Raw genomic sequence first — 61790 nt, 5'->3', positions numbered from 1 at the left:
GGACCTAAGGTCAATCTAGGTAAAAAGCCTTAGATGTTCAATCCACAAAGAGTTTTATAAGAATAACCTAACTCTTGCGTATTGAAGAAATATTTACTTAAATAAGCTTCCCCTAAGACAGTACTTATAAAGGTCCAAAGTTTGAGAGCTAGAACCCAAAAAAAATGCAAATAAAGTCCAAAATCAAAACGACGACGGACCTCAAAAATGACGTAAATGCCCTACAATGAGTAGGATTAAGCTAATATATGCCAGTTCTTATGTCGAATAGGATGAGACACCTTGGGAGGCGAAGAGGATTGCGCTAATTTTTTGGTTTATTATCACATTCTTAGAGATATTTCTGGTGTATTGCAATGTGTGTCTATTTATTGAAGTTGATGCAGTTCTCTTTGATAATGAACATGAGTATTTTGTATGGTTTTATCTATTAACTATGAATTAGAGTATTATCGTTTTATTTTGATGGGTCTATTTTGTATAGAATTTCTTTTAACCTTTTACAAGTTGACCCCGAAATGAAAATTCCTGGATCCGCCACTGGTTGTGGGCACTGTGATTATTCCTCCATTGGAATGGTGGTGAATAGTTCCCACAAGTTGAGCACTGTGTTATAGGGATTCTCGAGGCACATACCGCTGTCATGACACCCGCGAAGGGAAGGGAAAGCGTGTAAAATCTCCAGAGAAATAATTGGGTTTAAATAAAGCTACCCCTGGAAAAAAAAAAATCCATGGTGATTAAACAATATCCAACTTAGTTGAAAACAATGTCTTATCGAATGATGACAATCTAATTTTAGATTTTTTAATAATTGATTATTACTCTTCAATTAAGGAGGGCCAAAACAATTGAAGATCATAATAGGATAGAACTCTAGTCTTAGATGGGAGAGGGGGTAAATGTTTTTAAATATAGGTAGAGGGGGAAAAAACTTGACATTGAAAGTCATGTTTTCATGCTTGGGCTCGTTTGGTGCCTAGGATTGGATTTTCTTTGGCTCGTTTGGTGCCTAGGATTGGACTGGATTAGATAAGTCACTAAATCTAAGGTATGTTGAAGGAGGAAATGAAGGTAGAGGTGAATGACTTCCCATGTTGGCGGGGATTAAGAGGGATTATTTATAAGGTGGTGCTATCCTACTGTCAACTTTCCATGAGTAATTGATCTTCTACTTTTAACTTGGTAAAATAAAAATTCATTTCTTCTTGAAACATGCTTTAAATATAGGGAGTATCCAATCCAATACCAGTCATCAAACGAGCCCAAAGCATCAAATTACTTCAACTTACCTGGTGGTGGTGGAGCTGTCTAGCTCTTAATTAATTTCCTTGCAATTGTTGCGTCGTTTCTTGCGCTTTCATGTTATTTGTAGTTTTCTTAGTTTGTATTGCATGCCATTGCCCTTGCCGCCTTGAGTTGGGGCTTCTTCCCATCAGGCTTTTGCTTTTCTTGTGTCCCTGTCTGTCCCTTGTGGGAAGCTTCGGTTTCTTGGGCTGCCTATATCCATTGTTTTTATTCTTTTTTGCCAGATCCATTGTTTTGTTTACTAAAGGGAATATATAAATAAATAAATTGTCTGCTTGCATTTGACAACTCCTTTGACGATGCTCTAAGGGTTGATGGATTGGGACTTTGTATCAAAACCCTATTCAAACCTGACGTGCCAGTTGACCGTAGCCTAGGCATGAACCTAAGAATTTTTTTTAACTCTTTTTTCTTTTTTGGTGATATTGGTGCCTCATCCTATCCCCCCTTTCTCTTCTAAGGTGCAAAGTATGTAAGTCATATGCTGCGGTTGGTTACAGATTCAGTACTGCTTTCATTTGAAGAGGAGGAAAGGCATCAGATTCACAGCTGCAAGCCTTCAACAACTTGGGCAGAAGGTCTTCTCAGAACTTGATACAATATCAGCAAACTGGGCAAGTGTTTGAGAGTTTCTGGTTATAGTCAAATTTCTGTCCATATGGATTTCTTTATATTTATGTTTACTAATTTGATTTTAATGCATTGGTTTGATTAAAATTTGGATATAACTTGTATTCAAAAAAATTTATATAACTTTGTTCTCCAGTTTCTGTGGGATCTGCCATGCATACAACTGTTCTACTGTTAATTCATGAAATGTCGACAGTCAAAAAGTCTATTTGGGTTCCTGCAGTTTGCCGGATTTTCCAGTTTGGTCCCTTCAATTCTGGCAATTTGACTCTGTAGTTTGATATTCCAACCCCACCCAAGTTTTCTTTTGGGTCTATTTGCAGGTGTTCTGCGGAAGCTCCTAACAGGTTTTGGTTGCCTAGGATTTTGGGTTTAGGGTGTCTCTCTCAGTGCTGCTTAATATTAGAAATGTCTTTTATTTTTTGGGTTTTAATTTTCTTTACCATTGCCTTTTACTTAAGGACACTTTCTGTCATATTTCATGACGGGGTAAGTACGTGTCTCCGACGTGGAGGGGTATTTTGGACGGAATCAGATGGAATTTGACAGTATCTGTAATGTGTCCTAGAAATGCAAGGGGTTTGAAACTACAGGATAAAATTGGCAGAATTGAAACTACGCAGACCAAAATTTACTTGTTGCCTTTTTTTTTCAGTGCAAAGTTGATTCAAGGTGCCAGATATATTGAAAGAAAAAATATTGCCGTTGTAAGCAAAAGTAAATTCAATAAACATGATAGTAATCCTCAGTCCAAAGCTGAAAACTTAGGTATTTATCAAAACAAGTTCTAGCTGATGGCTTTGATTATAGATTCGGATTGATAATGGATGAGTAAAAGGTATCATTTGCTACATGAAGAATGAAATTTCTTAAGAAAATTTGAAAATTTGGTGTAAATCGTTTTATTTTTTTATTAAACATGACTTTTTGTGTAGCTTACTCTAGCTATTGTTTATTTAGAGTTTGTTTTTGAAAATTTGAGAGCCCTTGTCTTAACTATTCACCAATTAGCTATGATTCTAGTGGTATTTCTCTTCTCAATATTGAACAAGGTCCCGTGTTCGAATTCCCCCCCTCTGTCATTGAAAAAAGAAAAAAGAAAAAATTATATGCTCCTTTCTTATATGTTCATTGCTCTATGTGGCAGTTGGTTTTTGAACTTCCCCCTATAAGATTCCTTACTCTTTGTTCTGAACTTTCTCAGCTAGCTAGCATGGAGCTTAAGAGGCTAAATCCAGCTTCACATTTAGTTTATCGCTGTCAGCCAATTGGCAGGCTGAAACGGCTTGAAAGGAATTTCGAATTGCTTATACAAATAACTGAATGTTTGTATAGCATGAGGGATACTATTTTTTTTTTTTTTTTTTTTTTTTTTTTTGAATAGAAACTTATATATTCAAAATAGAGACAGTAACCACAGAAAAGAGAAAACACAGGTGGATAAGGAATCCACGGGGAAACAAAAACAGGGAGCCTCAGCTCCCACAAGGAACCAAGCCTGGAAAGGAGAAACAAAACAGCCAAGAAGATACAAACACCATAACACGAAACAGGGAAACAAGAAGGCCATCACTTCACAGCCGCACACAAGTCGCGACTAATAACAGAGGCATTCAAATCCTTAAAAGCATTGGTGACGGAAGCCCATAAAGCAGCCCAAAACTTCACTCTATCCCAGAGTTCATCCACCCCCGCCCCCTTATAGTCCTCGAAAATCCTTTTATTCCGTTCAAACCACAAATTCCAGAAAAGAGCCTGTAATACTATCAACGAGGAGGTAACCAAAGAACTGATGTGGGGTAAGGCACCAACCTTGAAATGCAAAAAATGGCTTGAAAAGGTGGGAGAAATTGAAGATCAAGTGAATGACATGTTGAAGATACAGGAGACGAGTTCTGACCTTGTGATTCACTCGCACGTCGGTCTACATCAGCATCTGATGAGTATGCTCAATAAGATTACTGATCACTTGGAGAAATCTCCGGGTGCACATGGTTCAATGGCTTATGTACCTCCTGGACAGAGTAAAACAATAACTAGTCCAATACTTCATGGTGAGGCATATGGACTGGTACCACCGGATAACAAGAATGTGAACTTGCAAAGGAGAGCAGAAGCAAAAGGAGAAGCAAATGTGGAGATTGAAATGTCACCAACACAAGGGAAGGAAGCCGTGAAGGGTAAAGAAATACAAGAAGGTAAATATCTTGAGACCCAAGCAACAGCATCAAGAGCTGCATCCAAATTCTATAGAAAGAGCCTGCTGGGGTTTAAATTTGGGGGAGCAACCACTGAAATAGGTAAACCACAAACAGAGAACAAACGGCTTCAGGCGGGGGCTATATTGAAAAAAGATTTTAAGAAATCAAGCAAGACCATCAATCAGACAGAAGTTGATAATAATACTCCTTTGCAAAATGACGGACGTGAGGCACTGCTTGAATGGGGAGTTCATAGCAGATCAATTGAGCGGATGCTGCACGAAATCTTGGGATGCTTGAATAGTGTCACAATTATTAGAATTGCCATTTATGGAATGGGTGGGATTGGCAAGACTACTGTGCTGAAAGCCTTGGCCAATCATGTTGAAAGAAAAAGCATGTTTGATAAGGTCATTTTGGTGACTGTCTCAAAACATTGGAGCACAAGAAAGATTCAAAATGAAATTTTAAGACAGTTATCAATGTGTGTACCGGATTCTGAAACTGATTCCAGAGTTGCAGAAAAACTACTTCAAGTTTTAAATAGCAGGAAGTTTTTGCTTCTTCTGGACGATGTTTGGGAGTGTTTAGATTTAAAAGCAGTGGGCATTCCTCATTTGAGCTCAGGAAATGGTTTTAAGATGATACTGGCTACCAGAATACGGGCTGTTTGCAATGAAATGGTTGTGAATAGGGTTATTGAAATGGAAACTGTCTCTAGAGAAGAAGCTTGGGAGTTGTTCTGTGAGCAGGTGGGTGCAGTCGTTGATTTGCCATGTGTCCAACCTTATGCTCGAGCCATTGTTGAGGAGTGTGGGGGTTTGCCGTTATTGATCATTGTCACCGGAAGAGCCCTGACAGGTGTAAATGATGCTTTAGTGTGGAAGCATGCATTGAGCGAACTTTTATTACCCAGCACAAATGCTGCATATGACACTGAAGCTGTTATGCATCGAATGAAATTCAGTTATGACAGATTAAGGGATTGTGACATAAAGAGTTGCTTCCTTTATTGCGCTTTTCTTTCAGAAGATCAGGAGGTTAATATTTACGAGCTGGTGAAATATTGTATCCAAGAAGGTTTGATTTCTGGGAATTGGGATGATGCATGTAAGAGGGGGCATGAGATAGTTGACATTCTTGTAGGTGCCTCCCTATTGCAGAGTACCAAGGGCGGTCTTTCCATCAAAATGCACGCTATGGTTAGAGATTTAGCATCAATGATCATATTATCGAAGGCAGAACGTTTGCAGTTTCTGCTAAGACCTTATTTATTGTACAGGCCACTTGAAAGCGCTGAAAGCAATAGATTGTTAATTGATGGAGGTTGTCAGTTCTTGTTGAAAGGTGGTGCAGGTCTAAGGGAGTCACTACCAGCAGAGAAATGGGAACAAGCCAAGATGATAGCTTTGATGGATAATGAGTTATCTAGTCTACCTGAAAATCCATGCTGCCCTGATCTTTTAATTTTGTTCCTTCAAAGGAACAGATGTCTAAGAGTGATCCCAGCAGCCTTTTTTAATCACATGCCTTCTCTCGAAGTGTTGAACCTATCTAATACCAGAATCAAGTTCTTGCCACAGTCAATCTCGAATCTGAAAAGGCTTAAAATTCTTATTTTACGCAATTGTGAGCGCTTAGTTGTGCTCCCATCGGAGGTTGGATCACTTGGAGACCTTGAGGTGCTCGATCTCCGAGGCACTGAAGTTGACAAATTACCCGATGAGATAGGTAGTTTGACTTCTCTAAGACACTTGGAAGTATCCTTTTATGGATCTATCAGCCCCAATGAGTATGCTAAGTTGCCCCATCAATTGATTTCACCTGGAATAATATCAAAGCTTATTTCTTTGGAGACATTAAGTATTGATGTATACCCTGGAGATCAGAGGTGGAAGAAGAGCTTGGAATCCATCACAAAAGAGGTTTGTAGCTTGACAAAGTTGACTGCTCTCTGTTTCAGTTTCCCAGAAGTGGAGCTCCTACAACTCTTTCTTCAAACCTGTACCAGATGGAAAAACGAACTCTTAACTATGTTCAAATTTGTGGTTGGTGATGACGTCAAGCGTATCGTGTCTCGGGTCCCAAACTTTGTGGTGCTAGGTTATAATCAGCAGGGCCAATGCTTGAGATTTGTTAACGGTGAGAGGGTGCCTGATGTGGTTGTTGAAGTATTAGCTCGTACTGTTGCCTTCTATTTGGATCATCACCTTAGCATCTGCAGCTTATCTGAGTTTGGGGTTAGTAATATGAGCGGGCTGAAATTATGTATATTGAGTGAATGTCCTCAAATTCACTCAATCATTGATGGCACAGAACCAACTAATCCTGCATTTCCCTCTTTGGAGTATTTGAGTGTTCATTACTTGCCCAACTTGGAGAATATTTGGGAGGGCGTTAGACCTTTACCGTTTGGAAGTTTCACTAAGCTTAGAATTCTGCTGGTGTATGCATGTCCAAAGCTGAAAAATGTTTTTACAACAAGCATGCTATCATGTGTCTCTAATCTGGAAGAGTTGTTGGTTGAAGATTGCCCAGCCATTGAAGTGATCACACTTGAGGATGAGAGCATGGATTCTGGAACTGTTAGACTCTTGAGATTGAAAAGGTTGACACTAAACCATCTTCCTCGATTGGCTAACATTTCGGAAGGCGCTTGGCCCTCGTTAGAGTATATTAGCTTGCATGGCTGTCCTAATTGGAAGACCATTGCTATGAACTCAAAAGTTGAGGTAAACTGTAAAGAAGATTAAAGCAGAGAAGCATTGGTGCATTTCGATTATGATTGCTCTGGATCTTAAAGCTCGCTTCGCCTGTCTCCAAAGGATGAATTCCAGTGGTATTATGGTTTTGGATCTTAAAGCTCGTTTCACCCTTGTCCATAGTTGATGTATATAGAACAAAGCCTTTCATACTGTCAAATAAAATTCAAAATTGTTGAAATTAATGCACATTTTTAAATCAACAATGTTAATTAGCCTTCCATGCAATCAATGACATTATGACAGTGTTAAGTGAAGTGGATAACACTGAAACCTGTTTGAGACCAAGTGGCAATTGCAAGAGAGGCTCAAGATATTTGAAGCACTTCCATTATTCAATGCAAGACTACCATTCTCTAATACCAGATAGTCTCAAAGGTTTTGCCGTAACTTTGTTTTGGATTTAAGAATGTTAACCTGTTGGGGAATGTTGCATTCCTAAGAGGACACAAATTAATGTGCAAACAACCAATTAAAAATACCCGCAAGTGCACGAATCTATCGAAGTATAGATTATGTAAGTACGGGGTCGATCCCACGAAGAACTTGTCGGCTTCCTATAAGTTCTAATTTGAGTACATAAAGAACACTTATTTAACACACCACAAATGCACAAATAAAAGAGGGAAACTAGAAATGAGTAAAGAAGTGTAAAAGAAATGGAACAACACAAGAAAACTAGAGAAAAACACAAACAGCACTTTCTATTGCCATTTTATCACCTGTTTATCACATGTGAACAGTGCTGTGAACAGTGAACAGTGACATGAACAGTGCCGTGAACAGTGAACAGTGACGACCGGTCGCGTGAACAGTGACGACCGGTCGTTTTTCGGCAGAGTCGAAATTTCAATAAACGTGTGATGAGCGACCGGTCGTGAACAGTAACGACCGGTCGTTTTTGGGCAGATTCGTTTCTCTGTTTTTCAATTTCGACCTCTGTCCAGTGTTTTGCCTATAACTTTCCAACCGTACGTCGAAAATTCACGTTCTTTATACGGTTGGATTCAGAACAGAAAATGCAAGAACACAACGCGGACCAAAAGTCCAAAACAATTACGGAAACAAATAAAATTCAGTATCAAAGACACACCACGTATCAAACACACAACTCACACACACATTGGGGGGGGTTTTGATTTGTTTCAAGTGACCTATTTCTATTGCATGAAAGTAAATGGACTTTGAATTTAAATGAGAAAGGCAGAGATGAAATATCAAAGAGTGGAATTAAAAAGTAACAAACACTAGGGTTTCGGAATCCACCCTAAACAATTCTACCCAAGTTCATGAATACTCAAGTGATGAACTCTAAACGTGTTGATGAAAATGTTCGCAATCAAGGCCATGGGTCGTGGCTCAAGACGCATTGATTCTCTCTAATATACGTAAAGTGCATGGTTCGTGCTACAATACTTGTGCCCTCCCCATAACCGAACCTAGGTATGGTTCGTACTTTGATTCAATTACAAGGAGAACCCATTAAGTTCAAAGAGAATATGAACATCACAAGAATCCTAATAGCATGGTGTTTACATTAGGTATTCAAGAAACCAATTCACATGGATGATTCTTACTTCATCCATTTATTGCTTAGGATAACATGAAGATACACATAATCCCAACAATCTCAAGAAGCATGCTTTCAAAGATGGCCAACCAAGGAAAAACACACATCAAGGATAGATTAATTTGGTGAATTGGAATTCATCAACAATATCTAGAAATTCATACACTCAAGTATCAAAACAATAAGGTAATCATGTTTAGGGCTTCAACCTAAGCCCTAGTTATAGAGTTTAGTTGCTCATACTTATTTCAAATACAAACTCAAAATGAAATTAGAAAGAGTTTACAGATTTTCAGAAAATGATGAAAGCTTCAAGATCATCAATGGTGGAAGTCTTCTTCTCCACTTTTCTTGGCTGCACCTTGGCTTTCTCCAAGCTCCAAACTCTCCAAAATCTGCTCTCAATCTGTATAGAATGTGGAATAGCCTGATTTCCCACGATCAAAAGGCTCCCAATATCAGATTGCAATTTTTGACTTCTCCTCCCTCTCTCCTCCTTTCCAGCTTTTACCTTTTAATATAAAACTACCACCTTTCATAAAGCCTTAGCCCATTGTCCCCTTGCCATGATGGAGCTTTGACTTCACAAAGATGCCAAAAGCTCAGAAAATATCTATTTTACAAATGTAATTCCTTGTTACCAAGAGTTATGGTAACAAGAAGTTAAGATGACACAAGGGAGGTAAAAGCTGGCCAAATCCGGACTTCCAGAACTGTGGTAACATGATGGATTGGTTGGATAGGCAATACTTGTCCAATGGAGCTCAAATTTGGATATGTTGTAGTTAACATCCATTGGAACAAGTCTCATGAAGATCATGACCTCATCCGAGCACCAGAGCATGTTGATCCCAGGCCAAGAAGTTGACCTACGAAAATGAACAAAAACAGAATTTATAACTAATAATGCACTTTTAGCTCATTTTCATCCCAACCAAGGCAAAATCTAAGAAAACACAAAAAGGAAGTAAAAAGCTATAAAATGTCAAGAACTAACTCAAAATAGTGGGTGAATAACATGAAAAATCATGTGTAAAAATGAACCGAACAAACTTCCCAAACTTATCTTTTGCTAGTCCTCGAGCAAAACAGAAACTAAAACAAGACTCGAAACAAAACTTTTCGAACACTTTCCAAAGAGAGAGTGACTTATGCAAATGACTCAAAAATTTTCACAAGAAAAACTTAGTTTAGACATTAGTCACAAGGCGGCAAAGTTCAGAACACAACATGCTCAAGTGTAGTAGTGTGATGGCCAAATGAAACTCATTCTCCAATTTCAGTTTTCACACAACTTCAAAAAATCATACCAAGCACAAATGTAACTTCAAATCTCACCAAAGTTGTCCTCTCACAAATGAATCACTCGGGAGAGGGTTACAATGCATCACTCAATAATAGACATGAGAATAGAGTTAAACCATAAGGGACTTAACTCAAAATTAGCAAGCTGAAAAACATGCATGAATATGATCTCAAGAAGGATGCTAAACACTCAAAAGCTGAAAAATGTGTGCAAATCAACCACATGACATTTAGGATCAATTTAGGTCTTTATTATAGGTTGTAATGGGGCTAAGGGTGCAAGGTGAGTAAGAAATGAAGGATATGGATACAACAAAGTCCAAGGAACTCACAATGTAAGAGCATATAATCGTTGACTAAAAGACTTTGAAACATCACGCTTAAGATTTTCAATTTTTTTTTTTTTTTTTTTTTTTTTTTTAGGGGTGATCAAATAGACCACAAAGCCTTGTACCTCCACTAATTATGATTCACACTCCTTCCTTCCATTCGAACAACCAAGAAACATGGAATTGGATTTGAAACCATTGCCACTTAACCACAACTTTTCTCTTTTCTTTCACCCTTTGAGTGAAGTACTCTTTTTTTTTTTTTTTTTTTTGAAATGTAATAACCCTTCCCAAACTTAGCATGAAAAACATATCTAAATTAAAGCTCATGAGTTCCTTAGAAAGGTATATTCTTGTTTTTCAGGCTAAGGCTAGAAGTAAAAATTGGTTACTTGAAAGAAAAGGCTTACATACATATAGGCTCAAGGTGGTTAACAATGGAAAATCATGCTTAAGCATGCATACGGTTAGCTTGAAAGGCACAAACGGTCCAAAGAGGGCCTCAATATCATTTCTCAAATGTCATGTAATCAAATTGCACAAGAATGAGTGACTTTTAAGTGCTCAACCAAATCAATGAATAATGAGATCAAACAACAACTCGGATGACAAGAAAATAAGAATATGTGTATAACACTCATGAATTGAAGCAAAAGGCTCAAAGCTCACATTATATGGTTATACAAGTCTAATTCATGCTTGATACAATTCTTTGGATCATGCAAATCCCTCAACTGGAGAATTATGAAACAAATGGCAAGTGCATAGAGGGTTTCAAACATATCATGCTAGAACGATGCCATTTAGTGAATAACAAATTTTTTTTTTTTTAGCATTTTCAATCAAGTCATGTAAACATTCATCACAATCTCATCGTATATGTCCGGAAAGTGACTTGAAAACAAAAGGACTCAAAACAGAAAAGAAAACAAAATAAAAGAAAGCAAGAGTTTAAGTGAAACGAAAAAGACTTGCTATCCCTTCCCAAACTTAAAAATAAACATTGTCCTCAATGTTAAAGAACTTAGGCATCAACAATGTTATAACAAGAAATAAAGGGAATAAAGCAAGTAAAAACAAGAACAAACAAGAAATACAACTACAACACGGCTGCAAAACAAAACGAAACAAAACAAAACAAAACCAAACTGAACCAAACAAAACAAAACAAAACAAGCAGAACAGTAAGCCCTAACAACAGTCCTACGCACGCAGAAATCCAACCCAAAGAAACGCACAAACCAAAATGAAAGCCCAACCCAAAGGAAAGCCCAAAAGCGAAGGAAGTATATAAAACAAAGAAACTGAGTCAGAAACACAAAGAGCAAGGACTCAGAAAAATAAAAAAAAGTGGGCCCTGATGTCTCGGCTCCTGTGAGTCACGGGATACAAAGTGAGAGACGTGCCGACAAGCAGAGGTCTCTCTCACGGTCCCAAGCCAGAATTATTGCCTTCATAGGAAGGCGTGACGACTTTCGTTTCTTGAAAGCGCTGAAAGGCGGAAATGCAATTAAAGGGGTTGGGGGACAGGTGAGGCGATAGAGGGGGATAGGCCGCAAGGGCCGCGCCAAACCAGAAGCGCAGTGGCTAGGGTTACGTAGAAACTAACTCTATAAAAGAAGAAGAGAAAGAGTTGGGGCAAAACACACAAAACTCAGAAACACACAAAAGAGAAAAGCAAGAACAAAAGAAAAGAAAGTTCAAATGGCCTCTTCCTACCCATTCTCGCTGGATCTCAACCTAGCTCAACCAACTCAGACTCAGGGCCAAGCAGTGGCACCAGTGTGGATGCCCTACTTTGCCTCAGCACGGGGGCACGTGACAGTGAATGACTCGATACTGCTGGACAACGATGTTGCCCTTGGAGTTGCTAGAAATCTAGTGACTCCCAAGGATATACGGGTGCTGGGATCAAGGGATGACAACCGGGTCGTGAGCGATGCTCTGGCACTAAGCGTGCAAAGCACAGCAACAGTCGCAAGTGTGGGTCATCGCCTAATTGCGAAGTCCCATGAGGTGGAGGTGCTAAGAGGTCAGTTGGCGACAGAGCGAAGTATGGTTGAAGAGTGCCAGAGTATTATTAAAAGTTTAAAAACAGAAAGGGCAAGGATACTAGAGGTGAATCGACACCAGCTGGAGGCGTTGCGGGAAGAGAACAAAAATCTCTCAAAGATGGTAAGTGTTTACACCCATGACATGAGAAAGCAGCTGGAGGACATAGACCGACCGGGAAAACGCAAGAAAACAGACCGCGAGAGTGGTTACGCTCAAGCTAAGAATGCAATCTTTGGGAGCTCGAGTGATGAGCCCCAAGAGGCTGTGCGTGAAGCCCCGGAAGTGGATAGCCAAAGGGCTAAACTCAAGGGTCCTATGGTCGAGACACCGAGCACTGGAAAAAAATGATTCTAGTGTATTATTGGTGTGCCTGTTTGTCTTTGCCTTTCGGTGAAATTTTTTTTTTTTTTTTTGTTTTTTTTTTTTGTTTCAATTTCTCGTTTTCGGAAATAAAAGAAAAGAAAGTTGCAAAAGACAAAGAAGAAAAACAAAACGCACTTCCCAAACTTGAATAAAGGGAATGCGACAAACTAAAAAGAAACAAAGCACACTTCCCCAACGGAAATAAAACAAAGACGACAAACTAAAAAGAAATCAAAACACAATGCACCAGAAAACAGGGAGGGAAAGAAAGTAAAGTGAAAGCAGAAATGCTTCCCTGTTTAACTTGACTCATCCGCAAATTGCTCCGGAAATACAAAGTGGTGTCGGCTCCCCTATGAGAATAAGTCTATTTAAACCACTTCTCGGTTGAAAGAAGGAGCATCCTGCATTTCAACCTGCAAACTCAAGAAAAACCATCAAAAAGCCCAGACAGAAAAATCAATGGCATCCCCAGATATGCTTGTTGATGACCTTAACCTTGAGTTGTCGCTTGCACCACCAAATGCCCAGATACGGGCTCCTCCAAACCCTATCTTCCCAAACTCCTCATACCATCATGGTTCGGCCTCGAACTTCTCTGAGGTGGTGCCGCGTAGGGCAGTAATGCCGGAGGGCATGACTGTCAGCAGACTGACAGTTGCAGATCATCTGCATGTGGCGCAGAGGTCTGACCAGATGGCAGTGGACGAGTCCCACAATCTAACCGTGCTCAACGCGGTCTCGGCCACAAATTTGGGCATGCGCCTACTGGCAAGAACACGAGAGTGCGGGGCACTGAGTGAGGAGGTGGCGGCCCTGAAAGCTCTGGTGGCGGACCTGCAGAAGCGGCTCTACAGTGCCAACCAGCATGTAGAGATGCTGCAAAAAAGGAATGATGATCATGTAGAGCTGCTGCAGATTCTACAAGCAAGAACAGATAGAGGCAATTAGCAGAAGCCTCAGGTGGCGCAGAATGCAACAATGAACGTGTGATTAGGAATTTTATGTATGCATTTTCAAGTTTATAAATGTAATCACATGTTATGAAATGGAATAAGCATTTGAGCCAAAGTTCAGAGTGTGCAATCATGAAGCAATCTACTTCCCAAACTTACTAACAAAATAGAAACACAAACAAATAAAAGAAAGAAAGAGTAAGAAAAACAAAGAGAAACAACAAGAAATTCGAAATTACCTTGGTTGGAAAATTGTAACCCTAACACAAAAATTAAATAAATAAAATTAAATAAAAGAAAGTTTGAGTCTAGAGAAACTCCACTTTGAAGCGATTAGGACGACAACAAACTTCTTCTATTCACCTTGGGTTGCCTCCCAAGAAGCGCTAAGTTTAAAGTCTTTTGCCGGACTTCCAACATACCATGGTCACTTAGGGGGTTTTGGCTCAATCGCCTCCTTGTGCCGAACATGAAGTTTCTTCAAATCTCTTTGCCATCTAATCAACCCATTTCGTATTCTTTTCTTTTTATGCGCATGAGTAGATTTCAAAAGCAATTTTAAGCGCTCTTCAATACGTGGATTAGATGGAGGAGGCACATATTTAGGGTCGGGTGGCCTTCTCATTTGAGTAGAAGGAGTGACATTGAACATATGATTGGTGCTTGGAACATGGATGTTCAGCTTGTCTTCCTTTAGTACTTCAAAAACAGAATATGGCATTAGATTAATTGAAGCACCGAAATCAATTAAAGGTTCTTCAAACAATTTATCACCAACTATACAAGGAATTGTGAAACTTCCTGGATCTTGCAAATTGGGAGGAAGCTTCCTTTGCAAAACAGCAGAAACCTCTTCCGTTAATGCAACAGTTTCGCATTCCTTGAGCTTGTTTGCATCCAAGGAAGGAATATTGACTTGCACTTGCTTGAAAGTTTCCAATATGTCCTTGGCATGTTGATTTTTCCTAGAACTCATCAACCTGTGAGGAAAAGGAGCATGTAAGATATCTTCATCAGTAGGTTCACGACTTACCTTCTCCTTTCTTGCCCTTCTTGCAAGTTCATGCTTTGGGATCCACTCAGGTGAAGATGCTGCTTGTTTATCTTCCCCCATGTTGATTTCATCCTTTTCCTTAAGCTCAGTCACTTGTTCAACCTGCATTTCATCAACATTGTGAATCAAATTTTTAGAACCATCAATTTCACCAATTACCTTACCAGTTCTCAAGGTAACTGCTTGAACATGCTCACGCCCATTTTGTATCACTGTTTGGCTAGACATTATCCTAGCTTCCCTTTGACTCAAAGATGTGACAATTTGCCCCACTTGATTTTCTAGATTGGCAATGGCCTTAACCATTTTCTGCATGTGGGTATCATTCCTCTGCATATGGGTGTCATTCCTCTGCATGATGAAACTATCTGTGTGTCTAACCATTGAAGCAACAATTTCTTCCAAAGTTGGTCCTTGAGGTGGTTGGTGAGATTGACTAAGTGGTGGTGGATTATAATATTGGGGTTGACCATAAGGTGGACAAGTATTATGTTGGCCTTGATATGGTTGATATGACCCTTGTTGAAAATTTGGATTGTCGGTCCACCAGAAGTTTGAATTATTTCTCCACTCCGAATTGTATGTTTGTCGGAAATATTCATTCATAGGCAATTCATTATGAAATGAGCCAAAAACATTTGCTTCTTCCATCACAAATTTATTGGAGTATTCTTACATAGTAAGTTCCACAATTTCAGTTGCGGCTACCATTGGAGATGGTGGAGGTGACTCCTCGGATGTTCCTGTAGGAAAAAGAAACAAAAACAAATCAAGATAAAATGAAACAACAATCAATAAACAAAAATAAAACTAAGTACTCTAAACATACTCAAACAAAACAAATAAGCAACCGTGCCAGTTCCCCGGCAACGGCGCCAAAAATTGTTGCATTCCTAAGAGGACACAAATTAATGTGCAAACAACCAATTAAAAATACCCGCAAGTGCACGAATCTATCGAAGTATAGATTATGTAAGTACGGGGTCGATCCCACGAAGAACTTGTCGGCTTCCTATAAGTTCTAATTTGAGTACATAAAGAACACTTATTTAACACACCACAAATGCACAAATAAAAGAGGGAAACTAGAAATGAGTAAAGAAGTGTAAAAGAAATGGAACAACACAAGAAAACTAGAGAAAAACACAAACAGCACTTTCTATTGCCATTTTATCACCTGTTTATCACATGTGAACAGTGCTGTGAACAGTGAACAGTGACATGAACAGTGCCGTGAACAGTGAACAGTGACGACCGGTCGCGTGAACAGTGACGACCGGTCGTTTTTCGGCAGAGTCGAAATTTCAATAAACGTGTGATGAGCGACCGGTCGTGAACAGTAACGACCGGTCGTTTTTGGGCAGATTCGTTTCTCTGTTTTTCAATTTCGACCTCTGTCCAGTGTTTTGCCTATAACTTTCCAACCGTACGTCGAAAATTCACGTTCTTTATACGGTTGGATTCAGAACAGAAAATGCAAGAACACAACGCGGACCAAAAGTCCAAAACAATTACGGAAACAAATAAAATTCAGTATCAAAGACACACCACGTATCAAACACACAACTCACACACACATTGGGGGGGGTTTTGATTTGTTTCAAGTGACCTATTTCTATTGCATGAAAGTAAATGGACTTTGAATTTAAATGAGAAAGGCAGAGATGAAATATCAAAGAGTGGAATTAAAAAGTAACAAACACTAGGGTTTCGGAATCCACCCTAAACAATTCTACCCAAGTTCATGAATACTCAAGTGATGAACTCTAAACGTGTTGATGAAAATGTTCGCAATCAAGGCCATGGGTCGTGGCTCAAGACGCATTGATTCTCTCTAATATACGTAAAGTGCATGGTTCGTGCTACAATACTTGTGCCCTCCCCATAACCGAACCTAGGTATGGTTCGTACTTTGATTCAATTACAAGGAGAACCCATTAAGTTCAAAGAGAATATGAACATCACAAGAATCCTAATAGCATGGTGTTTACATTAGGTATTCAAGAAACCAATTCACATGGATGATTCTTACTTCATCCATTTATTGCTTAGGATAACATGAAGATACACATAATCCCAACAATCTCAAGAAGCATGCTTTCAAAGATGGCCAACCAAGGAAAAACACACATCAAGGATAGATTAATTTGGTGAATTGGAATTCATCAACAATATCTAGAAATTCATACACTCAAGTATCAAAACAATAAGGTAATCATGTTTAGGGCTTCAACCTAAGCCCTAGTTATAGAGTTTAGTTGCTCATACTTATTTCAAATACAAACTCAAAATGAAATTAGAAAGAGTTTACAGATTTTCAGAAAATGATGAAAGCTTCAAGATCATCAATGGTGGAAGTCTTCTTCTCCACTTTTCTTGGCTGCACCTTGGCTTTCTCCAAGCTCCAAACTCTCCAAAATCTGCTCTCAATCTGTATAGAATGTGGAATAGCCTGATTTCCCACGATCAAAAGGCTCCCAATATCAGATTGCAATTTTTGACTTCTCCTCCCTCTCTCCTCCTTTCCAGCTTTTACCTTTTAATATAAAACTACCACCTTTCATAAAGCCTTAGCCCATTGTCCCCTTGCCATGATGGAGCTTTGACTTCACAAAGATGCCAAAAGCTCAGAAAATATCTATTTTACAAATGTAATTCCTTGTTACCAAGAGTTATGGTAACAAGAAGTTAAGATGACACAAGGGAGGTAAAAGCTGGCCAAATCCGGACTTCCAGAACTGTGGTAACATGATGGATTGGTTGGATAGGCAATACTTGTCCAATGGAGCTCAAATTTGGATATGTTGTAGTTAACATCCATTGGAACAAGTCTCATGAAGATCATGACCTCATCCGAGCACCAGAGCATGTTGATCCCAGGCCAAGAAGTTGACCTACGAAAATGAACAAAAACAGAATTTATAACTAATAATGCACTTTTAGCTCATTTTCATCCCAACCAAGGCAAAATCTAAGAAAACACAAAAAGGAAGTAAAAAGCTATAAAATGTCAAGAACTAACTCAAAATAGTGGGTGAATAACATGAAAAATCATGTGTAAAAATGAACCGAACAGGGAACCGAAAGGAAAAATAAACAAGGACATGCAATGCAAAGTACTCATACAGTGGTGTTGCTCACTTAACAGCCATATATTCCAGTTAACCTGAATGCTGCATCTGATGCACAGTTTCCACATGATGGATCAAACTATCTTCAAACAGTAAACAATTTCTGCTTTACCGTTATTTCCACAACCACAAAGACAAAAATCATTCCAGCATAATGTAGATCATCACTTGTTTTTAAAAGCAAGTCCAGATAGCATGCCAATGAGAATCTAAATCATCACCAGTGAAATGGGAAATAGCTGACAGTAAAGTCAATCAGACCACAAGAACTTGTACTCGCCCTGACCGACAACACGAAGAGTTCTCTCATTCATCATTGAACACAATAAATATTATTCAAACATTAACCAGCAGATTGTTGTGAAGATTACATGTTAATGCAGATTATAATCAACAAAGTTCTTTCACTTGACAACAGGGAAAAAAAAAGTACAAGATTACAAAACAAACATACAAGTTCTTCACTTGACTTTATTCGAAGTAGTTCAGCTTATTTGATTGGTTGTGAGAGAGAGGTCATTGGTGATAACTCAAACAGAAACAAACATACATTGAAAACGATCTTTAATTGCAGGGTCACTTGGCCAGTTCAACTCATTCTCCCAGTCACTGGTGCATCTGATCCTTCTCAATTTAATCGCGTTTGCCATGGTCGATGGTAAATCCTTCAGCATCACACACTCCCTGATCTCTATTGTTTCCAACGAGGGCCACTCCCATGAGACTTCGCTCCAAATAGTACACAGTTTCGGTAAGTTCCGGAGTTCTATAGTCTTCAATTTAGGGAGTGCCGCTGATACATCACTTCCAGTTTCAATTATCTCTTTCATCTCAAGACAGTGCTCAACTTCCAAATATTGTAGCTGACCGAGTTGTTGGACAATCCCATGTGCCTTTGAGAATAGATTTTCTAGACTTGGACAATCTTTTAGTATCAGTGTCGTGAGCCTGGATAGGCTTTCAGGGCTCGCCAAGCCCTTCCATATATGCACCAACTTTGGAATATTTATTATGTGTAGCTGTTTTAGGAATTGAAATGCCACACCTCCTATCATGTCACCATCAATGATGCTTTCCATTTCATTGCATTCTTCAATCTTGCAAATTTCCAGTCCTCCCAACCTATCGGCTCCAAAGAGTGACAAGTTTGTCACATTTTGATGACCAATCAGCTCAAAACTGTAAGCATGTTGTAGTATCTGCAAAATGGTATCAGGAACACTTTCACCTCCAGAGAATCTCAAATGTTTTTCAGTTGAGCATTCTGAGATATCAAATTCCGAAGGATTGTTAGTTTGGTGATGACCTACGATGATGTTGAATGATCTGAAACTGTTGCCCTGTGTGTTCTCCCGATTCCATGATACACTCTGGCATATGAACGGTCTTAAGCAATCCTCACCAGGAAAGTAGAAACAAAGAGTCGTTAATTCTTCCAACCCAACTAATTCCTCCACAATTGCACCAACAATATTATTCCATTCTGTGTTATGGTGGTCAATGCCAATGCTTAGTTCTTCTAACGAAATGAGCTTTGAAACAGTGTCAGGATGAATGACCACCACTGGATTCCCTTGAAAGTGGTTGTGACTGCTAACATTCTGTTCAAATGAAACTCTCAAGCACTTGAGATTAGTGAGCTCCTGAATCTCTTTAGGGAGATTTCGAATCTTGGTGCGACTTATATCAAATATTTCAAGACTTTGGAGTTTTCCTATATCAGCTGGAATATTTTCTAACTCACCACAATCATTTAGATAGAGCCCCCTAAGTTTTATCAAGCTAGATATAGATGATGGCAGTGACATGATTCTTGTATCATGCAAATCTAGAACTCGTAAGTTTTGCATGCATGCAAAGAATGACACAGGAATTTTCGTCAAGCTCTTGTTTTCTTGGAGTAACAATGTCAGAATTCCAGAACATTGAGGTTGCTCAGGTAGGGCAGAAAGTTGATGTTGAATCAATGAGACCCTTTCTGCACATGTCCATTGTTCCTCTGTAATCTTTGCACCTTCTTTCACTAATATGCGGTGACTCCCTGCATTACACTTCGCAATACGTAGTGCAACACGCTGAAAATGCTCAAACATCTTGTAATGACGCGCCTTTCTTCCTCTGTCCAAAAGACCAACGTTTACAAATTCATCTAGGATAGTGTGACCTCTGTCGCGTGTTTCCCCTAGCCTTGCAAAACTAATTAACTGTTCTGCTCTCCAACACTCAGTTATGTAGTCTCGATGAACTTCATAACCAACAGGGAAAAGTGCCCAGTACAACAAGCATGGCTGCTTACTCTCATCTAGATCATTGTATGAAAGTTTAAATAACTGGTAGACTTCTTCCAATTCTCGACTTTGTTGCTTACTGGGGGCTTGCAACTCTAACAGTGTATCTCGCCACCTTGCTGGATCATTCACTTTTGCTAACTTTTGAGCTATCAAGTTGATCATGTGTGGCATCCCACCACACTCGTTGACTATTAAAGGTGCTAATCGAACGATTTCTTGCTTTTTCATAATATCAGCACTAACTTTCCTGTTAAATAACTTTTGGGCATCCTCCTTTGACAACTTCTCTATTTTGATATCCTCATCCGTTGGTCCACAGAAGTTTCCGTTGTCTCTTGAAGTACATGCAAACACAACCTTTCCGCAATTATGGTCATCATGAATTCCAACCTCCCTCAGATTAATCTTTGAAGAAACTTGGTCAAGAAACAATAGATAGCTCTTGTTCTCCAGCTCTTCAGATATCTTTGCTGCTCTTTTGCCTGTGCTGGACTTTTTGTCAACCGGTAGGCCTAACTGATCCTCGAGTACCCTTTGTATCTTTTCCACGCATTCCGCGTTGTCCATAGTAACCCAAAAGATAACTTCAAATTGACTTGTTTGACCAACTCTATCATGCAAATTTTCCATCACTGTTGTTTTTCCAACTCCAGGCGGTCCCCATATGCAAACTCTCTTAAACTCATCTTGTTTCAGCAAGTCTTGAACAATTTCTACATGCCTATTAAGTGATGGAAGATCATCTATTTTCTGGGCATGCCTATTTCTAAATCTGTCAGGTGGTGTTGGTGCGCTCTCAGTCATTATCGGGTTCTCAAGCTTTATTTGATCTCTCAGGGAAACTAACTCTTTTGTCTCCTTCACTACATCTCTTCCAAGCCTTAGCAGAGAAGGAAAAGGACAGAGTCCACACAGATATTTGTTGATGCGTCTGTACTTTGTCTTCAGATGTTGGATTTTGTGCTTCTTTTCATTGACCCGTTGAAACCAATTTTCGCATTCATTTGTGATATGCATTCGACCAACATTTGCAGCCAGCACATTATTCACATCTGCCTCTCTATTCTGCAGACGCATTTCTTCATTCTCAAGCTCCTTGAAATTCTTCCCCAAGTTTCTCACATAATCATATTTGCGTTTCAAATAGGTGAACATCCACACGCCACATTTTGCAGCTGGCTCAACCGTTTGCCCCACAGCTTGTGCACCTGCTGTCACCTCAAAAGCCATCCTTTTCGAATATAAAAACGAAATGCATATCAATGAAAACTGTTTATTCACTATATTTTGACAATGCATGTTCAATCAAATACAAAATGACTATTACTGGTGCCATATTACAGGTTTTTCTATTGATGCAAGATTCAATGAAAGCTTGTTACAAATGGATGTGGACTGATCAACACTTGCCCTCAACATGCATATGCTAAAATGCACAGACAAAACAATAATCTATGTCCATAATTCCCATAAAATCCTTAAGGTTCCATTTGGATGAAAGAATTTTGATATGATATTTTAGTGTAAATTGCTTAATTATTAAATTTTAGAAATTATTAATTTTTTTTTAATGGTTAATATAATGCACATGGAAAAACTCAAACTCAAACCGAAATTCATAATTCTAAGCACAAATTTTTATTATTTTCTAGAATCTAAGCCCAGTTTTATGAACATAGGCATATCAACAATAAGCACACCTGGATAGGAAATCTGCTTGGTTGGTCCTCTGAACGTTGTGCTTGCTAGGTAATGAGTTCTCTTCTCTGCTACACCTCAAGTCAAGACTCAAGAAAGCTGAGTCTTCTCGTTTTCAACGGAAATGGAATTTTTCACTCTAACCAAAGTCAACGACAGGACAACCTAGTGCTGCAGAGCCCACAAGTCTCCGTTTGGTTTTATTTATTTATTTTATTTTATTATTGTAAAAAATAAAAATTTGATTTATTTTATCAAAATCTAGAGTGAAAGGGTAAAAGTTTCTGGAGAAGAAATGAAAATAACTTTTGGCTTCTTTGTAACCAGCAGACGTTGGTTCTGCAACTTGCATTGAATCTAGGAATCAATGCTATGCATATTCCCAAATTAGTTGTACCTTAATCTTGATCTAATCACCCACAATTAAGATAAACCCAATCATTAGAGACAGAATGAGATGATTAAAAAATATGTAGTAGGAGCAGTCACTCTCAATGCTTTAGATAATTCTATGAGGATATGAGAAAGCAACTTCCCTAATAAGCCATCAGAAAGAAGAGTTACTCTCAATGCTTTACAATAAGCAACAGAAATAAGAGTTCATCTCAGCTTACCCCATAACAAATGCTGTTTATACTAACAAATGTTCGTCGTAAAATTCTTTCAACTGATAGATCATAAAACAGTATTTCATTTCAAGAAACCTATTTGAATACGGCTGCTTCGAAAAGCTTCTCCTTTACCTCTTTCTGCATCATTTGAAGTAAAAAAAAATTAAATAAAAGAAACGGTGACTTTCCAACTTGCAGGCACAGAAAATTGGCAAATCAGAGTTGGGGAAAGGGTGTCCGCCCTGCTCACCATTAGCAGTCATTACCTGTTGCTGTCCATTTTATAGGAAGAAAATGGACTTACTTGATTGACTGAAGGAGGAATGGTAGCAAAAGAGAGTAAAGTTTCAATCTTTTTGCTGGGGAAATTGCTGACTCCAATTGATTTGGTGAGGCCAAGTCTCTGAGATTCTTCCTTGGCTGCCCACACACCCTTGAAGTCCATTGGCATAAGGTCAGCTGATGGGCTAGTGGATGAGATACAGGTCAAGGTACTCCAATGGAAGATTTCTGCACACATAATCATATAATCAAACAAAACCAGTCACCCCAAAATTCCAATTGCTTGAAAGAAAAGAAAAACCAAACTAGATTGTGAGATTTTGAGACCCACTCAAGTGATTTCTTGAGGGCAGCACAAGTGGAGGAGCCAAGCACCACCTCTGGGATTTGGGCTGAAGAAGCAGGCACCATTTGCCATCTTTAGTTTCTTCTCTTTGGAAATTAGCTCAAGTTTTTTATGAAGTATTGAAGTCTGGTTTTTAATTTTTCATCAAGTGAAGGCGCTTTTAAACTGCTAGATTTCAGTCAATTCTTGGCTTATTATTATTAGACAAGAGAATGGTCAATTGAACTCTCCTACTACGAGGCTGTGCATTGACTCATGGTCTTGAAATACATCAACCAGATCATTGATTCATGGCCATTATCAATTGTGCAACTCCAAAAGTGTTTAAAATCGATGCTCAAAGAATAAACATTGTGAAAAGGTTCATTGATTCATGGCCATTATCAATTGTGCAACTCAAAAGCTTCCTTCACCAATCTTCTTTTTTCCTTCTTGCTTGTAGAATTCTTCAAAAAAATCTCTGCATCCTTATAGCTCCGGTACAATGGAGGGTGTTCCTCGTCAATCAAATCCTCAATTGGACCAATCACCGTGTCCTTGCTGGGTCCATAGAACATTGCTAATGACAACCTTGGCTCAACTTTGTTGGCCACTGCCCTGTGGTGCACGCTCTTATACCTTCCATTACGCAAAACCTACGTACAAGATACACAAATTCAAATCAAATTTCAATGAAAGTCATTTTGGTCCCTGTAGTTTACTCCTCTACGTGAGGTGCACGTGGTGGTGACGTCGTGAAAGAAATTGACGGAAATTATGACCTGTCCTTGAATTGCTACAATTATGAAACTATGAGAGCACAATTGACCAAATTGAAACAACACGGATGAAAGTGGAAATCAGAGTCACCTAGATTGATAACAGAGGCGATTGGGAGAGGATCAACAGCAACCCATTTCTCATCTTTGATCATTACTTGAAGGCCAGTCACTCCCTCTGTTTGCCTTAGTATTGTGAGTGCATTGAGATCAGTATGGACAGATAGTCCAAGTGTGAGCTCAGGGTCAGGACATGGTGGATAGTAGTTTCCTTCTGCTTTTTGAGTAGGATTCTCACCCAATTTCTTCTGTAAGCAGTCCTACTCTGGGCCAAGCCCTTGGGATATCAATCCCAAAAGCCTTTTAACCAATGCACCAATCTCCTTTTCACATTCAGCAAAAACCTCACTAAAACCAAAAACCCAAACATAAAAATGAGCACAAACTACAAAATAAGCTCAAGAAGCTCTGAGATCAAGCTCCCTGAGATTGGTTTGATCGCCAATTGATTCAGGAAGCTCTGTCAAGTCACTGAAATTGCTGGACAGGTTGAGCACCTCAAGAGTTGTCAGTCTCCCAATTGCATATGGCAGCCCACGAAGCTCATTGAAATGAACATCTAGATATCTCAGTGACCTCATTTCACAGATGGATGGAGGAAGGGAACGGATTTTATTCAAGTGGATTGAGAGCATTTCGAGATTCAGTAGCCCATAACCAATATTTGTTGGTAAACACATCAGGTTGTTAAAGCTTGCATCATTGTCGAAAAAGTTGTTTTGAAAACCGTCACAAAGTGAGAATTGCAGGAAAGGAAGGAAACATTACCCGCCAAGAACAGAACACATGAAGAACAGATGGGACAAGTGGAAAAAGAAAATTTGAGACGTTATATGGGTTTCTACAGAATATCCCAGTTTCAATTCTGACAGAAACAGGAACAAAAAACCAATTAACACTCAAAAATAGTTAAAAAAAACAGGTAACTTATAAAAATTTAGAGACAAAAAATAACATTAGAGAAAGAAAATGGCATACTTGGACATGAAGCTGCAGTGTTTGTGCCTGATAACCTGCTATATGACCTCGTCGTCGTCGTTCTGCATTTTTAATCAAACACTTTCGATTTCGATTTTCGCTGAGCGGTTGACCGCAACGGACCGAGTGTATTAAAAATAAATAAATAAAATTGATGGCGCTTTGATTTGATGTGCTGGGGAAGAAGAAGAAAATTAGGGATATGAAAAAAGACCAGCAAGCTTTGGGCTTGCCATCAAGTTTTGGGCCAATGGCCCAATATCTTTTTTTATTTTGAACTATGAAATGGCCCACCATCCAAACTCATTTTGGCCCCAACCCATCACCATAACTTCTATTCTATCTATCTATCTACCTATCCAAAAAATTATGTGGTACATTGATGGTATCGGTGCAATCACTTATCCAAGGCTGAAATTGGATTTTAAAAATCAAGGGCTGAGATTGAATGACCTGATGACTTGTTCAGTCATTTCTTATTGAACTTCACGCGAGTCACATGTGACTGTGAGAAAGGAAAAGAGATCCAGACTCACGCGCCGGAGGTCGTCCACGAGAAAACCTAAGACGCTCGCAACTGTCTACCTCATCCAATCCTAAGCAAGGTCCTCCAACTCTTCTCTCTGCTTGCCCAAAACCCATCTGCAGAAAGCTAGAGTTCATAGGCAAAACGTCACCCAATTAGGCTATGTCTTTCTTACCAGGGCTTCCATTTCATCTAATGCTCACCGAATTGAGAGGTATTTAGTTTGATTTGTTCGAAGTGTCAAATGATGCCATTAAACATAATTAAAAGATTTTTAAAAAGAAAAAAAATTAAAACACGTTGAAAACCATTACCCTCACGACGGAAATTTCAAAACTCACCACCATCTCCAACACCACCACCTCACCTCCACCATCACCACCACCACTAATACCCCATTCTCCCATCACCACATGGCTAGCACATAACACTTTCAACATTATGTCCATTTTAGTCATTATCCCCAATGTTAGTGTATAAGCTATGAACTAATTAAAGCTTAGCTTAAGAAATGCCTTGTAATTATGTGTGTATCCACTTTGGTAATTAAACCAAGTGTAAGGCCCTTATTGTAACTTGTCCAAGTGACATGTGGAGAGTGATCCATTATTTTAGTGAGATGAGAGGCTGAGATTGTTTTCACATTGGAAGCATTGAGCATCACTCTGTTATGCACAGTGAGAGAGTTTTGTAAGAAATACGCATACATTCTCTGCTACTTGCAGAGCACAGTGAAATATAGAAGAAACCATTTTCTGAAATTGCTGAGTTATTAATTTTCTTTTCCTTTCTTCTTCAGTAAGATAATACACTGAGAATATAAAACTTCAACATGGCCTCAGAGCCAGGTTCGATCAATTAAGATCTGGGTGTAAGAAATTGAGCTCCACTCAAGATTGGTTGAGCTCGGGCGAAGTTGCAGAAAGTTCATAAAATCAGATTTCGACTTGTGATTCGTTTCATCTAAGCTAAGAGATGGCTGGATCTAGAAGTTCTGAGGTGAGAACTCCGATCTTCTCCGGTGAGAATTACGAATTCTGGAGAATCAGAATGATGACGATCTTCAAGTCTCATGGGTTATGGAAATTGGTTGAAAAGGGGATTTCGACCTCAGATCCAAAGAAGAAGAAGGCTTAAGGAAGCTCAGAAGAGGAAGTTGATGAGAAAACAGCAGCTGCTTATATGCAAGATGCTAAGGCTCTGGGCATTATTCAGACTGCGGTTTCAGATAAGATTTTCCCACGAATAGCTAATGCTGAAACAGCAAAAATGGCTTGGGATTTGTTGTATGGAGAATATCATGGTGGTGATCAGGTGAGGTCTGTAAAACTACAAAATCTGAGGCGTGAATTTGAGTATGCTAGGATGAGAGATGATGAAACCTTATCTGGTCATTTGACTAGGCCAAATGACTTAATAAACCAAATGAAAACATTTGGTGAGCTTCTGTCTAATGAAAGACTTGTCCAGAAAGTGTTGATTAGTCTTAGTAAACCATATGATCCTATATGTCTGGTTATTGAAAATACCAAATGTTTGGAGACTGTGGAATTGCAGGAAGTTGTGGCTATTGTTGCTTCGATTCAGCTGCACCAAAATAGATTCAGCTGCATCCTCAACTTGTGATACTCGCAAGTGCACGAGCCGTTTGGTAGTATAGCATATGTAAGTGCGAGGTCGATCCCACGAGGATTGGTGATTGAATGATCCAATTTGTTTCCCCTACACAAAATAGAAATGAAAAAGGAAATAAATAAAACAAGAAAAAAAAAGAAATAACTCAAGCAAATAAGTTCCCAAGTTCAATTAGATTAACGGATTGATTCTAGCTAAAGTATGATTAAGCCATGGTGTTTGGTCAAAACCTTGTGTTCCTAATTCCCTAATTTGATCATTTGTTGTCTAACCTAAAACTAAGCATTAGGAACCCATTAAGCATAGAAGAACAATTTAAACAACCAAGCATGTATCTAATCCCTGTTGTCGAATGTCCATACATACTCTTCTTATTCATAGTTCAATTCGAATTAAAGCATGGTGTCTACTCTTAATTCAAACCAAGATAGCTAACATGCAAGCCTAAATGGTGATCAATCATTCAAACTAGCATATTAACTTATAAGCATAATGAATAAGAACAAAAACCATAATTGAAACTTGGAAACTAATTAAACTTGAATACTTAAGAAAGAATGTACATTACAAATAAAAGTAAAGTGGAACTACGAAAATTGAAGGAAAATTTAGTAAACTCATTTTGTTACAACAATTTACAACTTGAAAGGAAACTAAGAGAATTTGAGGGAGAGAAGGGAAGGGAGCTCTAGAGAAGTGTTTGAGAGCTCCCCCCCTTGGGGTGTGTTTTGAAGCTTGAAGGCTTCTCTATTTATAGGGCTAAGAGGGAGAAACATCATGATGGATTCCCACACCATCCTTCATATTTTGCTGCTGCACCTCAAGCATCTTCACATGGGTTCAAATGGGATCAGTTGTGGCTGCCTTTGCTGCCAACCCATGTGGTTGCCTTTTGGTTGCTGAAAAACGAGTTTTCTGAACCAGGCTTGGTGTAGGAAGGCCAGAGGTTTCAAAACGTATCCAATGGGGCTCAAATTTGGATATGTTATACTAGACACCCATTGGAACAACTTCTATGAAGAAAGTATTCCCATCGGAGCAGTAGAAGTGTGCGTTTTGGGCCTTGCAAGTTGGCTGCCGAACAGAGACTGGAATTGACTTCATTTCATTTCTTTGCTTTACATGCATGCACATGCTTTCTCTATAATAACTCCAGCATGTACCAACTTGCTCCTTTAGAATTTCATAGCTGGAATGCCTCCCCACTTCACTCATTATGTTGGATCCAAAGTCAGTTGCAGCATGGGTGAGGCACATGGCTTAAAGGAGGAGACAAGGCTCAAAGCTGGCAGCTGCAAATCCTCCTGAGCATGGTTCAGTGTTGGACGGGCTGAGGACTCCACATATGTTCAATTGAGCTGAATTTTGGATATGTTATACTAGACACCCAATTGAACAACGTCTATGAAGAATGTCTCCTCATACGAGTTGTGCAGATTGCTGAAATGAGACCTGCAAGGTGACTTACGAAACTGGACTGACAAGAAGTGTGGCCCAACTTTGGTTTTGTCTTTAAGCTCTTGCTCTTTGCCAATCAGCCCTTAACATGCATGGATTGCATCAAATGTGATCTCTTGCTATCTTAACCTACAAAACACACAAATAGAGGTAAGTGACTCAAAATAAAGAGAAACTAAGCAAAATCAATAAGTAAAGAAGGCAAGCAAGTGTATGAAATTATGGACTTATCAAAACAGAAAATGGATTAAAAGCACAAGTTTAACTCAATAACATAACCAAATCATAAGCTAGAAGGGTACAAAATGATATACAATTATGAACCGATCAGCTATTTTGAAAAGTCAGGAACAAAGGTTTGATATGCATAATGTGGATACCACTGAAAGGGCATTTGCCCCTCTCTCTCTCTATGAATTCAAAGGGGCAGCAAAGCAAAAATAACCCTCAGTCCAGTGGCTCTAAGTCTCAACAGAATTGGAATTCTAAGGGGAAACCATGGGAGTCGAAAGGAAAGTCTCAGCAGAACAATTTTGCACCAAATCACAGATTTAGTTCACCACAGTAGACAAATCAAGATGCTGCTAAACCACAATGCAAGGCGTGTTCCAAATTTCACTTTGGTGAGTGTCGATATAAGGGGAAGCCTAAATGTTTTAATTGTGATAGATTTGGACATTTGGCTAGGGAATGCACAACATGTAAGGCTACTGAAAAGGCAAATTGTGTCAATCAAGCTGAGATGACTGGAAATCTGTTTTATGCTAATAGTGTTACCACTGAAGTGAAAATTAATGGGAATTGGTACATTGATAGTGGGTGCAACAACCATATGACTGGAAATGCTGAAATACTTATTGATATAAGGACAAATGTCACTGGCAAGGTACAAATGCCTATTGGACACTTGGTGGATGTTGGAGGCATAGGCTCATTGGTGATTGATACAAGTACAGGCAAGAAATACATCAAGGAAGTCATGTATCTACCTGGTTTGAAAGAAAACTTGTTGAGTGTTGGGCAAATGGATGAGCATGGGTATTATCTGCTCTTTGGTGGTGGTATGTGCTACATTTTTTATGGACCTTCACTTGATAAATTGGTTATCAAGGTCAAGATGAAAAACAACAGGTGCTACCCTTTATCTTTAATGCAAAACGATCACATTGCATTGAAGGCCAATGTGACAGAGTGCACTTGGATTTGGCACAAGAGATTAGGTCACCTGAATCTTAGAAGTCTCAAACAATTGAGAGAACAAGAAATGGTTCATGGTCTTCCATATCTGGAAGAAACCAAGGGTGTGTGTGAAGGATGTCAATTAGGAAAACAACATAGAGACTGGTTTCCCAAAGAGCAGGCTTGGAGAGCAAGAAATCCACTTGAACTGATACATACAGATCTGTGTGGTCCAATGCAGACTGAATCCATAGCTGGAAACAGGTATTTTATGCTACTTATTGATGATTTCACAAGGATGGCTTGGGATTACTTTCTAAGGTATAAATCAGATGCAATAAATTATTTTAGAAAGTTTAAATCGATGGTAGAATTACAAAGTGGGTTCAAAGTGAAGTGTGTGAGAAGTGATAGAGGAGGAGAATTCACATCTAGTGAATTCAGCAAATTGTGTGAAGAAAGTGGAATTCAAAGACAATTAACCACAGCCTATACTCCACAACAAAATGGTGTGGTGGAGAGGAAAAATAGGACTGTGGTGGAAATGGCCAGGGCAATGCTTCATGAGAAGAATATGCCTTATTTTCTATGGGCAGAAGCTGTTCACACAGCTGTTTATCTTCTAAATCGATCACTTACAAAGGCACTTGACAACCTAACTCCATTTGAGGCTTATAGCAGCAGAAAACCAGGTATTGGACACTTAAAGGTGTTTGGTTCTCTTTGCTATGTACATGTGCCAACTGAAATAAGACAAAAGCTGGATGCAAAGAGTGTCAAGGGTGTGTTTGTTGGATATGCAACATGTGAGAAAGGCTATAGGGTGTTTAACCCCTGCACTAAGAAACTAATTTTGTCAAGAGATGTGGTCTTTGATGAAGCCATGTCCTGGAATTGGGAGGAGAATTCAGAGAAGTCTGTTGCAGTAACTTACATTCAGGGTCAATCTAAGAATGTGGTTGATGTGAATACACATGAGTTGAGTGAAATTGAAGGAAGATCCCCTGGCTCTCATGCTCCCTCAAATACTGAAGAACAAGAAAGGACTATTCAAGAGCCTGCAAGGATTTCACAACCCTATGATCATACTCCATTGAAGTGGAGAAATATAAGTGACATCTTAGCACAGTGCAATCTGTGCATTGTGGAGCCTGAAAAATATGAAGAGGCTGCACAGGATAAGGCTTGGATAAAAGCGATGGAAGAAGAGCTGTCCATGATTGAAAAAAAGGGAACTTGGGAGCTTGTAGACAGACCAAGTGATAAGCAGGTTATTGGTGTGAAATGGGTGTTCAAAACCAAGTTGAATTTGGATGGTTCAGTACAAAAGAACAAGGCAAGGCTGGTTGCTAAAGGGTATGTGCAGAATCCAGGGATCGATTACAATGAAACTTTTGCTCCGGTTGCTAGATTGGATACAATCAGAACCTTGATTGCTCTTGTTGCACAAAGAAGCTGGAAGTTGTTCCAACTAGATGTTAAATCTGTGTTTTTGAACGGAAAATTACAGGAAGAGGTGTATGTTGACCAACCTGAGGGATTTGTGCTTGATGGCAAGGAGGAGGACAAGGTCTACAGATTGCATAAGGCCCTTTATGGACTAAAACAGGCACCTAGAGCCTGGTATGGAGAGATTGACAACTATCTCATTCAGTGTGGATTTGAGAAAAGCTTGAGCGGGGCAACTCTTTATACTAAGACAAGGGGAGATAAAGAAATCCTAATTGTGTCTATCTATGTGGATGACATAGTATATACTCGAAGCAATGAAGAACTGTTGAAAGAATTCAAAGAAGATATGCAGGTGAAGTATGAAATGACAGATTTAGGACTTCTTCATCATTTCCTAGGAATGGGAGTGATACAAACTGATTCAAGCATCTTCATTCATCAAAGGAAGTATGCTTCTTCCTTGTTGGATAAATTTGGTTTGAAAGAGTGCAAATCTGTCTCCATCCCTCTTGTTGCTACTGAGAAACTAAGCAAAGATGATGGAAGTGGTGCTACAAGTGAAGATCAATATAGAAAAATTGTGGGAAGTTTGCTATACCTCACTGCTACAAGGCCAGATGTGATGTACGCAGCTAGCTTACTAGCTAGATACATGCATTCTCCTACCAACAAGCACTATGGGACAGCCAAGAGAGTGCTCAGATATGTTAAAGGGACACTAGATTATGGCTTAAAGTATGAGAAAGGCAAGAAGGCAGTTCTAATTGGATATTGTGACAGTGATTGGGGAGGTTCCATTGAGGATACCTAAAGCACATCCGGCTATGCTTTCTCATTTGGAAGTGGAGTTTTCTCATGGGCATCTGTTAAGCAAAATTGTGTTGCACTCTCAACTGCGGAGGCAGAGTATATCAGTGCTTCGGAAGCTACAACTCAAGCTATATGGCTTAGGTTTGTTTTGGAGGATTTTGGTGAACTACAAACAGAAGCTACTCCTCTGAAATGTGACAACACATCTGCAATCTCAATCACTAAAAATCCGGTGTTTCATCAAAGGACAAAGCACATTGACAGGAGGTATCATTTCATTAAGGATGCTCTACAACAAGGTATTATTGATTTGATTTACTATCCTACTAAAGATCAAGTGGCAGACATTTTTACCAAGTCTTTACCAAAGGAAAGATTCAACTATCTTAGAGACAAGCTTGGAGTTGTATCAGCTCAAAGCTTAAAGGGGAGTGTTAGTGTATAAGCTATGAGCTAATTAAAGCTTAGCTTAAGAAATGCCTTGTAATTATGTGTGTATCCACTTTGGTAATTAAACCAAGTGTAGGGCCCTTATTGTAACTTGTCCAAGTGACATGTGGAGAGTGATCCATTATTTTAGTGAGATGAGAGGCTGAGATTGTTTTCACGTTGGAAGCATTGAGCATCACTCTGTTATGCACAGTGAGAGAGTTTTGTAAGAAATACGCATACATTCTCTGCTACTTGCAGAGCATAGTGAAATATAGAAGAAACCATTTTCTGAAATTGCTGAGTTATTAATTTTCTTTTCCTTTCTTCTTCAGTAAGATAATACACTGAGAATATAAAACTTCAACAGTTACAATAGTTTTATATTAAAATTTGCCAAACTGTTTTGACATTGCTTTTTATTCTAACAACACTTAAAAAATATTGTTAACCAAACATGAAACTATTTTACTTTACAATTGATTATTTTCAAAGCACAGCAAAAACGACTTTTTTTTTTAAGTGACAGCAATCCCAATTTGGGCTTTAGAGCCTTTGTTATAAATTGGGTAATGATTTCACTGGTGTCACCATGTCATCAATTGGGAAATCAATTGGCTCTCTCACCTACCAAATGCACTCAAAGGAGGGTTTTTGCTTTAGCAAATGCTTTTGTTTTGCAAGGTATAGATTTCACAGTAATTTGTAAAAGTATGTAACGTGTTAGTTAGGACTGTTGCTAATTGCTTGTAGCCTCGTGACCCTACATTATACTCTCAGCTTATCCCAACCCTACTTTTCAAGAAAGCTTTTACTTTTGGCAATTAGCTTTGGCTACTTCAGATCCACTTACACTTGTGCTTTACGCTTTACAATGCCCCTTGGCTACATTATAATTTCGTAACTTTAAATTTAAAACATGAATTTCTTTTAAATCATTAATTACTCGAATTTTCGATAATTATTTAGACCTATGCACTATAAAATATGAGTGAGGATTTCAGCATTTATCATTTACATAAGGTACTAGGTTCGATTCTCTCTTTCCAATATCATTTGTAATAATAATAATAAAATTTTTACAACCAAAACGCGTCATTAACGGCAATTAAACTTGCAAATCTCCTTTGGAAGCAAGAAGAAAAGAAAGGGAGAATAATCTATATCTATGAAGGTGGGCCGGCCCATGGTGGAAGTTATCAAAAATCCCGAAACGTGTAAAGCCTATTCAATCAAAGAAGCTCCAATAGTTGCTATAATGAGACAACATGATTGATAGGCAGATAGCGTGAGCTTTTTTTGGTACTGACCTTCCTTCTTTTTATAAAGGCAACATTAAAATAAAGTGCAATTAATCAAGCAATAATAATCTTCTTCACTTTAGGATATATAGACGTTGCAAGATATCATACAGTAGTAGCACAGCCAAACCCAAAAAAGTCAAGAAAATGTTAAAAAGAAATAGGCATGGGACATGCTAGTCTTTTTTTTTTAAAATAAAAAAATATATAACGAGTTAATAAATTCACACAACCAGTCAATACACCCCACAACGAAGTTCTACTATAATTAGATGTCGAACTCATTATAAATATATATTGTCATTGAGTCGACCGTGATACCTCCTCCAACCAACTAAGATCTTCACCTAAAAATAAAGATGAAAAGAAATTAAAAGCCTGTTAATTAGTATCTACGCTCCTCCTCAAAAGACAAAAAAGAGTAGAAGAAAAAAAAACACAGAGAAAATTAGAGGGGAGAGATGGGCCGCACATCCCAACCAGATCAGCCCCCATCTAGAACCCCTTGACTTTTTAAAACCCAACCTTCTCACACTCATGACATCTCAATTAAAAACTTGGTTGCCAAGAAAATGACAAAGGCACAAAAAGAAAAAAAGGGTCGGTGTTGATAACGCCTGGCACCCACCCACCTGGCAATCTCTGCTTCAAACACACCACTTCCACAACAAACCTCACACAAAACCCGTTTCCCTCTCTTCTTCCATTATTTACCCCTCAAATTTTCCCAGGAAACAAACACTATGTTTGATCCCAACGCAAATCCACATGAACACCCTTTCCTGTTCAACAGTGGTACAGAGAAAATCACAAGTGACACAAGCCATGATACTTGGCAGGCCATGAACTATGCCTCCCGGGCTCAGAAAACAGCTCAGAATTATGCAAACTACAGGAGCTGGAACAGCATGGGAGCTCGGATAAACGAAGGAGCTTCTACTGATGATGACGAATACGACTCCGGTGTTTGCTCGCCGCCGTTGTGGAAAACGACAAGTCGTGTGAACAACTACCGGAACTTGTCCCCTGCTTCTAGAACGCAAGCAATTGCCAGAGGGCAGAGGGAGCTGATGGAGATGGTGAAGAACATGCCCGAGTCGTGTTATGAGCTTTCGTTGAAAGATCTGGTGGAGCATAAGAAGCCAATGGTGGATGCAGAAGATGATCAAGATCAAAATGAAGAAGAGGATGATAAAAGTACTCAAGTTTTGGTTAGGAGGGGAAATCTAAATGAAGAAGGGAATTATAAGAAGAAAAAGAGCGAGAAGAAGAAATTGGTTATGAGAAGTGGGAGTATAGATAGTGGGGGGTTTCTTTTGAAAATGGTTTTTCCAATTTCTTTGGGGTACAATAAGAAAAACATGAACAAGATCAACAACAACAAGAAGATGAAGAAGAGTGATAGTATGGTGGTGGGTACAAATAGCAATAATTCAACAAGTGCGAAGGTGTCTCCAAAGCCTCAGGGGCAGGGGCAGGGGGTGGATGGATCTGTGAAGGGGGGTGTGGAGAGTGAGTGGTGGAAGATGAAGAGGCTTTCTGTGTCTGAAAGGAGTGAAAGTGGTGTCTCTAGTATTAACAGTGGAAGCTTGAAAAGCAGTGGCAGCAGCAGCATTAGCAGTTCTAGCACCAGAAGCATCAGCAGCAGCAGCAGGTACTTATTAATTCACTCCCAGTTTTCATTAATTGTTTTTGTCTATTTCTTCCATTCATATCAAGTTTTTTTCATTCTTGTCTGAAATTTATATCAAACTTATCGACAATGCTTTGCAAATTTTAGGCTAAACAAAATGGGGCGAACCAGAAATTTATCAATAATTTTTCTTTTGGTACTTACATTTTTTTTTATAGGTTTTTTAGAAATAAAAGTATACATTAAATTATATAAATCAAACTAATTATAAACAAAAAAAAAGGAATTAGAGCCATATAATTCATTTCATTTAGAAAAATTCTTCTCTTTTAGAGTCAAATTAATGAAAAAAGATTAAAATTGATGTCAGGAAAGAAATAAAAAAGAATTCCTAAGAAAAAAGCAACAAATACCAATTTATGTTGAATAACAAAAACAGCCATCAAAGTCAACATTTTGGAAATTTGGGTGAAACTGGAAATTTCATCTACAGTTCTGTTTATTCAGCAATGGAGGAGGTCAAAGTCTCTTGTAATGGATTTCAGTCATTAGAAACGTATAACACTGATAAAGTTGAATGTAATTCACATGCTTCTTGCTGACCTAAAAAGCAAAAGCAAAGAGAGAGAGAAAAAAAATCACATTCTAGAAACTGATTTTCCGACTGTCATGACTAAAATTGAAAGTTAGGGCTGTATTTTCCACATTTGGCACCATTAGAAAATTGTTGGGAAGTTTACAACAGCATTCTTTATTAAGAACTTCTAGATATTTGTCAACATACAAATGGTAGGTAATATATCAATTTTAGGCCTATATATTTTGAGTTTAGGGACAAGACGCAGTGGAAAAGGGTCTTGATTTACAGACTAGTGGTCTCAGGGGCAAACTCCCATGGCACCTTAGTAGTGTGTGTGCGAAAGCAAAACCCCTTCCTCTTTGTAATTTAGACTATCGCTTGTGTTCAAAAAAATATGTATATAAAATGGACATTTGGAATCATCTAACCAGTGACAAATTGTGCACCCCTATCTCTGTATCCTTAATTTAATTTTTTATTTTTGCAGGCGCAAGAAGGGTGGCTGCTGGTCATTTGTCATGCTCAAGAAGAATAAGAGGCGGGATTGATTGAAGGAGTTGCCTTCTAGATATAAAAAGCTGGAGATTAATATTAATTAAATGTTTGTGTAATTATCTCTCAAATAAATAAATAAATGCTTAGGTATATATATAGTAGAATATTGCAGAAGAAATTTTCCGTTGCTTATGTATAGTCTTGCAGTTTTGGAAAGAGATGGTAAATCTTTTTTCTTTCTTTTTATTTTATTTTATAAAATCATTTCCTGTTTTATTGGATTATATACTTCAACATCTGCTTGCTGAGAGCCGAGTGTTGCTTTCAGTTATACAACCGCTTGGACGGTCTGTAATGAATTCTATCTAATATATAGTTTTATTGATGATGAGTGTTATAAAGGAAAAATTGACTACATGGAAATATGTTGGCTATTCTGATACCAATTGTCAAGAATCCACGTGTAGCTCGTTTATTCGTACGTAACTTGACTCAGATATTAATTGTTAAGTGACTTAGATATTAATTGTTAAGAATCCACGTGTAGAAGAAGGGCTAGATATTTGAATTTTTTTTGTAGGGAGAGGATGGTTTTCTTAAAGTTGAAGGTAACTTGAAAGAAAAGAATGATTACGTTGTAGGTAGGCACTAAATTTTTCTTGCAACATGCCAGACTTCTAAGCATGGAATGACGAAATATTATATGTAAAAGATATGGAAAACAGAGTAAAGATTCCATTCTGAATCTATGTATGCGGGCTGTTCCTCAACTACTTTACAGAAGTTGATGTCTATCACAAATATTAATTGTCATTTTTTTGGGTTAAGGGTATATTCTCATGCTTCAATATACTATATTATTCCCAGTCACAATTATTATATATATATATGTAATGGCTGAGATCAACCTGTTCTAGAACCTCCAAATTTAGTAGAGCGGGTCGGTCTATTTTCCACTTTGCTCCCTGTTCTTTTAATTTTTACAATTCTAGTCCTGTACTTTTTTTTTTTTTTTTTTTGTCTAAATCATGAGGTGGTCCTGGATGGGCCCCAACTATGGGTGACACCTTTAAGCCTTAACCACAACCCAGACTAATCCCCACTCACACCAGGTCGGGCCGTAAGGGGTAAAGTGTTGGCCAAAATGGTGACTCCGTACGAGAGCAAATCCTGTACTTTTCTTTAAGTAGCAATGAAGTCCTACAAATGTAAAATTATTAGGAAAAAAGATAAAAGTATCGTCACATATGGTAGTTGCATATTGTCACATTGAATATCATCAATCAATATAACCGAGTTTACGATTTGGACTTGATTGCCAACCAAACTTACTACAACACTAAAATTGTCTAAATCGAAATGACAAGAATTAAAGTGGAAAATTATGAAAATTACGAAAATATAAAAAATATAATTCAGCTATTTTTTGAAAAAAAAAAAAAAAAACGGAGACTGAAGTCGTAAATGGGCCAAACAAAAAAGATAACAGATTTGTCTGGGTTGTGGTTAAGGCTTAAAGGTGCCATCCATAGTTGGGGCCCATCCAGAACCACCTCATAGTTCAGACCAAAAAAAAAGAAGATAACAGATTTGTGTGAGTCACAAAATATTTTGGGTTGATTACAAAACCCACCAGCAGCAGCCCAGGCCCATCCTTATCTCCTTGAACCCAGTAGCTCTCTCCTCCCGCAGTCCCCCTTCTAAACCTCGAGTGGGTCTCTTCAGTAAAACCTGTGGTCTGCATCAAATTCTTCTGCCATTCCTATCTTCTTCTTCTTCAGTTTTTCTTAGGTTGCTCCAACTCTGATGACTTAACCCCAAAAGGTATTTCTTCATTTCCGTTTTTCTTTATCTAGTTTAGGGTTTGATTTCTAATGGGATATTATATCATAGTGTTTGCTCTGTTCAGTTGAGAAATGTCACATTCATCGGTGTTCAGTCAGTTTTTCTGTGTTGCTGAGCTTCTTTTGTTTTTGTTTTTGTTTGTTTGTTGTTTTTTGTTGCAGCTGTAAATATAATTTATGTGTTTTTGTGTTTGTGTGTCTGTATATATAATTTTATTTGTTCTTGTGTTTGTGTGTAGTCTGTTGTGTTTGTGTGTAATCTTATGTGTTCTTGTTTCTGTTGAAGCTTACTGATATTACATTTTAGGGTGCATGTGGTCATGAAGTTTCTTATTTTGATGCTGTTTGTTTTCTAACTAGTAGAAGATTATTAATCCATTTTGGGGTGCATTTTCTATTTCTTATAATGTCAGATCGAGTGTATGGATTTCTATTTTCGTACTGATCTGCTTTTTGTTCAGTTGCTATTTTTCTGATAGTTATATAGTTAATTATCTGTTCATGTGGTTCCATCCTTATCATCTAATTCTTGCTTCTCAACAAATCTGAATTTGCAGCTGGAGTTCAATCAGATGGTATTTAATTAGTTATTACTTGTTGGGACTTGGGACCTCCTAACGATGCCGGCATTAATCTCTCCAAGGTTGCTCCTTTTTGGAGAGTCTCTATCCTTCCATAAGTTTCCACATGTTTCTAGGAATGCTTGGTTCCATAGAAGTGTTTGTAGTCTGAGTCTTGCAAGCCTCGGCTTCAAAAATGATCACGAAACAGTAGAGACTGGAAAATTCAACGAAGCCAAGCTGCTGAATTCTCTTACAGAAGTCCCCAAAAGTAAAGCCAAGGTGGTTAGAAGCCATGTAGTCAAGGCAGCTGGGCCACACAGATCGCTTGAAATAGATTCGACGATCTTTAATGCTAAATCATTTTTCGAGCTTGGGCTTCCACCTTTGTTGATAGAGAGGTTAGAGAAGGAAGGCTTCAAAACTCCAACTGATGTTCAAGCCACTGCAATTCCAACAATTCTTAAAGATCATGATGTTGTGATTCAATCTTACACAGGCTCAGGAAAAACATTGGCTTATCTTCTTCCCATCCTCTCTGAAGTTGGCCCGCTAAAGACGAGAACATCTGATGGTGATGGTGATGGTGAACCTGGGAAGAAAACAGACATAGAAGCAGTAATTGTGGCTCCTTCGAGGGAGCTGGGTATGCAAATTGTGAGAGAGTTTGAGAAGATATTAGGACCTGCAAACAAAAAAGTAGTTCAGCAGCTTGTAGGAGGTGCAAATCGATCAAGACAGGAAGAAGCACTGAGGAAAAATAAACCTTGCATTGTTGTTGGGACCCCGGGAAGGATTTCGGAGATTAGTGCAGCTGGGAAGCTTCACACCCACGGCTGCCGTTTCTTGGTCTTAGATGAGGTTGATCAACTGCTTTCATTTAATTTTCGGGAGGACATGCACCGGATATTGGAACATGTTGGGAGGAAATCCAGTGGAGACTCACGTGGACCAAAAGGCTCCCTTGCCAAGCGGGCTGAGCGTCAGACTGTTCTGGTTTCTGCCACAGTACCATTTTCAGTGATACGGGCAGCCAGGAGCTGGGGGCACGATCCACTTCTCATCCAAGCAAAAAAAGTCATTTCCATTGAATCTATTTCTCCCTCTGGACCCATTAATTTGTCAGGACAGTCAACCAGTTCTGATCCATCCTCAAATGTGCAGACTCAGGCTGCAATACAGAGCCTACCTCCATCTCTAAAACACTACTACTGTGTTACAAAGTTACAACACAAGGTTGACACGTTGAGAAGATGTGTTCATGCTCTTGATGCCAAGTCCGTTATTGTCTTCATGAACCACACCAAGCAACTAAAAGATACCGTCTTCAAGCTGGAGGCTCGTGGAATGATAGCAGCAGAGCTACATGGCGATCTTGGTAAACTTGGTAGGACAACAACTATGAAAAAGTTCAAGAATGGGGAGGTTAGAATTCTGGTGACAAATGAACTTTCAGCCAGGGGTTTGGATGTGGCAGAATGTGATCTTGTAGTCAATCTGGAGTTACCCACTGACTCTATTCATTATGCACATCGAGCTGGTCGGACTGGTCGGCTTGGAAGGAAGGGCACTGTCGTAACAATATGCGAAGAGTCGGAAGTTTTTGTCGTGAAGAAGCTGCAGAGGCAGCTTAGCGTTCCAATTGCAACTTGTGAGTTCACAGAGGGCAAGTTTGTTATCACCAAAGAAGAGAAGGCTGTACCAGCTCTGAGGTGATGATAGTTTACTAACTTGTATGCCTCATATCCTGTATACTTATTGCAGTGTTGCAACTTCTGGAAATTGCAATTAGTTAATTCACTAATATAATTCCTCATAGAAAAGTTATTAATATAGTTATGTTTTTCAGCATACTGTGAGAACGATGAGGGGTTGGTGCAATCAATGAACTAAATGATCAAAATTGTTTGCTCTCTTTTGTTAAAAGTTATTTTGAAAAGCATCAAATACTATTCAAAATGCCACTTGGTTTTCGTATACAGTCCTTGGTCATAATGAAATTTTGATTTTCAATTACAATACATGGGTGTATTGAAACAAAAAAGATGGTGGTATGTATTTGAATACATGACGTTCATTGAACGATTGGTCATACCACATCATCATACTAATGTGGTATGACCAATCCTACATAATTTCTGTTTCTTTTTGCATATTACACTCTATAACGAGAAAACCTTTATCAAAATTGCACCTATTATTTTAGATATCGGAAATCCTTATTATTATCTATCTTATAATGTAAGTATTCCATTGGTTAATTGTTCAAAAGATATTTAGCACAACTGATATGCATTTTGCAGCATCATTTAAGCTCCCCATCCATACTGATTTCAGTTCTTTTTGTGTTGAATAGGGTTGGTCCAAAATAAAAGAAATTAGTTTTTTGAAAGCTACTGAAATATGCTATACCAAGGGGGAGCTCAAGTGCATGTCTGAAATAGCTTGTAATTAGCCATTTAACTTTGGTCATCCGTAAACTCCAAAAATTCAAGCTTTTCTGAGAATTTGGGTGGGTATAAGCTGAATGCATACTTTGGGCCCGCGAGGCCAATAGCAATTGGCAACCTTCCTAACTAGGGCTGGGCATTTCCATGTGGCCAAACCAGACCGGTCGGGCCAGTTGTCCGGTTTTGATAAAAATCAAAGCCAAATCTCACTGAGGCCCTAACTACATACTTTCACATAAGTCGTTCTCTTCCTTGCCCCATGCGGGGACAGTCAGAAAAAACCCTTAATTTGTTTTAGTACAAACCCACGAAAAGCAGCACAAATTAAACCCTTAATTTGGTTTTGGGTGAAGTCTTATTTGAAATAGGGAAAAGGTGCTCCAGCACCATTACAAACAAACAGAGATCTTAATATAACAACTTAGTATACCCCTTATAGGGTAGAAAAACTTGTGTGAAACAGAGATAATACTGTTTTGCTATCCCGAACGAATCACAGATTGCCATATGCAAAACAATGCTATCCTTGTTTCAGACAAGTGTTACTCCTTATAGGGACCTTTATTTTTGTCTTAAAAGGGAAAATTAACCCTCCTCTTGCCACTGGAGGTAAGGCTAGCTCCCAGGGGGGCTTATTACTTTTTTGTTTATAAAAATCAAATAGGAATAATTTCATTCATCACTATCACCAAACAAACGATAAAAGTTTACAGATGAACGGAGGGCGTTAATGTGGCCTCATTAAAATCTTGCCATAAAAAACCCCCAATGGAGGAAAATCCGGTCAAGGAAAAAGAGTACCCCCAATGGAGCCCTTATTACTTTTTATTTATTTATCAAAAGAGCCCTTATTACTTAAATACAAGGTCTAAATACTCTTTTTTCTTCTTTTCTAAATAGAAATACAATTATTATTATTATTATTTATTGAAAAGAAGCAGCTTCATTTGGTGTTAGCTAGAGCAGAGCCTCATTGATCAAGTTTGCTCTTGCTTCGATCACATGGTACCGAGAATTGGATTCCAAGTATTCTTTGTAAGTCATTTGATGATAAGAGGGTGGGTTGTGGTCGTCTACAAACTCTGGTTCAGGCTTCACAGTTGCGCCCAATGATGGTCCAAAGAAGAAGGGTAAACTCAACCTTTTCGATGCAACAAGCTCTTGTACTTCCCATTGGTAAGAATCTGCAAACCACAAATTAATTACAAATTAAATATGGCACAGGAATTTTAACAAACGAAACAAATAGGAGCTGTTTTTAAAGGTTAAAATGGAAAATATCCAACTTTTGTGGTTTTCTTTTTTTCCTCCCTCTCTCTCTTTCTAAGTCTTATTTTTTATGTTTTATACAAGTGATATTTTATTTTAATTTAATCTAAACTGCAGGTGACGGACTGAATTTTGTCACATGATACATATGACATTGGGCACTTCATGTAAGTGACGGACTGAATTTTGTCACACATACTTCAAGTCATCCAATATAACCGATTTAAGTAATCTTGCACAGTCCGTATACACATATACGATTAATTAGTTTCCGGTTATACATATATGATTAATTTGTTTTGGGTTAAACACCACTAGCATAGAGAAAGTTGCGGACAACATTAAAGTATAGCATTTTCCTTAAACCTAGTATTAAAGATATATAATGTGCAAAAGAGAAAAAACTTGGCAAGATGATTAGATTTTTGTGGAGAAGAATTGAAAATTTGAGAAATGTATTGAAATGCACCAACCTCTATATGGTCAGCAACAAGGACACGAATGGAACTAGTAGGAAAATCTGCATGAGCCACTTCCCTTGGTGCTTAATCTGAAGCCCCCCACCCACGTTTTGTGCGATGAGCACAAGCAAACCAGGGTCTCGGTGAGGAAACTGCCCAATCTGATTCTTATCATCCGAGCAACGCGACAGAGATTGATAGAAATTTGGTCCCAAAATATTGTAGCCAGATTCCAACTTCATTTTCTTTGCTATGTAGCATTCTTCAAGCCCCAGAGATTTTGAGATCCCTCTAAGCAATTGGATGCCCATCTCTCGCATTATCTCACTATACTCTTGCAAAACCCTGCTTTCATCATATATAAACACCAAAATTTGTTGATGCATGTTAGATAATTAAGTTTAAACATAGATTAACGTATCAAAACTATTTGTTGTACCATTTTTGAAAGAATAAAATTATTGTCTTAATTACCAAGATAAGTTTCATCCTAGACTACGTATCACATCAACTAGATACAAACATCTTTTATGTAACCTAATTTTTCTAAATACGACTACTAGTTTTATAATAATTAAACTTGTTAAAGCAGATGAAATTGATCAGTAGATGAAGTAATAATCTATATTTATGTAAAACAAAGTTTAGAAAACCAGTTGCCAACAGGATCTAGCTCAATAGAAAAGGGCCTTGTCTTACACACCAGTGGTCTCAGGTTCGAACTCCCATGACACTTTGCTAGTGTATATGAGAAACCCCCCCTCTCTTTATAGTTTAGATTTTCGCTTGTATTTAAAAAAAAAGTTTAAAAAAATTAAGAAATCATATTTTCATTTTAAAATAAGATGTTTTTTAAAGTTGGGTATAAGATTGAAATTTAATTTTAATCGGGTAAATTATACCTATTATGATATACTATAATGTATTAATAGACGAATTAGTAAGTTAAGAATTGGTTACATATTTTTAATCTTAGCCGTTGGATTGCATCTAAGAGACTATCAACATATTTAATGAATGCAATTTAACAGCCAAAATTAGAAGTATATAACCAATCCTTAACATAAAATACTTATCGGAGAATCTCCCATCTTTGTTGTGTGAAAGTGAATTAATTACTTCATGCATAGCCAATGCGTGCGTTTAACATAGAAGGTGGTTTACATGGAATCGTCAGGCTTTGTTGGGCAGTGGAAAGTGGGATGTGTCCTCATGTGGAGAAGCTCTCTTTTGGTTGCGCCGCCCAATATGAATCTGATTCTATCCGTCGGATCATTTGTTGCATACCGTCACTTCTCCTCGTCCGGCTGATGAAAAAATCTGGAAAGCCAACTGGTAACACTACCTATCAGGCTATCTGGGATCCCATGATTTGTCACCTGCCAAATCATCAAGGCCACGACTACTCAAACTTGACAAAGAAATATTATACGTGCCAGATACCGCAATATATTCATTTTTATAATTAAGAACATCATTAATGTTCATAATACAACATATGTATGTAATAAGTGCATATATATGAACTTGTAAAATCATGTGGTCAAGCTAATGCGGCCTAAAAACGTGATCAATTAGCAATCTTAGTGGAGTGAAAAATAGAGACAAATGGAAGGAGGAAGAGGTAGGTATACTGTGAAGAAGCCATAGTTGAGGCAAGCTTGATTGAGGTCATTGATAGCTTGAGAGCTTTTGAGAGAATCATTGGAGATGAGCATGGAGTAGTCAATGACTGGAGTTTGAGTAAGCAGTTGTGGAGTTGCTTCAGTTCCAGTCATTGTGTGTGAGTGTTGTGAGAAAGGGAGAGAGAGAGAGGGGCTAGTTGAGACTAAATGAGAATGACAAACTCAGAAGAAAAAAAGCTTAAATGCATGCAAATATCAGAACCCAAAGCCACCATATTTATAGCCAGAAACACTCCAGCCACACTGGAGTCAGGATGGGAAACTAGAGTGGATTGACCATGATTAGCTATGCACTCTTATTAAAACATGCTTAACAACTAATAGAAACATGATAAGTGGCAAAAAAATATCTATAAGATTGGTTTGGTTTCAAATCAAACAAAAATCCAATTTAATTAAGTTGGATTATATCGAAATTAGCATCCAATCAAATTGAATCCAAAATTCAATTAAAACTGGATTGGGTTGACTGATTTAAACAGTTGGGATTAGATTTTGCACATCCCTAAAACCGTGGATTAGCTCATGACTATGGAACGATATAAATGTGTCCGAATGAAAACTAGAACAATTTATCCGTGCTACGGATTGTTTTCTACTCGCAGCACAGCATGTTTATGCTTAATGATTTTGTACCTTTTTTGTTTCTGAAATGCGCGTCATTAATTACATTTTAATGAAATGAACAAATTAGACAATTGATTTTGTGTAATTTATTAAGAAAATTTTGAGTTTGGAACTAATTTCATAGCATAAACAAGAACATTAAGTACAATAGCTGGCCAACCCTCTCGTACCACCAACCTTTCTCTACTAGTAGCTAGTCCATACCCTAGCCCATCACCCTCCTTCTACTGCCAATCCATACCCACCCTATCTATCTCCATTATAATTTATAGGATTAACTACACTTTAGTCCCTACAGGTTTAGTGTCAGTATCGAAATGGGCCCTAAGATTTCATTTAAGTCAATATCTTACCCAACATTTCGAATCCTAACCAATTGACACCCGCCGTAACATTGACCGTCAAAGTCAGACGTTAAATGCTGACGTGGCAGGCGTGGGACCCACCTCATACCCAAACAACAGTTAGACAGAGACGACACGAAGGGCAATTTCGGCCAAAAAAAATACCAATGTTCGCCTTCTCTCTCCAAGGCACGCGTTCCAAGGCGATGCCTCGATTACCCAGACTTGGAAAAATCAAAGAAATCAAAAACTGAGTTTTGTTCGTGTATTGAGAGAGACATAGAGGAGAGACGAGGGTTTGTTCGTGTTTTGGAGAGCAAATATTTGAAATTGACTGCAAAAAGAGAGGAAAAAAGTTGAGAGGAAACTGACGAAGAGGATTCGATTGGCTGGCCGGAATGGATGAAGAGGTGCCGATGTGTTGGTGCGGAAAGGCTGCTACAATTCGAACGTCGTGGACAGATTCGAATCCTGGGAGGCGATTTTCCATGTGTGCAGCAAAGGTACGTGAGACTAACGAGGGTTTGAAGGGTTGTCAATTCTGGGCATGATTTGATCCGGCCATGTGTGAACGGTCAAAGGTAGTGATTCCTGGGCTTCTAAAATCGAGGAATAGGCTGGAGAAATCAGTGGCGAAGGCAAGACAAAGAGAAAAGGTTGTTTGGGTGTTGTTGGTGGCTTCGTGGGTTCTATTTGCAAGCATCATTTTGGGAGGGATGTGTGGATGTGGAGTGAACAAAAAGAGGAGCTTGGAATTAGCTTCTGCCATTTAATGAATTGTTTGTGGGTTATGTTTGTGATTCCGTGATTCTGTAAGTTTGTAAGTCTTGGGTTGTTAGTAGCATTTTGTAATGGTTTAATTGTTATGTACGTGTTTAGGGTTTTAGGGTTAAGGGTTATGGGGTTTAGCTTAAGGGCTTAATCACAAACTGCCATGTAACTTGATGAAGTGAATGGAATGGCAAATTTTTTACAGAATTACATTGAAAAGAAGTGAATGGCCATCATAAAGAGTATGCAAATGAAGTGATTGGCCATCTAAATCTGTGTGGTAGTGAAATAATGCAAAGGAATGCCAAAAATGTAAAGAGAAGTTAGAATGAACCTTATAGCCAGATATGGCAAAAACAATGTAGCAGAGAAGTCACCTTATGCAAAAGAATGGCAAAAACAAAGTAGCAGGGAAGTTAGAAAAAGAATGGACCTGGAACAATAAAGTGAATGGCCAAAATAACGAAGTACAATGCCAACCCAAAAACTCAGAAAATTATGCATTCAAATTGGGCTCAAAATAGCCAGATAATAACATTGCATATCGTACATATTTCATGTCCATTCAATATGATTCCAAAATGGCAGTTTCAGTGGATGTATTTGCATTCACAGTGGTTGAGGCTTATGTGAATGCCATTACATCCATAAAAAAAAGTCAGTACTTAAGTTACACAGGACCAATTTATCAAAAACGAAAAGCTCCTAATCACAAACTGCCAGTCTAACAAAAAAAGGCGAGTCATCAAATTCCTGTAACAGTGAGCTTCAATCTACAACATTTGATCCTGCAGTTGAAATAGAAGTTGATGGACGAGGACATGAAGTTGAGGCCGGTTGTGCTTCAGACACGTCCTTTCTTACTTGGTTTTGGCTGCAAAATGTTTAGGATGTTAACCTTTTATTTGGATATTTACGAAAATTGATAATAATCATCATAAAGACAAGTTACTTACCAGAGGCTTCCCTTTTTGCACACGCCTAGGAGGCTTGGATCTTTGCTTTAGGGTGCTTGGACCAGCAGCTGGAGTGGATGCGGCAGATGGATCAATAGTGCTCTACAACAACAAAATGCTTGTTAGTTAGCAACAAAAGCTTAGGGTTAGCGTCAGTATAATCCCTACACTCAGGATGAAGTTACTATACCTGGGTATTTTCAGTACCCCTCTTCCTCTTAGTTGCAGGTTTGGGTTTGGGAGGAAGATTCCTATGACAAGTCCTCTTATTGTGCCCCTTTTTACCACATTGGCCACATTTGACAGAGTCCTGTGTGTTGGGAATGCGAGACAATGAAGTTTCAGCTTGGTTGCTAGACGCTCTCATCTTCATTTTCCTCTTCTGCTCTCCCTCTTCCTTGTGTCTACATTTTCTTGGCCTTCCAGGCTATTTAGAGTAAGACGGAGGAAGACATGGCGGAAAGTCACTCTTAGCCCACATATCCATCTCATTCATAGGCAGTATGAGATTATCATATGTCTTCAAGTAAGTTGATGTGAAATAGCATCCCTCCACAAAATCCATGACATTCACACCCCCTTTATAATTTATGGCTGCAATAGCATGAACACAAGGCCATCCCTGCAAATCCCAAGCTCTGCATGAACATGTCCTCAAATCCAAGTCCACAATATATTGTGCATGGCCACCAGCTGCCACTTGGAATTTACCTCCACCTGACCACATTGCCACACAAGCACCTGCCTTGGCTTTATTTCCCTCCACCTTCTTAAATATTCTTGGGCAGATAGGCTTGTTCCATTTCAGCATTTTTTCCCTTCTTCCTTGTATTCTCCTCATCAGCTTACATCTAATATACTCAAATATTGACAGAATTGGTCTATCCCTACATTCCAATATGGTAGCATTGAAAGACTCGCACAGATTATTCAACAACATGTCACACTTCAAATGAGTGTTGAAGTGTGACTTGGACCAATGCCTTGGAGGTTTATCTGGAGTGGTTAGCCAATCATATGCATCCTTGGATAGGTTTTTCAGGTCTTCCATGGCCTTTGTAAAGTGGGGGACAGTTGTTGCATATGATGCTTCCCAAAACTTGTCTCTCAGGCGTTTTGCTTTGAATAATAGCCTATAGTTGGAAAACAAGTGTCTTGCACAGAACCTGTGGTCACAATTAGGGACCACTTGCTCAAAAGCAGGCAGTAAACCTTTTTGTTTGTCGGATATAAAGGTGAAGCCAAATTGATTTATTATTTCACAACCCTTCACCAATAGCTCCAGAAACCAAATCCAAGATTCCTTGCACTCTGATTCCACAACTGCATAAGCAATCACCCAGGTTTCATTGTTGGCGTCTATACCCACAACAGTTAACAGTTGCCCTGCATAAACACTCTTCAAAAAGCACCCATCTAAACCAATAATAGGCCTGCACCCACATTTGAATCCTTCCTTAGCAGCCCCTAAACAAACATACAACCTTTGAAACAAAGGTTGTCCCAACTGTTGTTGGAAATCACACTTAACCATTGCTGTGGTTCCTGGGTTACTCTTCCTTAATTCCTCACAATAATCCCAAATTCTTGAATATTGTTCATTGAAATTGCCCTCAATCAGCTTTAGTGCCTTATCCTTTGCTCTATACACTTGTTGTCTTGACACCCCTGTATTATAATCCTGCTCAACAGTCTGCTTGAATGACCTGATTGGCCACTGGGGATTGGACTTCAAAGTCTTAGCATATTTCTTGCTTATCCATGTTGACTTCACAGTAGGATTCTCCCATAGCTGTGTACATGTGTGCTCACCTACATATGTCTTCACTTGCAATGTGTTCTCATGTTGCATTTTGGAAGCATATATCATCCACCCACAATCTGGGTCTCCACAAACCGCCTTCAGCTTCAAAGCCTTATTCCTAATAAACACTACATCCCTATTATGCAAAATCGAGTATTCTCTGACAGCTGCCCTAAACACCTTACAATCAGTAAACAACATGCCAATCTCAAACTTTGGATCCGCCATCTCAGTTGCAGGATTGAACTCTGGCCAATTCTTATCAACTTCCTCGTCAGAATTATACTTGGCATAATCCCTGCACTCAGAATCTTCAGAATCCAATTCAACATCTGTAGGCCAATCAGGAGCGGCCTCCTTCTCAGTTTCTTTAACCCCTGTCCATTCACTTTGGTCATCCACCCATTCATTAAAAAAAAACATCATCTTCATCTGCATCTGCATCTTCATCTTCACTAAAATTCTTGGAAATCATATATTCTGAGTCCTCACTATCAGAAGCATCATCATCATCATCTTCAAACTCTACAGCATTTGCCAATCTTCTTCCACTTCTCAACATCATGGAATGCCTTTTGGACTGGGTCTTGACGCCATCAACCCTTCCTTCCACAACTTTGTCTTTATGGTGAATGGTTTTTGTCCTCCTCAAACGGCCGCATCTTTTTTTACCAAAAGCACGCTTCACCCTATGAGACATGTCTTGATCCTTGCCTTTGCCTTTATCAAAACAACAATGAGTTGGCTTTTCTTGGACCTGGTCAGAATTCTCCTCATTATTCACAGTGGCAGTTTCTTTGCCTTGTTTAGAAGCTTCATCAGTGAACCCATCTTTAGTCAACCCTACTTCATTCAATGTTTTGCCTTGTCCACCTGCTTGTTCTGTGAACCCTTCTTCATTCAATTCTTTGCCTTGTCCACCTGCTGGTTCAGTCAACCCTTCTTCATTCAACTCTTTGCCTTCTCCACCTGCTTCTTGATTCAACCCTTCTTCATTCAACTCTTCTATTACAACACTTTTTTTTTTCACATTTTGCACCAGGGATACTCCCCCACCCACTGGAACAATGGCACCATAATTGTCATCAAGCTGTTCAATGACTACCCCAGTGTTGGTCCCAACATCATCATCCAAATTTATAAATATGTTTGAACCCACTTGACTGTAAAACTGCTCTTGACTGCATGCGAAGACATGTTCTAGAAATATATTTATCAACCTAGTGTCTGGCACAAAGACTAGCATGTCTAAGACATCTGCATCCTCACTTAGCTTAACTAGGCCACCATCAAAATTATCACCTGAAATACTGTACCAGTAGTTAATCCTGCCGTCGTGCCCTAACTCCTTTACCATCGCATCTATCTCAGTCATTGACATTCTATCCTTATCACAATAATCGAACCAATCAACAGACCCATTCACATAATAGTTACCTCTTATTTCACCATTGTGGTACATCTGAATAGAAAATCCTGCCTCATCCCCTGCAATTCGAAAGCCACACATGAATTTTAGCAAACAAAAATACATGTAAGCCTATTTACAAATACACACATACAAATACAAATACAAATACAAACAGACACATACGCACACACATATACAAATACAAACTTTCTATGTCAGTACACACATAGACAAAAGGTAAGATTCCCAGTGGTTGAAGGACCACATACAAAAGCCAAAGTTTACTTCCGTTAACCACCTACCATTCACACCATTCCATTTACCAATTAAATAGACACAGTGATACCGACACCTAACTCGAAACTCACAATCCAATATAAAAGCCAAACTTTCACTCCACACCAAACTCGAAACTGAGACTCTCTATTTGAAAGTTTCACTCTGAAACATCAGCTGCCAAGAACCTTACACAACAGTAAGCCATACGTACCGTAGAAAGGTTCTCCATATCCTTTCGGGCGAACTTCCCAACTCATATTCTTCAGATCTCTCGTCTTCACTCCGTTTTTCCTATCTTTTTGCAGTCAATTTCAAATATTTGCTCTCCAAAACACGAACAAACCCTCTTCTCTCCTCTATGTCTCTCTCAATACACGAGCAAAACTCAGTTTCTGAGTTTCTTTGATTTTTCCAAGTCTGGGTAATCGAGGCATCGCCTTGGAACGCATGCCTTGGAGAGAGAAGTCAGACGTTGGTCTTTTTTTTGGCCGAAATTGCCCTTCGTGTCATCTCTGTCTAACTGCTGTTTGCGTATGAGATGGGTCCCACTCCTGCCACGTCAGCATTTAACGTCTGACTTTGACGGTCAATGTAACGGCGGGTGTCAATTGGTTAGGATTCGAAATGTTGGGTAAGATATTGACTTAAATGAAATCTTAGGGCCCATTTCGATACTGGCACTAAACCTGTAGGGACTAAAGTGTAGTTAATCCTAATTTATATACCTCGGTCCTGTAATGTGCCACTTAATTGCCAAGTACTCCTGAAGTTGTGAGTTTTGGTTTACTTTTCTTCGGTTGATACGTAATATAAGTATAATTTACCTACTTGTTTGCACCTAATAGGTGTTCTCTCTTTTAACGTTGTTCATGAATTGAAAATTTGGACTTTGTGCTTTGTCTTTTTGTTGGTGACAGATGTTGAAATTATTTTTCAAATTTTATTCTATTTCATGTTTCTGAATAATTGTTCTAGCCTCATACTTGATGTTTGTGTGGGTATCATCCCTGGAAACCCTCACGAGACTATAACTCGTCCTTTAGGGGTAACCTAAGGGTTTAAAGGCTTGTTGCATACGCTAAATGCAATCGTATCCCGCGAAAGTGGCTTAGCTGTTTTAGTTGTTTTTATTTATTCTATTTATTTTATTTTGTCATTTTTACTTAAATTTGAGTTTCTTTTAGTCGCTTGAATTGCTAGGGACTAGCAATAAGCTAGTTGGGGGTTGTGATGAGAGTCTCAAATTACATTTTTCTAATATTATTTTGGAGACTTTATGATATGATTTTGGCTTAATAAACATAATTTCACTTGTTGTTACATTTTATTCTCACCAACTGGATTTATGAATTTTCTATATTAATTTGGCGAACTTATTAGGTAAATTTATCTTTTGTAGGAAGTTGGAAAGCCAAAAGATGAACATACATTTGTCCAAGTTCAAGCAAGGTGTGAAGAGAATTGTTGGTGGATTTTATTGAAGAATTGATTGTGGGATTATTGTGATTATAAAGAAGGAAAAGAGAAGACAAAACCGTTGAAGCTAAAGAGCCTATTTCATGTCATTCATAGCCATTTAACGCCCACTACCTCACCGTTATTTCTTTTCCACCAACTCTCCACCATCATCACATGTTTAATCCAATGAATCTCTCACTTAGACCCTTCATTACCTACCACGAATGTATTAACTTCCCACTCACCTCATTGACTACTATAAATCACCCATCAACTTATTTGGCAAGGCATCTTGGCGACAGATTTCTTTATCCATTTCATTCAAAATTTAGTTATGTTTTCCTTTGTAATGAGTTGCTAGAACTCTGGAAATTCATTTTTAAGGTTTGCGGTTTTAGTTTCCAAAGCTAATTCGGTAAGGCTTATCAAACTCAATTTTTCATTTCTGTTTTTTTTTTTTTTTTTCATTTTTCATTTTCGTTCCCCGGCAACGGCGCCAAAAACTTGTTGCGTCTACCCAAGTGCAAGTAGTCACACGTAGTAGTAATAATCTTGGAAGTCCAAGTATCGTATCCTCAAGGAGCAGGTAGGCAAATGTCTGCACACAAAGAAATAATTAAAAGTACCAAAATAAAAGTGACAAGCAAAATGGACAAGTAATTTGATTTGATTGTTGTAGAGACTGAGTTTAAAAATGAAATATCAATAATGGAAATGCTAAGGCATCAAGGTTCAATTCTTTAAGCAAAATATGTTTCATGCTCTTTAATCCAAATTAAACTCGATTAAAATTATCATTGAGAAACTTTAACCGGAAGATAAAGAAATTAAAACCAATTTACTTTTTCAATGTTATCTTTTATTAATGATTGTTCAGAAAATCTAGTTGCTTAATATCTAATCTTTTAATTTAAAAGCATGCTAAGTCAGTTCTTAACAATGAGAAAAATATAATTGAACTCATGAAAAGATGGTAGCACTTAACATCAATCAAAATAAAAGGATATGAAAAGATTGAACAACCACAAATAAAAGAATTTAGCAATTCATACCGTATATTGGATTATAGAACAATTCACAAACTTACTCAAAGGACATTCCCTTTAGCCTTAGCGAGAGTTCTAGCAACTCATTACAAAGGAAAACATAACTAAATTTTGAATGAAATGGATAAAGAAATCTGTCGCCAAGATGCCTTGCCAAATAAGTTGATGGGTGATTTATAGTAGTCAATGAGGTGAGTGGGAAGTTAATACATTTGTGGTAGGTAATGAAGGGTCTAAGTGAGAGATTCATTGGATTAAACATGTGATGATGGTGGAGAGTTGGTGGAAAAGAAATAACGGTGAGGTAGTGGGCGTTAAATGGCTATGAATGACATGAAATAGTCTCTTTAGCTTCAACGGTTTTGTCTTCTCTTTTCCTTCTTTATAATCACAATAATCCCACAATCAATTCTTCAATAAAATCCACCAACAATTCTCTTCACACCTGGCTTGAACTTGGACAAATGTATGTTATTAATATAGAAAATTCATAAATCCAGTTGGTGAGAATAAAATGTAACAACAAGTGAAATTATGTTTATTAAGCCAAAATTATATCATAAAGTCTCCAAAATAATATTAAAAAGATGTATTTTGAGACTCTCATCAATAGGGTACTGATTTTCCCACTCCCCTTTTATCCACTTACACTCTATTTTTTTTTTTAAAATTGTATGTATCTCACTCCTCTTTTGTTCACTTACACTCTCTTTTATCTTATAGTAAAAAGTATTAAAAAAACAAAAGGGAGTGTAGGTGGATAAAAGGGAAGTGGGAAAATCATCACCCATAAATTAATTCACCTACTAGTAGTCCTCCTAGTTATTGTTTGTTATTACATATATAAAATACAAGGATTAATTTAAATTTAGTGTCATGAACTCTTACCATTAAGGCACATTTGCCCTTGCACTCTCAATTTTAACGATTACATACCCTAAACTTTTCAATTTTTTGTGATATGGCTCCGGCGTTAACTTTGACATCAAAATTTTTGTTAATTGCATGCATGGCAAGCATGGGAGTGGCGGAGCCAAGAATAAATGAGAGGGGCACATTTAAAAATTCAAGTTCTTTTCACTTTCTCTATTGTTACTTTTTGTATAAATAACCTAACATCTATTTATAATGACAATATATACAACTCAAAAGAAATTTAGATATGAGAATAAAGGAGAAAACAAATAAAAAGGGAGAATTTAAGACTTTAAAAGGAATGTCATAATATTTGTATAATATTACTAACTAAATATCCATACAACAATATTTGAGGAGGGGCACATGCCCTCATTGGGCATGCATTGGCTCTGCCATTGGTCTCATCTATTTGCTAATTTCGATGTTAGTTGAAGAGTATTTTCGGGTAATTGGTATCTTCCCTCCCATGAAGAACACACACGCATTAATACCAAACCAATTTTTAACAAATTACTCTTCAACTGACATTGAAATAAGTGAATAGGTGGAACCCAGACTTGTCATGCAAGCAATTAACGAAAATTTTGACGATGAAGCGTCGAAACCAGATTGCACAAAATTGAAAAGCTTAAGGTGTGTAATTGTTAAAATTGAGAGTACATGTGCAAACGTGCCTTAAATGTAAGAGTTTAGGATACTAAATTGAAATGAATCCAAAATACAATTTGAGCACGGCCCACAGTATATTATATATACTTAGATATTAACGTACCTACCAATTCATTAGTCGTACAACATCAATTTAGTCTCAAAATATAGGTAAACTGCTAACTAATTTAGCCTTAGAGCATAGGTTGCTTGCCTTTCCCTATCAACTTACCAACACTACCCATAAAGTTACTTTATGTGCGCGTATAGGTAATTGAGACTCTCAATCATTGCTAATTACGCTTTGTTTTAACATTTCAATCTATGTCAAAGGTCTAATGAGATTTCCTTTTGAATGTATGCATCATGTTTGGGACCGAGCTTTTTTTTTTTGTGGTCAGAAAGGCAATTCATTGCAAACCCACAAAGGGGCAAGGAACACTGGGAACAGAACACAAGCAGGACCAGATCTAACTAAAACCCAAGCATAGGCCTAGCATGAAGATCATGATCCCGACCGAAAGGAAATTAAACGGCCATAAGGCCAGCATTAAAACGAAACCCACACCTAACATGTGGTAGCAACATCAAGCTGAAACAAGAAAAATTACATAAACTACAGATCCGCATCACAGATCTACCACAAAAGCCAGCGACTCTCAGATTAGTCCAAAGGCACAGGAATAGTAACCAAGTAACAGGAAGGTGGTGGTGCAAGCACCAGAGTCGGCACGAAGTCGTGGCTCTACACACCTTCCAAAGGGGACGCGAGAGATCGCGTTTTGGGTTGGCTGTTGTAACCGGGTGATGAAATCGGTTCGAAAGGGAAGTGGGGGAATCTGGGTTTTGACCAGCAACAACCCAAGAAATCGCATCTTCACCGGAATCGTAGACACCGACGCACCAAGGGGAAACCAACAAAGGAAGTGACGACGGCCAAAGGACAGCTCTGAGAAAGTTGGAACGGTGGAGATGTGAGGGATCTGAGCAGATAAGAGGCATAAAGCCTTCGATACAAGCAGAGTATGCTCGAACGACGTCACTGGCTCTCATCCAAGGAGAGAGCATCGGGACCAGCAAAATGGGGGCACCAAGTGTGCGAGAGAAGACCTCGATAGACCAGCAAATCACAACAGGGGGTGAGGGGGGAGGGTAAAGCCCCTCCTCCCCCTCACAAGGAGGTGTCGGCGCTGGCTAAGAGAATAGGAAAATCGCCAAAGCAGAGAGAGCGGCGCTAGGGTTCCTATGTGGAGTCCGTTTGGGACCGAGCTTATGTGGATTAAAATGGCATCCGGCAAAGCTAGCTTATTCTGACTTTGCTACTTTTGGGTAAAATAATCCCACGTCGATTGTTCCACGAAGGTAATACGTTTCATACTCATCCAATATGTTCGAGTTGGTGTAGAATTATATCTTGCCAATAAATTAACAAGGAAAGCAAAATATATGGACTAGTTAAAAATATTGATCAGTCAGAAAAGAATGCTACAAAATATTAGCACCCATGACGAGGCCAATCAAAAGTGTGATCTCGGTTTTGGAGATGTAGTCAGAAAATAAATAAAAAATTTGCCTGAATTATCATTTGATATCAGGGAAAATGAGTGGTTTTTAATTCAAAATTTTGAGCAATGAGTCTTCAATAAAATTTCTCTAATTTTATTATAATATACTCTAATAATACAACCGAGAGAACACCTATATATGATGCCCTCATCTCTCACAAGAAAATGACAATAATGGTTTGTGCATAGTAGTGTATATAATACAAGTTTCTCATTGGTCATGAATGATCAGCGATGACCATGCATGATGTGTTGTAAGCCGTAGATAATTTCGACAAATAATGTTTCCGCTGATTTACGCGTGGCCGGCAATATGGACTATTTCACTCTGGGGAATTAGTTTTAAACTAAGACATTTTTATTCGAAAATGAAAGCCATAAAAAAATGTGGAAATAACTCAAGAATCGATGACTAAAATATTTACGTTGTCAACGGAGTCTAGCTGAGTGGATAAGGGATTGATTTGCAAATTAAACGTCTCATGTTCGAACTCAAATGACATCTTAATTGTGTGTGTATAAGAAACTCAGAGAGAGATGAGTCCAAAGCTGAAGATGGGTTTCATTGAAATTACCACAATCTAATGTCTTAGTTTCCACACATATGAAATCACCACTTATAGTCCACGAAAAATCATTCAATCTGAATATTTATTTCATGGCCCTCAGACGTATATATGACAGATCTGTCAGCCAAATTTGAGATTTCTCGGATGACTTTTTGATTTCCTAGGTGATATTTGTTCAAAGGACAAAACGAAGAACAAAACTAAAATTAACTTCTTGAAGAAAAAGACATGGGTAATGTTTGATGAGTAAAAGGTGGGTGCTGAAGGAAGTTGAGGTTCCATCTAAAAACCAATTGGCAATGGGGGGAGTAGTCCAACTCCTTATAAACCCAGGCTTGGTTCCTTAACTTTTCAATGTGGGACAAATACTTTCAACACGCCCCCGCAAGTGTGGCAAACTTTCAAGACTAACACTTGGACAACACATATTGGGTGGCATGGGAGCACGTGTGGTCGTTGGGCCAAACACGTGAAGCCTTGCTCTGATACCATGAAGGAAGTTGAGGTTCCACCCCAAAACCAATTAGCAATGAGAGGAGTAGTTCAACTCCTTATAAATCCACGCTTAGTCCCTTAATTTTTCAATGTGGGACAAATACTCTCAACAGGTGCGATTGTGCTAAGCGGTTGTGGCATTATTCTTTTAATTTCAAATTTGGATGGTTCAATTTAATTCAACGGCTAATAATACAGGTATGCACTTGAGGATCGTATATATATCAGTCCTCATATAATGACTCCATTTAAACCTATTTTTTAATCAGTATTCGACTGGAGCCCACTCAACCCTAACATGGATCTGCCGTTTTGCTCTTCTTCATTTTCTTTTCCACTATTTTGTCTTTTTGTGTGCGGATGTCGGTTTGGAATTGCATATAAACAATTTTTTTTTCTTCTTGACAATTTATTATTTTATGGCTTTTGTTAGGAGGATGCTTGGCTGACGGTTTATGAATAGACCCAATTTCACATAGGAAATTTCTTGGCTTCTCCATGGAAAGATCCATTTCCTATTACTTTATTTGAAATGTGTGCAGCCAATTTTCAAATCAGTATGTATATGTGTAGAGTTATGATTTACATATACAGAAACATGTCAAGAGTAACTCGTTTTACGGAATGACCCAAACAATATTCTTTTATTTGTCTTTGATTCAAGAGTGGGGTTCAATAATTAATCATTCATTGTTGGTTTAATTTATTTCGATCAAAGCTATTATCTAAACTAAATTTCTAGCTTCATTCATTCTCAGTAATTTTGATGGTTTGATCAATCAATTAAAATTTTATCTCTTTAGGACATGTTCAATTCAACAGTTAAACTTGACCACAAGAAAATTATGCAACCACTCAAATAATTGACGTGACAATAAAATAAAATAAAACGCACTATTTTGCCATTCTCAATCAATCATTGTATGCCATGCGTGATAATTTTTTTACGTGGTAGTCTGTGATTGGCCGAAAATAGTAAAACAGTGTTATTCTCATTTCATTTAAGTTTTTATGATAATTTAGACTCCCACTTGTTTTATAAAAAAAAAAAGAAAAAAAGAAAAAGACTTCAACGTTTGGTTTATAACCCTCGTAACCAGCAACCACCTACTATAAGTTTGTCCAACACGAAAATATAGTAATCTACTGAAAAGACTGACATGACAAAACCAGTTACTTGAATGGAGCAAGTTGATGTTCTATAATGTGCCAATGTAGGTAGCCAGTATGCTCAGGTCATCAGGTCAAGTTGGTATTGTAGATGTATCATGTATACAAGTTGACAAGTTTCCAATTATAGAAAAAGTATTAAAACCAGATTAATACACTCTGTAGAATAATTACAATAGAAAATTAGATGTAAATGATTATTCCGTAATTGGAATGAGACATATAGTTAGAAATTTCTCAGCAAAGTACAAATTATATCATTTGTAAACCAGGCGTCCCTCTCGTGGTGCAAGTGGCCTTAACTTGGGTTAAGGTTTAAGGCTTACACCAAATTGCGTGGTTGAGCTATCTTCCGGAGATGATCTACACACTTCGAACAATTATTAGAATAAGAGTAGATTGGGTGTATCCCAGTTGAACCACCTCCGATGGCTAAGTTAGAAGTAGTTTAAAGGTGGAGAGAGGGATGTAGGGTTTTTAGGTGAGAATACTTATTACCTTTGTCTTGATACAAGTGAGGGGTATTTATAGGGGGGATAAGGAGGGATAAATATCTAAGGAGGAGATATTTATCTCTCTCTCCCCCCTGGTGGGATTGAAATACATTAAATGACTTCTTTTTATAATCATGCTGTCTAACAGGGATCAAGTGGCAAAGCGACACCTGGCTTTCGATGTGAGGTGCATTAACTGATCTCTTTCCATCGCCAGGTTGTTTATTAGGGAATAAGGAGATAGGCGACACCTGGCTTTGGATGTGAGGCACATTAAATGATCCCACACATCACCAGGCTGAAACTTGAGCTCATGGGGTGAGCAACTCTACAGGGGTCTGGTTGTGTCAGAATATCGATACACGTCTTTGGTTTCAGGGTATCTTAGTGGTCGGGTCAGTGTGCAAGTTCCCGACCACTGGTTCACACGGCATCTCCTAATGGGCTTGGCTAGGAGTACTTTCTATTGACAGATCTGCTTGGGTCGGTAAAATGATGACCCGGTCCCTGGTAGCCACGTGGTGCTCTCCGATAGGCTCGGCTCATAATGATGATATGAACCATCAACATCATTAGAACAATTAATGGTCATTAGCATATGTGGGTTAGGTCAGTTGGCCAGGGCAGTGACCTCACCTTGTTGCATTCAGGTTTGATTCCTTCTCACCATAAATTAGATTATTTTAGAATAATTTAGACTATTACTTGTATTTATAAAAATATAAATAAATAAATAAACCATTAGCATTATATAAAGTGAAAAAAAAAAAATTGCTAGCATATTGCAAACCTAAATGCATTGACACTCATAAGATTCTTTTTTTTTTTTTTTTCTTGTTAAATGGCCACTATATTTTAGGGAATTAGAATGGATGGTTGATGCAAATGACCTAAGATAGAATTCCCTCCCGATAGATTATATCAATGGGTGCTGATTTCTCATTTTTCCTTTGTTTTTTTAATAATTTTTACTATATAACATACAATTTCCAACAAAGGAGTGTAAGTGGACAAAAGAGGAGTAGGAACATATAATTTCCAACAAAGGGAGTGTAAGTGGACAAGAAGAGTGAGAGCATATAATTTCTAACAAAGAGAGTGTGAAAATTAGCTCCCTAAATTATAGCTTGGGTTAAAAAACAATGGAACTAGTTGATACATTTGAATATGTTCACAAATAAATAATGTCCTTCGTTAGCTGTTTCTTAAATTTTGGGTTACTCTTCAACAACAATCTTCAGTACCCAAAGAACAAAAATTAGTATATTCCAGTTTCACAAAAAAAACAAAAACTACATTAATATGTACCATACTCTCATCTGAACACAAAAATGTAGCATTTTAATTTAAATATATATGTAGGTAGAGGGGTATTACCACTCGCACGTGCGAAGGTAGAAACCGAAAGAAAAAGGGCCAAAAAAAAAAAAGTGGGACAAATGATAGAATCATGACAAGATACTTTATCTGCAACAGGTTAATATACTCATCACTATTATACATCCACAATAAGGTTGTTCCATCATTAACTAGGTATCGAACTCATCACAAATATATTTGAATATATTCACAAATAAAATCTTATTAAATGAAAACAAATACTACTAAACCAAATGCTAATCGGTAAAAAAAAGCAGTGTTGGTTTGATTTCTCAAAACTCTTTTGCTTTGCTATGCACAAACAAACAATTTTGCTTACTAAGCAGTGCAAACGACATCAACATGACTCAAGCATAATGCAAATATTCCTCGCAAAAACTAATTTATTATTTCCTTGCCGCCCCAATAATTTCAAATCTAATCCTTTGTTGGTAAGATTCTAATAGTGACTAACTAAAACAAAATAAATAATAGGATTAATGTGACCCTAGTTCGATATTTGTTCTCTTTTTAACCCTAGTTCGAATATCCCTTCTTCTATTGATTGAAAGAAAACATCTTATTTTGTTAGGAGCAGTCATCCAAACTTGACTTCACATGATCAATAAGCATCACGCATCCAACCTTGATTTCACACATGATCAGGCAACAACTACCTGTCTGTCCTTATAATAGCAAAGTGCATTTTAAAACTTCACGCAAAACAACGCCAAGTTGATATATGTTCACACCTCAACAAGCATCTCAAATAAACTGGTCTAACTAAGATTATTAGTTTATCCAGAGGGGGGGGCGCCGGGGGGGGGGGGGGGGGGGGGGGGGGGGGGGGTGTGTCCCATATATTCTCGTTATAAATTGGAGGAACGTATTCGCATCAATGCATGCAAAACTAATCTCCTTGTCTCCCATTGCTCTTCCTTGTTAAGATCAACTCAATCTTTCTACTCCAAACACCCAAACAAAATGGCTGAGACAGCTCCAGTTCTTGTTAACCACAGGCCTTTTGAACCAAACCCTATCCTCTCCCTTCACTCCATTGACTCATCCATCATCAAACCTCATGATTCCATTGCGGTTGTTGATGATGTTGAGATCCCCACCGTTGATTACTTCATGTTATTCTCTGATGATCTTGATGAACGGTCCAAAGCCCTCGAATACATAGGCCATGTCTGCAAGGACTTTGGCTTCTTCTATGTATGCTTGTTTCTTTTCGTTTTGACAGGCTTTTTTTATGCTTTTGTACATATCCTAATTAACGTCAAAACTTCCCTTTTAGTATTTTTAGTTTCGTACTTTAATCATAAAATGAAAATACCAAATAGGGTTACTCGTTTCCTTAATATTTTATTGGTTTTTTTCATTTATTCTGTACTTCTTCTATATTTTTATAACTATTT

The 61790-nt window shown here is 38.2% G+C and overlaps 4 protein-coding genes and 3 pseudogenes across 8 annotated transcripts in view; 4 read left to right on the top strand and 3 right to left on the bottom strand.

Annotated features, from left to right (window-relative positions):
- The first annotated feature begins 3291 nt into the window (after positions 1-3291).
- LOC110754006 (disease resistance protein At4g27190-like) lies at positions 3292-7245 on the top strand. The gene has a single exon (XM_021954994.2). The coding sequence runs from the start codon at positions 3731-3733 to the stop codon at positions 6890-6892; it is 3162 nt and encodes a 1053-aa protein (XP_021810686.2). The 5' UTR covers positions 3292-3730; the 3' UTR covers positions 6893-7245.
- A 10709-nt stretch (positions 7246-17954) lies between these two features.
- Positions 17955-24827, bottom strand: LOC110754014 (putative disease resistance protein At1g15890). 4 transcript variants are annotated; one of them, XM_088245981.1, is made up of 3 exons: positions 24689-24807; positions 22268-22774; positions 17955-21186 (listed from the first exon to the last, which is right to left on the bottom strand). In XM_088245981.1, exons 2-3 carry the CDS (start codon positions 22270-22272, stop codon positions 18195-18197), a joined length of 2997 nt encoding a protein of 998 aa, XP_088102107.1. In that variant the 5' UTR covers positions 22273-22774; positions 24689-24807; the 3' UTR covers positions 17955-18194. The 4 variants fall into 4 exon arrangements, 3 of the variants coding, with proteins under 3 accessions (XP_088102107.1, XP_088102108.1, XP_021810695.2); XM_088245982.1 differs by lacking the exon at positions 24689-24807 and adding an exon at positions 22878-23074 and having other exon boundaries at positions 21656-22774; XM_021955003.2 differs by lacking the exon at positions 24689-24807 and adding an exon at positions 22878-23074.
- Positions 23197-24291, bottom strand: LOC110754016 (protein DMR6-LIKE OXYGENASE 1-like; annotated as a pseudogene).
- A 9200-nt stretch (positions 24828-34027) lies between the features above and the next one.
- On the top strand, positions 34028-36571 carry LOC110754012 (uncharacterized). Its single transcript, XM_021955002.2, has 2 exons — positions 34028-35132; positions 36179-36571. The coding sequence occupies exons 1-2, from the start codon at positions 34222-34224 to the stop codon at positions 36237-36239; spliced, it is 972 nt and encodes a 323-aa protein (XP_021810694.2). The 5' UTR covers positions 34028-34221; the 3' UTR covers positions 36240-36571.
- Positions 36572-37844: 1273 nt separating this feature from the next.
- Positions 37845-40505, top strand: EMB1586 (P-loop containing nucleoside triphosphate hydrolases superfamily protein). Its single transcript, XM_021954996.2, has 2 exons — positions 37845-38010; positions 38588-40505. Exon 2 carries the CDS (start codon positions 38651-38653, stop codon positions 40304-40306), a length of 1656 nt encoding a protein of 551 aa, XP_021810688.2. The 5' UTR covers positions 37845-38010; positions 38588-38650; the 3' UTR covers positions 40307-40505.
- A 1342-nt stretch (positions 40506-41847) lies between these two features.
- Positions 41848-44548, bottom strand: LOC110754004 (2-oxoglutarate-dependent dioxygenase 19-like; annotated as a pseudogene).
- A 16696-nt stretch (positions 44549-61244) lies between these two features.
- Positions 61245-61790, top strand: part of LOC110754010 (2-oxoglutarate-dependent dioxygenase 19-like) — a 3311-nt pseudogene continuing 2765 nt past the window's right edge. The window contains exon 1 of the transcript XR_015826398.1: positions 61245-61587. The product of XR_015826398.1 is annotated as a 2-oxoglutarate-dependent dioxygenase 19-like (transcript). The remainder of the gene's footprint in view (positions 61588-61790) is intronic.

This window comes from Prunus avium, chromosome 8 (assembly GCF_965620075.1).
Source record: "Prunus avium chromosome 8, drPruAviu1.hap1.1, whole genome shotgun sequence".
In the NCBI taxonomy this organism is placed as follows: domain Eukaryota; kingdom Viridiplantae; phylum Streptophyta; class Magnoliopsida; order Rosales; family Rosaceae; genus Prunus; species Prunus avium.
The sequence above is the reverse complement of the archived record's forward strand: the minus strand, read 5'-3'. Positions and strand labels throughout refer to the sequence as shown.

Bases quoted from the DNA above. Each gene is read 5' to 3' on its own strand.
- LOC110754006 (XM_021954994.2), top strand. From the start codon at position 3,731: ATGTGGGGTAAGGCACCAACCTTGAAATGCAAAAAATGGCTTGAAAAG.
- LOC110754012 (XM_021955002.2), top strand. From the start codon at position 34,222: ATGTTTGATCCCAACGCAAATCCACATGAACACCCTTTCCTGTTCAAC. The intron at 35,133-36,178 runs GTACTTATTAAT...TTATTTTTGCAG, and splicing joins AGCATCAGCAGCAGCAGCAG to GCGCAAGAAGGGTGGCTGCT.
- EMB1586 (XM_021954996.2), top strand. From the start codon at position 38,651: ATGCCGGCATTAATCTCTCCAAGGTTGCTCCTTTTTGGAGAGTCTCTA.